General features: G+C 43.2%; 2 protein-coding genes across 2 annotated transcripts; one reads left to right on the forward strand and one right to left on the reverse strand.

Moving 5' to 3' along the window:
• Window positions 1-14,434: 14,434 nt before the first annotated feature.
• LOC310874558 (26S proteasome regulatory subunit 8-like) lies at window positions 14,435-23,199 on the forward strand (the record flags this gene model as incomplete). The annotated part of the gene is made up of 9 exons (XM_083787416.1): window positions 14,435-14,582; window positions 14,779-14,903; window positions 18,881-19,141; window positions 20,345-20,471; window positions 20,785-20,975; window positions 21,454-21,552; window positions 21,655-21,765; window positions 22,426-22,512; window positions 23,022-23,199. 9 exons carry the CDS (start codon window positions 14,435-14,437, stop codon window positions 23,073-23,075), a joined length of 1,203 nt encoding a protein of 400 aa, XP_083643542.1. The 3' UTR covers window positions 23,076-23,199.
• Window positions 23,200-23,970: 771 nt separating this feature from the next.
• LOC310874559 (MAGUK p55 subfamily member 3-like) lies at window positions 23,971-48,205 on the reverse strand (the record flags this gene model as incomplete). The annotated part of the gene is made up of 19 exons (XM_083787417.1): window positions 23,971-24,150; window positions 25,002-25,121; window positions 25,768-25,876; window positions 26,168-26,261; window positions 27,255-27,335; window positions 27,720-27,878; window positions 28,177-28,242; window positions 29,691-29,732; window positions 30,224-30,241; window positions 30,996-31,060; window positions 31,901-32,097; window positions 33,698-33,772; window positions 33,904-33,989; window positions 34,402-34,483; window positions 35,350-35,487; window positions 44,734-44,814; window positions 44,923-45,000; window positions 47,233-47,351; window positions 48,169-48,205. The coding sequence occupies 19 exons, from the start codon at window positions 48,203-48,205 to the stop codon at window positions 23,971-23,973; spliced, it is 1,827 nt and encodes a 608-aa protein (XP_083643543.1).
• Window positions 48,206-72,089: the final 23,884 nt, after the last annotated feature.

The raw sequence follows: 72,089 nt of genomic DNA on the forward strand, positions 1-72,089 counted from the left end.
GTTTTTCATGATTTTGAAGGATGAAAAAGACATACTATAGTTCATGGGTTTGGAAGACATACATGTGTACTTCATGATTTGGAGGATTAAAAAATATCAGACAAAATCCAACTCCAAACTCTAACTCACAGGCAAAGGAAGACTGTTGTTGCAGATAGCAATAGGTAACTGAGTTAGGGTGCTGTCGTCATTGTCTGGAGATTGAAGGTTCAAACCCCACTCAACTATTTACTGTGAAGTTTTCCTTTCCACACTGACATCAAGTGGCCTGGAAATTCCAGCTGAACTGTGTGCCGCTAAGTGGCCCAGCGGATAAGTCACAAGTTATCTGTAGAGTACCTTGTAGAATTGTGCTAGTTCAAACCCAACACACTCAGTAGGAACGTGCTGGTTTTTGACGTGCCAATCATTCTGATTGACAGATTCCTTGGCCAATCAGATCGGTCTGCCTTCAGCCAATCCTAGGGCTCCTTACATTGTCTCGTCCAATCAAATGGTCGCAGACCCGGACCACTTCCTTGTTTATAACTGGATGAAATACTCTGACCTGTTTTAGATTTATAGTGATTCTTCAACTTAATTTTCTTCATTTTCACAGTTTTTGACGTTTTATTAATATAATTGATCATTCTAGATCACTGCTAGATCTGTAACAATCTTCTCTTATGGGGTTAGGGTTAGGGTTAGGGTTAGGGTTAGGTTCAGGTTCCACGGGTTAATAAAGTGTAAATGTGGGGGTCCTTGACAAGAAACTGTTTGGGAACCACTGTTGTAAAGGGACTATAGAATAGATAGATGTTGATAGTATTAAGTTAGTTACTTTGACAGTGTACAAATGGAACCGGTTTTCAGCAGGTCAAATGAGGTACAGAAAACCGTATGACTCCCAGGCTGATCTCAATGGGGGAAAACTGTATGAGTTTATTTGTTTAAGAACTAACAATCAATTGAAAAATATATTCTGGATGTGACACTTACAAGCCAAATTAGCGCATTTGGTAGAGCATTAGACTGAAGATCTAAAGGTCCCTGGTTCAATCCAGGCTTTCGGCAGTTGAAATGAGGTACAGAAAATCCTACGACTCTTAGGCTGATCTCACTGGGTGAAAAACTTTATGAGTTTTTCTTTAAGAAGTAACAAGTAACAGTTAATGTAAAAATAAATACTGGATGTGTTACTTGCAAGCTGTAATAGCTCAGTTGGGAGAGCGTTAGACTGTAGATCTGAAGGTTCCTGGTTCAAACCTGTGATTCGGCAGTTGAAATGTGGTACAGACAACCGTATGACTCTCAAGCTGATCTCACTGTGGGATGAACTGTATGGGTTTTTTTTTAAGAACTAACAATACATTGAAAAATACATTCTGGATGTGTCACTTACAAGCAAACAAACAAAAAAGCCGTGTGAATTGTCTGGAGCCAGTGGCTCAGTGTGTTAGAACACTGTCCACATGTTTGGGAGATGGTGAGTTCAGACCCCAAATAAATCTTTATTTTCAAGACCAATTTCAGAAGAAGAAAACAAACAAAAAAGCAGTGTGCATTGTCTGGAGCCAGTGGCTCAGTGTGTTAGAACGCTGCCACATGATCGGGAGATGGTGAGTCGGCAGTAGAAATGAGGTACAGACAACCGTATGACTCAAGCTGATCTCACTGCGGGATGAACTGTATGTGTTTATGTTTAAGAACTAACAATGCATTGAAAAATACATTCTGGATGTGTCACTTACAAGCCGAAATAGCTCAGTTGGAAGAGCATTAGACTGAAGATCTAAACGTCCCTAGTTCAATCCTGTGTTTCGGCAGTTGAAATTAGTTACTAAAAACTGTATATAGTTTCGGAAGACTTACTATAATATGTTGTTTTTCATGATTTTGAAGGATAAAAAAAGACATACTATAGTTCATGGGTTTGGAAGACATACATGTGTACTTCATGATTTGGAGGATTAAAAAATATCAGCCAAACACTCAACTATTTACTGTGAAGTTTTCCTTTCCACACTGACATCAAGTGGCCTGGAAATTCCAGCTGAACTGTGTGCCGCTAAGTGGCCCAGCGGATAAGTCACAAGTTATCTGTAGAGTACCTTGTAGAATTGTGCTAGTTCAAACCCAACACACTCAGTAGGAAGGTGCTGGTTTTTGACGTGCCAATCATTCTGATTGACAGATTCCTTGGCCAATCAGATCGGTCTGCCTTCAGCCAATCCTAGGGCTCCTTACATTGTCTCGTCCAATCAAATGGTCGCAGACCCGGACCACTTCCTTGTTTATAACTGGATGAAATACTCTGACCTGTTTTAGATTTATAGTGATTTTTCAACTTAATTTTCTTCATTTTCACAGTTTTTGACGTTTTATTAATATAATTGATCATTCTAGATCACTGCTAGATCTGTAACAATCTTCTCTTATGGGGTTAGGGTTAGGTTTTAAATGGCAGAGCCGTCCCCCGGGAGAACAACCGGTGTGTGGCCGATTACCAGCAATCATACTGAACATGTCCAGTGCAATAATCAGTAGTTCCTTGTAAACTCTGGCCGGAGGAATGTAAGTGCACGCCCATCTTCTCAAGACTAATCGTCAGACTAGGACTTACCCCGTCAATCGATGTCCATCTACACTCCGGGGGTGAAAGAGGGATTTTCAGAGAGCTGGCCCTTACGCACCAGGGAAAACAGATCAGCGGCCAGTGAGACCAACCGGCCACCGACCTTAAGGGAAAGGGTTAGGGGTAGGGTTAGGGTTAAGGTTAGGGTTAAGGTTAAGGTTAAGGTTAAGGTTAAGGTTAAGGTTAAGGTTAAGGTTAGGTTAAGGTTAGGGTTAGGTTAAGGTCAGGATTAGATTAAGGTTAAGGTTAAGGTTAAGGTTAAGGTTAGGGTAAGGGTTAGGTTTAGGGTTAGGGTTAGGGATAGGGTTGAGGTTGAGGTTAAGGTTAGAGTACAGAGTTGGGTTAAGGTCAGGGTCAGAGTTATAGAATGGTCAGGGTATGGGTTAGAAATGGGGTAAGGGTGTTAAGGTTCGTAGAATGTGAAGAGCGGTATATGAAAAACTAGACTCAAGGTGGATATTAGGTTACCCCAATGTTATAGCCCCACCGACTAGACGCGGGTATTCTTGTAAATCCAAGAGACCAACTAAGAGGGAGAATAAGTAATGCAAGGTATGACCAACAACAGATGTATGGGAAAAAACAAAGTTTATTCCAACATAAACAAGGTTAGGGTTAGGGATATATACAGGGATATACACAGACACAAGGATAAAAAAACAACCAAAATATGAGAAAAACAATGAGGGGGGTATATTTACAAGGATCAAAACAATAATATATTAGAGATGAGGGCTAGGGTTAGAGTTAGTTAGGGTTAGTGGCTGCAAGGGTGGGGGCCTAAGGAGGGGGTGGGGGAAGACCGCTGCAGTAAGTATTGGCCAGAGAAAACTGAGACCATGACGGAGGCGCGCCGTGTCTGGTGGCCATGAGCTCCGTGAGGCACCGCCGAGCGAGGCGCTAGCCGAGCGAGTCGCCGTGCCGAGCGGTGCGAAGGCCGCCAGACCCGACTCAGCGCCGTCCGAGTTACGACCCGATAGGGACAGAATAGTAAATATTAGTAGCCCCAAATAAGCTTTAGGGTTACCTACCCGTGAAAGAAACATGTGTAAACCTTCAAAAAAAAACACAAGACAGAACCAATAGAAACAACAACAATAACGTCAACAACAACACCAACACCAGCAACCACAATAACAACAACAACCACAACTACGATAACCGTCAAGGTCAAAAACGAAAGGCTTAGGGTTACAAGTCCTGAAAGTAAACATGTGGAATATATACACTGGAACAAAACCAAAAACAAAAACGTATATGTTTGCCAAACAATATGCCAGTGTAATGGTACAGCCCAAGTCTGGCCTGGCACCTGGTTCTCCTGGTCTAAGAGGGAGGGGGGTTGTTGGGGGTCAACTGGACATTAAGGCCCTGGGGAGTCCGAGTGTTGAGACGGAGAATCCAGAGGAACTCCGCTCGTTTCCTCCGTCCCGGAGTCCATTTGGGGTTGTGTTGGAGGATGGAAATTTGGAGTTGGTTGGAGCCGAATTGTGTGAAATGGGAGACCAGGGGGGTGTGGGACTTGAGGTTATTTGAAATGTTGTAGAGGTGTTGGGTGAGCCGGGTCTGTAGGGAATTTTGGGTTTCACCAACATACCTATGGTCACAGTGTTTGCACCGGATGAGGTAGACCAGATTGCAGTCTGAGAGGGACCCATGGCGGGGTGTACGGATAAGGGAGCCCTCGTGCATAAGGGTCCGGTGCTGGTGAAAATGGGGGTGTGGATCTGGGCGGCTCAGGGGATTCAGGTCCGGGAGTCTGCTACGTACCAGGAGGTCTCTAAGGCTAGGATTCTTCCTAAAAGCTGAAATTACTCCCTTATTCTTCAAGAGGTTGGGGGGAGGGCGGCTGCAGTGAGGTTCGATTTGAGGATACGGTTGATGGAGACGGCCGAATGGTTGTAGGTGGTGATGATGGGGATGATGGGGTTAGAGTCGGGTGGTCTTCTGACCTGAAAGGTGGCCCTGACTCTACGGAGGAGGGACCAGGGGTAACCCCTCGAATGTAGTGCCCTGAAAAGGGTAGAGGTGGCCTCCCCAAAGTCCTCACCCTGGGAGCAGATCCGGTGGAATCTAAGGAGTTGGGACTTGACCAATCCTCTGAAGGTATGGGGGGGATGAAAACTGTCAAAGTGTAATAGGGCGTGCGTGTCTGTGGATTTGAAATAGACTTTAGTGTCCAATTGGTGGGAGACGTGAAAATTTGGGCCCTTAAAGGTGATGGTGTCTAAAAAATTGAGGGAGTTGGGGTCAAGGGTGTGGGTCAATTTAATGGAATTTGAATGGGCATTCAGGTGGTTCATGAAGGGGGTGAAGGTATCTGAGGGGTGGGGCCAGACCCCCCAGATATCGTCCAAATACCTAAAGTAGGCCGCCGGTTTTAGGGGGAAATTGGAGAAGGCACCGGATTCCCACTCAGCCATGAAGAGGTTGGCCAGGGCTGGGGCAAACTTTTTGCCCATGGCCACCCCCTTTATCTGGAGATAAAATTGGCCGTTAAAGGCAAACTCATTGGTCTGGAGGGCTAAGGTCAGAAGCTCCAGGACCGGCACACTTCTACTAGGTATACTACGGATATCATCTGACTTATCCGTTGGGCCACCGAGGCACACAAACATAGTGAATTTCTAGGCTGCTTTAAAGTTGTCCTTCTGGAAATCAGTGTGCAAAGCAAAGTGTCACAGTTATGACTAATGTGGGATTTGAACACTGGACCTGTGGCTCCCAAGGCCAGCCTCTCATCACACTGAGCTAACTGCTAGATACTACTGCACAGCTTTTTTGTGCTATTTGATGTAAGTGTGGAAAGCAAAGTGTCACAGTAAAGAAAGACCGCTGGGACAGGCCTAGTCTAGGTGTTGGTGATTTGAACACTGCATGTCGGGTTTGAACCGGCACACTTCTACTAGGTATACTACGGATATCATCTGACTTATCCGTTGGGCCACCGAGGCACACAAACATGGTGAATTTCTGGGCTGCTTTAAAGTTGTCCTTCTGGAAATCAGTGTGCAAAGCAAAGTGTCACAGTTATGACTAACGTGGGATTTGAACCCTGGACCTGTGGCTCCCAAGGACAGCCTCTCATCACACTGAGCTAACTGCTGGATACTACTACACAGCTTTTTTGTGCTATTTGATGTAAGTGTGGAAAGCAAAGTGTCACAGTAAAGAAAGACCACTGGGACACGCCTACTCTAGGTGTTGGTGATTTGAACACGGCATGTCGTATGTCGGGTTTGAATCGGCACACTTCTACTAGGTATACTACTGATATCATCTGACTTATCCGTTGGGCCACTGAGGCACACAAACATGGTGAATTTCTGGGCTGCTTTAAAGTTGTCCTTCTGGAAATCAGTGTGCAAAGCAAAGTGTCACAGTTATGACTAATGTGGGATATGAACCCTGGACCTGTGGCTCCCAAGGACAGCCTCTCATCACACTGAGCTAACTGCTGGATACTACTACACAGCTTTTTTGTGCTATTTGATGTAAGTGTGGAAAGCAAAGTGCTTTTTTGTTTGTTTGCTTGTAAGTGACAAATCCAGAATGTATTTTTCAATGTATTGTTAGTTCGTAAACAAAAACTCATACAGTTCATCCCACAGTGAGATCAGCTTGAGAGTCATACAGTTGTCTGTACCTCATTTCAACTGCCGAATCACAGGTTTGAACCAGGAACCTTCAGATCTACAGTCTAACGCTCTCCCAACTGAGCTATTACAGCTAGCAAGTAACACATCCAGTATTTATTTTTACATTGACTGTTACTTGTTACTTCTTAAACAAAAAAACTCATAAAGTTTTTCACCCAGTGAGATCAGCCTAAGAGTCGTAGGATTTGCTGTACCTCATTTCAACTGCCGAAAGCCTGGATTGAACCAGGGACCTTTAGATCTTCAGTCTAATGCTCTACCAAATGCGCTAATTTGGCTTGTAAGTGTCACATCCAGAATATATTTTTTAAATTGATTGTTAGTTCTTAAACAAATAAACTCATACAGTTTTCCCCCAGTGAGATCAGCCTGGGAGTCATATGGTTTTCTGTACCTCATTTGACCTGCTGAAAACCGGTTCCATTTGTACACTGTCAAAGTAACTAACTTAATACTATCAACATCTATCTATTCTATAGTCCCTCTACAACAGTGGTTCCCAAACCTTTTCTTGTCAAGGACCCCCACATTTACACTTTATTAACCTGTGGAACCGGAACCTGAACCTGAACCTGAACCTGAACCTAACCCTAACCCTAACCCTAACCCCATAAGAGAAGATTGTTACAGATCTAGCAGTGATCTAGAATGATCAATTATATTAATAAAACGTCAAAAACTGTGAAAATGAAGAAAATGAAGTTGAAGAATCACTATAAATCTAAAACAGGTCAGAGTATTTCATCCAGTTATAAACAAGGAAGTGGTCCGGGTCTGCGACCATTTGATTGGACGAGACAATGTAAGGAGCCCTAGGATTGGCTGAAGGCAGACCGATCTGATTGGCCAAGGAATCTGTCAATCAGAATGATTGGCACGTCAAAAACCAGCACCTTCCTACTGAGTGTGTTGGGTTTGAACTAGCACAATTCTACAAGGTACTCTACAGATAACTTGTGACTTATCCGCTGGGCCACTTAGCGGCACACAGTTCAGATGGAATTTCCAGGCCACTTGATGTCAGTGTGGAAAGGAAAACTTCACAGTAAATAGTTGAGTGTTTGGCTGATATTTTTTAATCCTCCAAATCATGAAGTACACATGTATGTCTTCCAAACCCATGAACTTTAGTATGTCTTTTTTTTTATCCTTCAAAATCATGAAAAACAACATATTATAGTAAGTCTTCCGAAACTATATACAGTTTTTAGTAACTAATTTCAACTGCCGAAACACAGGATTGAACTAGGGACGTTTAGATCTTCAGTCTAATGCTCTTCCAACTGAGCTATTTCGGCTTGTAAGTGACACATCCAGAATGTATTTTTCAATGCATTGTTAGTTCTTAAACATAAACATACAGTTCATCCCGCAGTGAGATCAGCTTGAGTCATACGGTTGTCTGTACCTCATTTCTACTGCCGACTCACCATCTCCCGATCATGTGGCAGCGTTCTAACACACTGAGCCACTGGCTCCAGACAATGCACACTGCTTTTTTGTTTGTTTGCTTGTAAGTGACACATCCAGAATGTATTTTTCAATGTATTGTTAGTTCTTAAACAAAAACCCATACAGTTCATCCCACAGTGAGATCAGCTTGAGAGTCATACGGTTGTCTGTACCTCATTTCAACTGCCGAATCACAGGTTTGAACCAGGAACCTTCAGATCTACAGTCTAACGCTCTCCCAACTGAGCTATTACAGCTTGCAAGTAACACATCCAGTATTTATTTTTACATTGACTGTTACTTGTTACTTCTTAAACAAAAAAACTCATAAAGTTTTTCACCCAGTGAGATCAGCCTAAGAGTCGTAGGATTTTCTGTACCTCATTTCAACTGCCGAAAGCCTGGATTGAACCAGGGACCTTTAGATCTTCAGTCTAATGCTCTACCAAATGCGCTAATTTGGCTTGTAAGTGTCACATCCAGAATATATTTTTCAATTGATTGTTAGTTCTTAAACAGATAAACTCATACAGTTTTCCCCCAGTGAGATCAGCCTGGGAGTCATATGGTTTTCTGTACCTCATTTGACCTGCTGAAAACCGGTTCCATTTGTACACTGTCAAAGTAACTAACTTAATACTATCAACATCTATCTATTCTATAGTCCCTCTACAACAGTGGTTCCCAAACCTTTTCTTGTCAAGGACCCCCACATTTACACTTTATTAACCTGTGGAACCGGAACCTGAACCTGAACCTAACCCTAACCCTAACCCCATAAGAGAAGATTGTTACAGATCTAGCAGTGATCTAGAATGATCAATTATATTAATAAAACGTCAAAAACTGTGAAAATGAAGAAAATGAAGTTGAAGAATCACTATAAATCTAAAACAGGTCAGAGTATTTCATCCAGTTATAAACAAGGAAGTGGTCCGGGTCTGCGACCATTTGATTGGACAAGACAATGTAAGGAGCCCTAGGATTGGCTGAAGGCAGACCGATCTGATTGGCCAAGGAATCTGTCAATCAGAATGATTGGCACGTCAAAAACCAGCACCTTCCTACTGAGTGTGTTGGGTTTGAACTAGCACAATTCTACAAGGTACTCTACAGATAACTTGTGATTTATCCGCTGGGCCACTTAGCGGCACACAGTTCAGCTGGAATTTCCAGGCCACTTGATGTCAGTGTGGAAAGGAAAACTTCACAGTAAATAGTTGAGTGTTTGGCTGATATTTTTTAATCCTCCAAATCATGAAGTACACATGTATGTCTTACAAACCCATGAACTATAGTATGTCTTTTTTATCCTTCAAAATCATGAAAAACAACATATTATAGTAAGTCTTCCGAAACTATATACCGTTTTTGGTAACTCATTTCAACTGCCGAAACACAGGATTGAACTAGGGACTTTTAGATCTTCAGTCTAATGCTCTTCCAACTGAGCTATTTCGGCTTGTAAGTGACACATCCAGAATGTATTTTTCAATGCATTGTTAGTTCTTAAACATAAACACATACAGTTCATCCCGCAGTGAGATCAGCTTGAGAGTCATAGGGTTGTCTGTACCTCATTTCTACTGCCGACTCACCATCTCCCGATCATGTGGCAGCGTTCTAACACACTGAGCCACTGGCTCCAGACAATGCACACTGCTTTTTTGTTTGTTTTCTTCTTCTGAAATTGGTCTTGAAAATAAAGATTTATTTGGGGTTTGAACTCACCATCTCCCAAACATGTGGACAGTGTTCTAACACACTGAGCCACTGGCTCCAGACAATTCACACTGCTTTTTTGTTTGTTTGCTTGTAAGTGACACATCCAGAATGTATTTTTCAATGTATTGTTAGTTCTTAAACAAAAACCCATACAGTTCATCCCACAGTGAGATCAGCTTGAGAGTCATACAGTTGTCTGTACCTCATTTCAACTGCCGAATCACAGGTTTGAACCAGGAACCTTCAGATCTACAGTCTAACGCTCTCCCAACTGAGCTATTACAGCTTGCAAGTAACACATCCAGTATTCATTTTTACATTGACTGTTACTTGTTACTTCTTAAACAAAAAAACTCATAAAGTTTTTCACCCAGTGAGATCAGCCTAAGAGTCGTAGGATTTTCTGTACCTCATTTCAACTGCCGAAAGCCTGGATTGAACCAGGGACCTTTAGATCTTCAGTCTAATGCTCTACCAAATGCGCTAATTTGGCTTGTAAGTGTCACATCCAGAATATATTTTTCAATTGATTGTTAGTTCTTAAACAAATAAACTCATACAGTTTTCCCCCAGTGAGATCAGCCTGGGAGTCATATGGTTTTCTGTACCTCATTTGACCTGCTGAAAACCGGTTCCATTTGTACACTGTCAAAGTAACTAACTTAATACTATCAACATCTATCTATTCTATAGTCCCTCTACAACAGTGGTTCCCAAACCTTTTCTTGTCAAGGACCCCCACATTTACACTTTATTAACCTGTGGAACCGGAACCTGAAGCTGAACCTAACCCTAACCCTAACCCTAACCCTAACCCTAACCCCATAAGAGAAGATTGTTGCAGATCTAGCAGTGATCTAGAATGATCAATTATATTAATAAAACGTCAAAAACTGTGAAAATGAAGAAAATGAAGTTGAAGAATCACTATAAATCTAAAACAGGTCAGAGTATTTCATCCAGTTATAAACAAGGAAGTGGTCCGGGTCTGCGACCATTTGATTGGAGGAGACAATGTAAGGAGCCCTAGGATTGGCTGAAGGCAGACCGATCTGATTGGCCAAGGAATCTGTCAATCAGAATGATTGGCACGTCAAAAAACAGCACCTTCCTACTGAGTGTGTTGGGTTTGAACTAGGGCATTAACGACTTGAGATTTTTCCCAGTCGACTTGTCGGACAGTAATTTATCGATAAGTCCAATTATCGTTTCTGGCGGCGGGGGGGGGGGGGGGGGGGGGGGGGGGGGGGGGGCGGACGCGGACGCGCGGGGGGGGGATTTAACAGGGGCGGGTGGAGCTGCCGCGCGCTCAAATACGGAGCATGTCAAACATAGCACTGCGCATTCAGTGGCCTCTCCAATATGACACAGTCACAGTGCATGTATCATCTATATCAGAGGTTCCCAAACACCGGTGCCGGTCCGCGGGACACGTGGCACTGGTACGCAAGAGGGGAATTCTACGTTTTGCGTCGTTTAAAAATGTCCAATCTTTGTATCTTTAGCAGCAGCAGCTGTAGGCTATTTTGTGACGATAGCATTAATGAAACCAAACGCTACACGCGGTTCCGGTACAGGATTATTATTTCATGTGAATCATGTCAAAATGAAAAGATGATGTTATCCAGGTAAAGTAGTGGTATTGGCACACAGCGCAGCAGCAGCACCGAGAACACAATGAGAGATATGACATTATTATTCTCCTCCTCCTCCTCCTCCTCCTCCTCGACAACTCGATAACGTTCTCATTTGTTACTCATTTTCTGAGCCATGCAAATAAACAACAACCCGCACTGACCGGAGACGGAGAGGTTCATGTGCGCTGCGCGTAAAGCTTAGCCAGAAACAGACAGTCATTGCGTCAGCATGCATGTAGCCTCGGGAACCCAGACGTTATATTTCCAGCACGGAGGTGAGGGGGATATCGTTTGGGGGTAACGTTTGCGTGCTTCTATCTGTTACTTCTCTGACACAGCGCAGTTCAAACAGACTTCAGCCAGTCTCAATAGTGGGACACCGCGCGCTGAGAGCCACATAGCCTACACAGCTGCATTTGGTTTTTAATTAAGGGCGCGTTCTGAATGCAATGAAAAAAGGGGAGGAAAAAAAAAAAAAAAAAGCTCAACTTTCGACTCGCGCTGCTGCGAGTCGACTCGTGACTCGTTTATCGATAAATCGATAAATCGATTTTTTGATGAATGCCCTAGTTTGAACTAGCACAATTCTACAAGGTACTCTACAGATAACTTGTGATTTATCCGCTGGGCCACTTAGCGGCACACAGTTCAGCTGGAATTTCCAGGCCACTTGATGTCAGTGTGGAAAGGAAAACTTCACATTAAATAGTTGAGTGGGGTTTGAACCTTCAATCTCCAGACAATGACGACAGCACCGTAACTCAGTTACCTATTGCTATCTGCAACAACAGTCTTCCTTTGCCTGTGAGTTAGAGTTTGGAGTTGGATTTTGGCTGATATGTTTTAATCCTCCAAATCATGAAGTACACATGTATGTCTTCCAAACCCATGAACTATATTATGTCTTTTTTTTATCCTTCAAAATCATGAAAAACAACATATTATAGTAAGTCTTCCGAAACTATATACAGTTTTCTGTAACTCATTTCAACTGCCGAAACCCAGGATTGAACTAGGGACGTTTAGATCTTCAGTCTAATGAGCTTCCAACTGAGCTATTTCAGCTTGTAAGTGACACATCCAGAATGTATTTTTCAATGCATTGTTAGTTCTTAAACATATACAGTTCATCCCGCAGTGAGATCAGCTTGAGAGTCATACGGTTGTCTGTACCTCATTTCTACTGCCGACTCACCATCTCCCGATCATGTGGCAGCGTTATAACACACTGAGCCACTAGCTCCAGACAATTCACACTGCTTTTTTGTTTGTTTTCTTCTTCTGAAATTGGTCTTGAAAATAAAGACTTATTTGGGGTTTGAACTCACCATCTCCCAAACATGTGGACAGTGTTCTAACACACTGAGCCACTGGCTTCAGACAATTCACACTGCTTTTTTGTTTGTTTGCTTGTAAGTGAAACATCCAGAATGTATTTTTCAATGTATTGTTAGTTCTTAAACATAAACTCATACAGTTCATCCCACAGTGAGATCAGCTTGAGAGTCATACGGTTGTCTGTACCTCATTTCAACTGCCGAATCTCAGTTTTGAACAAGGAACCTTCAGATCTACAGTCTAACGCTCTCCCAACTGAGCTATTACGGCTTGCAAGTAACACATCCAGTATTTCTTTTTACATTGATTGTTAGTTCTTAAACAAATAAACTCATACAGTTTTCCCCCAGTGAGATCAGCCTGGGAGTCATACGGTTTTCTGTACCTCATTTGACCTGCTGAAAACCGGTTCCATTTGTACACTGTCAAAGTCACTAACTTATCATCTAGTATAGACCCTCTACAACAGTGGTTCCCAAACCTTTTCTTGTCAAGGACCCCCGAATTTATTTATTAGCCCGTGGAACCTAACCCTAACCCTAACCCGGCTATAATCCATGGTCAAAAACGATGAAAAACGAGGATTTGAAAAAAAGACAAAATCACTTCTAGACCATGGGCTATAGTCCATGGTGTCGGAGTGATTTTCGTCCTCAAAAATTATGAAAAACGGCATGCTACAGTTCCCTAACCCTAACCCTTGATCGTAGGAGATAGTAATGTAGGACTCTACAGATCGAGTGCTATCCAGTCATAAAGTTTGAACACTTGAAGAAACTACTACAGAAAACTGGAAACACTCCCAATGTGGCGCACTGCATCCTATCCGTAGGAATGAACAATCGACAGCAGGTGACAACAGAAACATGACGGAAGACAATGAGGGCGGACACAATTGTGGCCTGTTAATTTGCCCAGCTGGTACCCACTTAAGGCCCAATCAGATCCCAGTTCAAACCCATATAGGCAAACACAGGTGGCACACATGGTTCTGAAATAAAATGGCCCATTTGGTTAGAAACCCACATAAGCCCATATGGGCTAACACGGGTGGGCCCTTTGTGAATACTGGGTGCACGGCCCACTTGGAACCAAAGCCCATAGCCCATGTCAAAACCCAATTGGGCCCAGGTGGACATGTTAGCTGGGTATGGGCCTATTAAGCTACTATAGGCAATATATAAAGGATTTTCCACGCATCGCCAGTCCGCTCTATGACCTACTCAAAACGCCGGAAGAAGAAAACAAGGGACAATACAGAGGAAGGAAGCTGCAGACAAAAGCAAAGATCAGAGGAGTACCATCAAACACACCAGTCAAGTGGACAGACATGCACCAACGGATCCTAGAGCAGCTCAGCCTCCAGTCCTTGGATTTCCAGACTTTTCTCAGCCTTTCATCCTTCACACGGACGCGTCCAACAAAGGTTTAGGAGCTGTGTTATATCAGCGACAGACGGGGAAACTCAGAGTCATTGCGTATGGATCACGTACTTTGACGGCACCAGAGAAGAACTACAATCTCCACTCTGGGAAACTGGAGTTTCTGGCTCTTAAGTGGGCCATCACCGAAAAGTTTCGTGATTATTTATATTACGCCCCGTTCTTCACAGTGTACAGCGATAACAACCCGCTCACATATGTGTTGTCCACTGCCAACTTGAATGCAACAGGAAGTCGCTGGGTCTCAGAACTTGCTGATTTTCATTTCACCATTAAATATCGCCCAGGAAAAGAGAATATAGATGCGGACAGCTTGTCTAGGATGCCCATAGACATGGAGACACTAATGCGACACTGTACCGAGGAGATGTCACCTGATGCAGTGGGAGCAACTTCACAAGCGGTAGGAGCGCAGCAAGAGTCTGACGTCGCATGGTCGATGGCTATCTCGGCTACATGTGCGGTGGCAACCAGGAGTGCGTCTATTATACCATTCACCGTAGCAGAGTTACGACAGAACAGAGCAGTGGCAGTCACCGTGAATATGTAGAGAAATGGAAGAAGGGTATGGAAGAGGCCTATAAGATCACACGAGAAAACATGCATAAAGCTACAGTAAAGAGCAAAGGAGCTTATGATACCAAAGTGAGGAGCTCAGCATTGTACCCAGGGGACCGCGTCCTGGTGAGGAATATGACGCCTCGGGGAGGCCCAGGCAAGTTGAGGAATCATTGGGAAGATACGATCCATATTGTCGTTCGTCAAGTGTTGAAGAGATGTACCAGTCTATGAGCTGAAACCGGAACAAGGAAAAGGGAGAACTAGGGTGTTACATCGCAATCTTCTCTTGCCCTGTGACCACCTGCCACTGGAGGATCAAGTACGACCATGTGTGAAACCGCGGAGAACAGCGGAGACGAACAAAGACATTAGTGAAGAAGACGACGACGATGATGCAGAGGAGTACTACTTGGTGGACATGCCACAACAGCAGCCGCAGGATCAGCAGGGATGTGTCTTGGGTGAGGCGGTTACGGTGGGAACTGTTGACAGTTGGCTATCTGATCCAGAGGACGTGGATGGATGGAGGGATTTAGTTGACTACATGCCCGCCCACGGGGGGAGCTCGGAGGAACACTTACCTGAGAGCGAGGAATTCAGTGCATTGTGTGATTTATAAAAAACGTTCTGTATGCAGTAAAGAACAGACTGATAAAAGTAAACAATACAAGGTTACCCTGAGAGTGTATCAAATAGACCCTTACACGTCCATTTGGTTCCATGTAATGTAGGTGATTTGTTCAAGGGGTATAAATTGGCAGATTGACTGAACAGGCAATTTATTTTTCAAGGGTCAACCATCTGTTTTTTTTTTACTTTTGTGTTGAGGAAAGGTGTGGAGGACAGGACAGCCAGCGTGCACGCAGATGTCGTCCCATCCACAGGGGCAGAGGTCCACTTCTGTTTACTTCACTGCCAGCCAGGGCAATGCCAGCATGTATGAAGGAGGGTAGGTGTCTGCCATTTACATTCAGTACCACAGAGTACTACTACATACACACGTGTTCAAGGGTCCTTGAGCAAGACACTGAACCCCAAATTGCTCCTTATAAGGGTGGTTGCCACCAATGTCGGAGTGATGAAAGTGCCTTTGAAATGTAACACACATTGTAATGCATTATTACACAATTTCCTTCACTCCGTTTTCCTCAGCTGTTGAAAAATAGCAGACCTACAAGCTCGTAGCGCTATGAGCTTGTAGGTCTGCTATTTTTCAATAGCTAAAGCATAACAAAAGGGGTTCCCCATTGGGCGGGAACCCCTTTTGGTGTTTCAAACTTTAGCTGTTGAAAAATAGCAGACCTACAAGCTCGTAGCGCGCGCGCTACGAGCTTGTAGGTCTGCTATTTTTGAAAACGTCTGTGAAAAGTCTTTGAATGTATATTGTTTCAAAGCAAACGTTTTTAACTCGAATCTTCTGCTTCTGAGGGGTTCCTGGAACAATATATTTTCAGATGGGGGGGTCAGCGGCCAAATACATTTTTGGGGCGTCCTTGACATGAAATACTGAGAACTGCTGACATAGAAACATGAGGTTTTTCAGAAAATTGTCATGGTTTAGAAGACATTTTTTTAAGGCCTAAATGCGTTAATATGTGCCATTACTGAATGCTTTCCAAACCAGAATATTGATTTTGCCCTATGATTAATTGACCGACAGGGTAACCCAGGTGTACTTGGCCATAGACGACCGTCTCACCTCACTGAAGACGGACACCTTCAGCAAGACACAAGAATAGAAAATGGAAGACCCGTTTGCTCAGAAAGACGTACGGTTCTCCTCTCAGCACTCATCTGTATTGGCTGTAAAATGCTCTTTGTATCTCTTTGTTAATCAATTATAATAAATAAATAAACATCATGTAACAACATATAATCAATTAACACAAAAAATGCTGGAAACGTATCCATACGCTTTATTAATATCGAACGCCGTACGCGCGAAGCGTATCTATACGTTTTATACGTTTTTTTATTGCTTACTGTACATCAACGTCCTATGCTCCAGGACACCGAAGAAACTAACAGCGATCCTCTCCAGGAAGGTCCAATATGTGATCCGGGAGTAAAAAGCCCCTCCCTCCTGAAAAGAGGTCTGTCTGTGGCGAAGACGCTCCCTCCTCCAATGCCTCCATTACACGTATGGGTCTGCACGGCAACGGCATAGACCAACGCAGATGTCAGGGCATCTAAAATGGAGTTACCCATACTCTAGTAGTAGTCTAGTGTCTGTGAATACACTCGATTCCCCCTCCCCTCCTGTTTCTACATGGTTTCTCCCGAGGAATCTTTGTGGGGGGAGTCTCTTCTGCCCGGATCGCATTGCAGTTTGAGTTCCCCCCCCACTGGCCCCAGGCCACACTGCGCCTTGCAATCGCCTTGCACTGCTCTCTCATTCTCGGAAAAAGATATAACGCAGTCGTGTCGATTTGCCCTCTGCCAGTATATAAACCAAGAATAATCTTCAACGATCGCCATTTCATAACGTTTTCAACACGCACACGGCACACGCCATGATCAACTAACTGCCTGGCTACGTCTTCAGTCTTCACCAGCCATCGCTATCCGTTGTGTGCATCGCCATCGCGTCTTCACTTTGTTTGTTTGGGCAAGAAGCACGATCAGCGATGGAAAAGAGCTTTATATCCACGGCAGATAAGTAATGACGTATTATCGAAGGACCGCCATGATCAACTTACTGCCTACGTCTTCGTCAGCCAATGCAGCCATCATCGCTATCCGTTGTGTGATTGTGGATGTAGGCTATATCCACGGTATCGAGAGAGACGCCCGGCTGTGATATAGGTCTTATCACTGCAATTATAATGAATAAAAAGGCTACAATCACACAACGGATAGCGATGGCTGCATTGGCTGGTGACAACGTAGCCTCGGTCCCAGGCAGTTAGTTGATCATGGCGGTCCCTCGATAATACGTCATTACTTATCTGCCGTGGATAAAACTCTTTTCCATCGCTGATCTCTACTATACGTGCTTCTTTGCCCAAACAAAGTGAAGATAGCGTTGTCCAACAAAGCGGCCAGTTATTTGATCATCTCTCTCTCCTGTGCTTCTTTCCTCAAACATGTCCAGACATGTCAACCTCAACCACTAAACTCACCGATCCAGTAACGCATCTCACCGTTATACTATCGTTCTGAAGGCAGATATAAAAATAAACATAAATAAATTATTGTCATATACATACTACACACTGAATGAAAGCCCTAATTGTCTACTTTTAGGAGGAAAACAAATACATAATATTGATCCCATGTACAGTTTGTCAGTAGGCTATTGAATGCAGTTGTTCAGGTCCAACTATTATTCACAAAATAAGGCCTATAGCGACATGTACATATTATATACCGTATGAAACAGAAGACCCTCTGCTTTCATAAGAAAAAAACTAATACTGTAATAATAATAAAAATCACACCCCTGTGAAGTGAGCATTTCCTCATGAAGTTATCATAGCGAGTTATAAAGGTTTAAAGTCACAGAGATTGACAGGCAGATATAAACATAAATAAATTATTATCATATACATACTACACACTGAATGAAAGCCCTGAATGTCTACTTTTAGGAGGAAAACAAATATACAAATATATACAAATATAGTTTGTCAGTAATTGGCTATTGAATGCAGCTTGCGCCCACCAGAGAGGATTTCAGAAAATGCATGGACCAGAAGAACTATTATTCACAAAATAAGGCCTATAGCGAAATGTACATACTATATACCGTATGAAACAGAAGACTCTCTGCTTTCATAAGAAAAATACTTCTACTGTAATAATAATGAAAATCACACCCCTGTGAAGTGAGCAGTGCAATGTTGCGCAACATTGCACTGCTCACTTCACAGGGGTGTGATTTTCATCATATACATGGGACCATGTGTATTTGTTTTCCTCCTATAAGTAGACATTCAGGGCTTTCATTCAGTGTGTAGTATGTATATGATATTATTTGTGTTCATTTTTATATCTGTCTGTCAATGTCTGTCAACTTCAACCTTCCATATCTCTGCTGTTTTTTCAAAAGAGCAGCGTGCTGCGAAAAGCAGGTGTTAGAAAAAGGTCAATATCTCCAGAATGGAAGATGGTAGAATCATAATTTTTTTTTTAAATTGAAGTGGACTAGTTTGGCTTCCTTTTGATTTATGCGGTGTGATTCTCGCTATAAGAGGCCCCTCGCTGTGGGCCCCGAAAAAGTTCAGAAGTCCCAATGTTAATCGCTCAGCACCACCAAGCCTGAGCAAATAGAAAACTCTAGCAATCAATGTGTTAATACATTAGATAGATAGGTTTTTTTAGAATATAAAAAGGCCCTTCTCCATTATTTGATTAATCCAACAAACAAACAAAAAGGTAATGGATAGAACAATGGCTAGTGGAATAGTGTCAGTCCTAGTCGGGGTAACGGAGTGGCATGTTTCCATGTAGATGGAGGCAGCGGACCTACGAAGCTGGATAGAGAAACTGCAGGCCCGCCTCAGGCCTGTGGCCCGGACTCGCCCCAGGCCCGCCTCAGGCCTGTGGCCCGGACTCGCCCCAGGCCCGCCTCAGGCCTGTGGCCCGGACTCGCCCCAGGCCCGCCTCAGGCCTGTGGCCCGGACTCGCCCCAGGCCCGCCTCAGGCCTGTGGCCCGGACTCGCCCCAGGCCCGCCTCAGGCCTGTGGCCCGGACTCGCCCCAGCAGCTGCAGGTTGTCCTGGAGTCCGTTGTGATGAAGAAACAAGGACTGTGTGAGATGCTGCAGTCCTGGAATAGCAGGTTACCTTTATACATATTGTTTCTTCTTTTTTGTAATTAACCCATTTTGACCGGAGATCAGATTTAAAAAATGTCTTCTACATCCTGACAGTTTAAAAAAATAGCAGCCTTACAAGCTCGTAGCGCGCCACTCGGTGGCAGTCTGTCTGTCTGTGTCTGTCTGTCTGTCTGTCTGTCTGTGTGATTTTTTTAAAATAGAAGACCTACAAGCTCGTAGCGCGCCACCGAGTGGCGCGCTACAAGCTTGTAGGTCTGCTATCTGTCTGTCTGTGTGTGCGTCTGTCTGTCTGTCTGTCTGTCTGTCTGTGTGTGTGATTTTTTTTAAATAGCAGACCTACACGCTCATAGCGCGCCACCGAGTGGCGCGCTACGAGCTTGTAGGTCTGCTATTTTTGAAGAACGACTGACATTTTTTAGAATCTGATCTCAGGTCAGAATGGGTTAATCAGACCAGTGGGTGTCCAGTGGAAACCTCGTATGAATCTGATCTCAGGTCAGAATGGGTTAATCAGACCAGTGTGTGTCCAGTGGAAACCTCGTATGAATCTGATCTCAGGTCAGAATGGGTTAAGAGTTTTTGATTCATGATAAGAATGCATTTTAGGTTGCACTTTTCAACCTATAGCCCAATCTGAGTCTATAGCTCTTATTTGAGTGAGACAAGCATTGCTCTCAGACCAAACAGCCACATGGCAGAGGTCAGCACCACTCAAATGAGAAAACTCATGTACACCGGGGATCAGGTGTCTTTCACAAGTGCACTCAAAGACAGTCAGCGATAATGTGAGAAGTCATGTCATCAAAGAGGAACATTGTTAATGGAAAATTACGCTTGAGTAGCAGACTAAACTGATTTCAGAGTAGAATAATGCATATAGTAATGCAACAATCACTCATTCGGTTCATGAGTGCTTCGCTAGCAGGCACAGAAGAGTAATAATCAGGATTTGCGCAAAGTTCACTAGCGTGTAATTGTATAACCTACCTGAAGCCAGCAATTCATAGTTTCTTCTTAGAGGATGCCACATGAACATAAATAAAAACGGATATATTACTGGGAGTAATGCATTGCCAATTCACCTAATAAGAAAAGGATAAATGGTTCTGATTAGTCCGTCTAACTCCTTGTGCTCAGGGTGTGTTGCTGTATGGGCCTCCAGGCACAGGGAAGACCCTGCTGGCCAGAGCTGTGGCCCACCACACCGACTGCACCTTCATCAGGGTCTCTGGCGCTGAATTGGTTCAGAAGTTCATCGGAGAGGGTGAGTTCTGAGATTTTAGTTTATTCTAAACTGTCCTCTAGAATAGATCATGGGTCTTCAACAGAGGGTTCTCAGAATTACTACAGGGGCAGGCGCCAAATCTTTGTGTGATGGGAACGTTTTAGCCAAAAATAACCGATCTACAAGCTCACAATGGCGTTGTAGCTTGAAATGAAGCTATCTCACACAATTGTATACAATGTAGTGGGGGTGCCTGCTTCTATCTGAGCTAGGGGGTCCGTTGCTTGAAAAACATTGAAGACCGCTGCTCTAAAATTGACTCTTATCTGAACAAAATGCCTTGTTGTTCCAGGTGCCCGAATGGTGCGCGAGCTGTTCGTCATGGCCAGGGAGCACGCTCCTTCAATCATCTTCATGGACGAGATCGACTCCATTGGCTCATCGCGCCTGGAGGGTGGCTCTGGAGGAGACAGCGAGGTGCAGAGGACAATGTTGGAGCTGCTCAATCAACTGGACGGCTTTGAGGCCACCAAAAACATTAAGGTAGAACACACACATTAGGATCTAACGCTGGGGATTTCAAAGTGTGAGGTGCCAGAAAATTTAAAGAGGCACAGAGAGATGTGAGGTGAAAGTCAACGGGAAGATACTGTAGTTGCGACTGGAGATTCATGCAATAACATTTGTCTAAAATCTAGCAAGGAAACACAGTAGCAGGCATTACTTTTGGTTTCTATTAACTAATCGTACTGTGTGCATGTGTAAACTTGAACGTGGCAGTGGCAAAACACATAACTATCAGCTGAAAGTGATTCATTCTGTTCACAAGTAAGACCTGACTCACTCTAAAACTGGTTGGCCTTTCAAGCGTGGAGTACCAGACTCAATTAGTGGAATTATTTGCATTTCAGTGTGATAAATATTTTCTGACTTTTACTTAAACTCCCTCATTTAAAGTGTTCACTATACTGCACCAGCGTGTTCAGATAAATCTTAACTTACACCTGTTTATCTCTTCAAGGTCATCATGGTCACCAACCGTATTGACATCCTGGACTCTGCTCTGCTCAGGCCAGGCAGGATCGACAGAAAGATTGAGTTTCCCCCTCCCAATGAGGAGGTTTGTATCACCCGGCACTTGGACTTCCTATAGTTATCCTCCCATGTTTGTGTACCCCATACATTTATCATGTATTCTACTTTTCACTGTCCACCCCTTCAGGCCCGTCTGGACATCCTGAAGATTCACTCGAGGAAGATGAATCTGACACGTGGCATCAATCTGAGGAAGATCGCCGAGCTCATGCCCGGAGCCTCTGGAGCGGAAGTCAAGGTATGGTAGGGGGGGGGCCAGGACTCCAATCCAATCCAATCCACTTTATTTATATAGCACGTTTTAAAACTCAGAGTTTACAAAGTGCTGTGCAGGAGAATAAAATAAAATAAAAACAAGTGCACTAAAGCTACCACACAGAAAAACAACAGCGAGAAAACAAAGTACAAACAGTGACAACAACTGAGACACATTACAGAAAACAACAGGAAAACAACAGCATCACAGTGAGACGAAACATATACAAGGACCAAAGGAACTCAAGCGGGGTTAAAAGCCAAGGTATAGAGGTGGGTCTTCAGGCGGGATTTAAAGGTCTCGATGGAGGGGGCCAATTTGATGTGGGAGGGGAGTGCGTTCCATAGTTTAGGGGCTACAACAGAAAAGGCTCGGTCGCCTCTGGACTTTACTCCGTTTAACCACTTGAACCCCAGTTAGCTTTTTCACCACCTTTAACGCAATGAAGGCAGTAATCATGTAGTCATTGCAACCTGATGGCTGCCGTATTGTACCCAAGGAAAACGCATCAGCTTGATGGCTTACAGATCATTCTCCTGAAACTGTTACGTATTTGATTCAGTTTGGCAGTGCAATATGGTGTAGCAGAAGAACACAGCAGGCCATATTTCATTGTTTACATGGTGGATTTTGTGTTGGCAGGGTGTGTGCACAGAGTCGGGGATGTACGCTCTGAGAGAGAGGAGAGTGCACGTCACCCAGGAGGACTTTGAGATGGCCGTGGCAAAGGTTTGTTAACGACACATTATAGGACTGTGACTTGAACAGATTTGGTTTCCCACAGGAACACACAAAACCATTATTCTACTTTTGGTTGGGAGCAGACAGCACCGTCATTGTCAGATCAAAAATGACATTTAATTAATAACATATGCTTACACATAATTGGGATTAACCATACATGCATTGTCCTGCAGCAAACCGGGAATACATTCAGATTTCAACACTGCTTAGATGATGTGAATTAAGCTCTGTCATTTCTTGCATAGGGCCATAGGCTGGATATATAGCCAGAGCTTCAAGTTGTGATTTTGATGAGATGGTCTGGTGATGCAAGATTAGTCTACATATGACCGTAATAGGCAGGCCGTCATCACAGCCTACATATTTTACAGGCGCCTACTTTGCAGACGGAACTGACATTGCTATGAATACCATATATAACCCATGTCAACAAAGGTGTTTGTAGCGTAATGCTTCTAAACTAAACTGGTGTATTTGAATGTGGTTTTCACCAGGTGATGCAGAAGGACAGCGAGAAGAATATGTCCATCAAGAAGCTGTGGAAGTAACGTCCCTTGGTTTGCTGCACCCTCCCAGTGCAGACACTTCCCATGCAAACTCACATGTATATTTCTTTTCTTTTTTCTTCTTTTTGTTTAAGATTTGGTTTGTAATTGTTACCGAAAAGTCATTCTAAATAAATGTCTCCCAACTAAGATCCCGGATGGTGGGACTTTTCTTTTCTAATAACTTGATGAATACAAATTGAAAATGTAGTTTTCTTGTTCACTTTATTTGTGGGACATTTACTGAATCAGATGTGATGATACAGATTCACATACAGTAAGCACAAATATTCCTGGCATGGAACGCTGGATAGTATGCACATTATCACCTTATAGTACAGATCTATCCTGTGACATGTTCAAATTCTTTCTTTACTTGAGACACACTGATGTTCCTGTATATATTGTACTAGATATTTTTAAGCTTGTAGCGTTGGCTTGCATGCAGGTATTGCATGCCCTTTCAGTTACATTGCCAGGTACGACTGTTACGGTTTAGATACATTTACTGTAGCATTTACAATGTGTGTATGTATCTATTACTCAAAGGTGTTCCTTTATGGCAGTGGTTCTCAACTCTTTTTATGTCAAGGATCCCCTAATTAATGTGGTATTATCCTGTGGACCCCTACAAGATTTAAACTGTTCTTGATGTTAACTAATGTATCTGGGGACCTCCTGGAACCCCCTCAAGGACCCCTGCTTTGAGAAACACTGCTTTATGGTACTACAAAACATCACACAGATGTTCATTCAGGGAATGGGTGTAGTAGTATGGCAGTGAACACTGGATGGTCCAAATAATCTGTCGGGTTCCTGACAGGAGCCTCGACACTTCACCTCACAAGGGCCATGTGGCGGTCCTACTACGTAGTTGGGGTTCATCATGTCCACCAATCTAGGTCCTGACCCAAGAGATGGGCACCCACTGGGGCACGGCTTCCACCCTCTCCAGCATGGCCTGGAGTTCCGCTAAGGCACTGAGTGGGTCCTCCTTGACCAGGATGCGGTCCACCCAGTGGCCGTAGCGCTCGTCTATCTGCTCCGATGACTGTCTCATCTCCTGGAGATCCTCCCCCTGCTCACAAACAAGCATGCAGTCACATTGACTTGTTGGAATACTGTTCCAAATGCTACTTTAAGACCTGAGGCTGATTCTACAAATGCCTTCTAAATCTGTACTTCTCGTACTTTTAAGATTTTTCAAAAATGACAAATGCAGATGTACAAGCTCGCAGCGTGGTACAAAGTGACTCGATGTGAGCTTGTAGATCCGGAAGGAGCGAGTGCATTCTCCGGCAACGGCATCAGCCGGAACGCTGCCGGGGGAAGGCCCGGCAGCGTCCGGGGGATTATGTCCCTCCACTGCCGGTAACAACCGCGGTGGTGCCGGGAGAAGGGGCGGGGAAACTTTAGACACTACTGTTTGCAGGGCTTGCAGTTAGGGTTAGGTTTGGGGTAGTGTCGGACTGATGCCGCCGAGAAACACTCATCTGCCGGAGGGGGTTCCGCCGCTGATGCCATGCGTTGCATCGTGCTTGCGGTTGGGTTTAGGGTTTGGGGTAGAGTGTCGGAGGACCTGCTATTTCTGAATAGCCAATGTCTAAAGTCTAAAATGACACCGACACTTTCCCAGTTTTTAAGATACATGCCATTCTCTTTAATAGTCTCTTTGGTGCTGTAATGCAAACTAATGTGATTTGACGTAGTATTGATAACTAGTTTATTTAAATCTACTATTTTATAGTAGATTTTATGAGTGTTATTAAAGAAAAAGTTCTACAAGCTATTTTTGCCAAGATTTAATCTAGAGAATGACATGCCAAAATACTAGGGATGCCAAGGAGTCTTGACTGTTTGTTCTTATAAATATCTTTAACAACTGAGACTAAATAATAACTATAGCATAATACCCCTGTTCTAACTTACCGTGATGGAAGAATTTAGTGAAGAGGATGAAGCGGCCCGTCTGCATTGGCTGTCCTGGAGCCGAGGCTTCACAAAGATAACATATGGCTTGAACTCAGCAGTACGGAGTGTCTTTAACGCCTGTTAAGAGTGGGAAATAGCCAACATTTATGGCAAAAATAGCCCATCTACCAGCCCACAATGCTATTTTCACTATTGGAAAATGTAAGCTTATAATGACATGCCCAAAATAGGGATACCATGGTGAAAGTCGTTAATAATCTCTTCGAAATTGAGTTATACCAGATCTGTTTTAAAGGTCATTAAAAAAAACACCTATTTGGCATAGGCCTAGGCTAAATCATGTAAACTAAAACAAGACGGCTATGAATAGGTGTTATAGAGGCAGGTGTGCACTGCCAATATGACCCAAATTATTAGTTTCTTATTATTGTCAACTAATAATGCCAAAGTCAGGCTAGCCCTTTAGATTATTTTTTACTTTGCATGGCAAAGTAAGTCTTATGGTTTAGTCACCATTTAAGGTGATTCTGAGTCTGTTGCTGTCCAGCAGAAACCTTGCATCTCCGTATTTCAACACTTGTTTTTTCGTAAATGAATGCCCTACTTCACTTCAAAAGTGTCACACACAATCTACAAGCTCAGAGTCACAACGCATCGCGAGCTTATAATAATGAAAAAAGGGAACGGTTTTGGATATGCAAGGTTTCCACCTGACAGCAACAATTTACGGCGTTTAAATGTCAAAATGTTACATGATACTCACCTCTGGCTGCACGTCCACCAGACACACCTTGTTTCCATCTAAAACACTGCGGATGGAATCCAGACTGGTGCCGTACAGGTTGTCCTTATATTCCCCATACTCAATGAATCTGGAAAGAAAATTAAAATCACCAATCTTCATGAGAATAGTTTCTTTTGAGCTTTTCCTATTATTGCAAGTTATTTTATTTTAATATCCACACTACAGTCAGTCCATGTGCTCCATCTCTCCTCGAATTAAAAAATAAATATAGAATATAGATTGGAAAGAAGAGATTAGCTGTTTTACAAACTCAGTGTTGTGAGCTTGTAGATCTGCTTTTATCATGCCCAGAATAGAGACGCTGGGGTTCATGCGGTTAAATGTCCCTGTCGTACTCGTGTCCAGTTGGAGGACTCACTTATTATTGTGGATGTCTGCATCAAAGGCTGCTTTAGTAATGAAGTGATACTCTACTGCTTCTCTCTCCTGACTCTTCCTGGGCCGAGTGGTATCTGTGGGTCAAAACATGGAAAGGAAATAAGGAACAAATTAAGCAATGTATAGTTCTGCATGGATGCGTGAATGATTGCCTGCATATTGTTCCTGTGCACAACAATAAAATAAACCTGGGTGTGCATTTTGATCCATCCTTCTCATATGCAGCAATATGTCCAGGAAGCACTTTTGATCCATGTGTACTGTAAGGGTAGGCCTTATTTTGAGGTCATTTGAACAGTGCTATATGCCTACCGTATATCTCCTTTGAAAGGCAGAAAATAACAACATAGGCCTACATATTGCTGTGCTATTTCTAGTGTGTTCATTGTTGGTTTATGTAAGTATGAGAGGGCTCATATATTTATTTATATTAGCTCATGGCTTCTGAACCGGTACCCCAAACAAGCTCTGAATCGAAGAGCTTGAGATCACACAATCTCGTTGGCCACGACAATAGATGCCTGAACAACCACTTTACCCACATGTAGTTGACATTAGCTTGCCCCTGATTGCTGACACAATGCATTGAGGTACTCATACTTTGACATGATACTGACACTCTTGTTCAGGAGCGACTACCTTTATACTATACTAAGAATAGTCTATTAGCCGAGGCTGTTACCCATATTAATTTTCAGTACAGTCAACAAGATATGTACATGCAGGCCCAGGCCGTAGCGTAACGGTCTGGGCACCGGACTGGTGATCCAGTCGCAGTGTGCCGCGGGTTCGACTCCCGGACCTGACACGGCCTTTACTGCATGTCATCCCCCCATCTCTCTCCCGTTTCCTGTCAGCCTACTGTCTGTCCCTTCAAAAATCAATAAAAAGGCGTAAGCCGCAAAAAAAAAAAGATATGTACATGCTGTGACTATATATAGTGCCGACATTAAGGAATGTAGGGCTTCAAAGCAATCACAGCCATAGTAGATGCACCAATAGCTCTATGACAATGGAGAGCTGTTTTAAAAAAGCCAGGCAGAATAGCTTGAAATGACAGGACTCACGAGGCACAGCCACACCATATCGTCGAGGGTTCTCAGCGATCACCTTCTGTTTGAGTTCATTGAGCCTGGCGCCTAGGGAACCTATCAACACACACACACACACACACACACACACACACACACACACACACACACACACACACACACACATAAGCATAAACAACATATACTCTTAAATTATATAAATACAGTTAACCACTTAAGTACTTAATGTACTTTGTTGAATAACTAATAGCAGCAGCAAATCAGTGACTGTACTCCGAGTCTCTACTGAGCTTCTTACTCCATCCAAAAGCGAAATTCCAGCCATCCTAATTCATTTAGGAATATCTTTGGACATTTTAGGAATTGTGTGAAGTTTTTCACTTATGGCACACACAAAATTGGGATACGAGGTTAAAAGTGGTTAAGTTACAGTATGCATCATATAACCTGTTTTAATGTAATGAGCAAAGCTGGACCAACCTATCAACACTATGAGCCGGGGCTTGTCATTCGAACTAGGCTGATATCGTGTCACTTCCTCATAGATCAGGAAGTCTGTCTGTGTGGCGACTGGAGTACCAGGTTCTCCTGGTGAACCCTGGCGGTCTTTCTTGAGACGGAAACTTCTGCGCAGGCCAGCTATGAGGCAAGACAGACAGACAGGCAGACACAGGTGAGATGGACAGACTTAAACCCTTAGTAATGTGTCATTATTATCACACTGCCACTTTGAAATTTGAACCAAAACAAAAATAATGAAAATAGTTCAAAATACTAGTAAACTTATTTCAAAAGTCAGCAAAAAGAAATATTGGAAAAACATTCAAGCACACATTAATTGTAATAAATCCTAATAATACTCCTGCCAGACAATAAAAGCCACAATAAATAAAACACAAACAGACTGAATGACACCAATAGAAGTCAGTAAGGGTACCTGCGTAAAAATCCCATGAGAAAGCACAGGAGACACGGGCCGCCTTACTCTTAGGAGAAACTACAACTAGCATTAGACCATTTATTCAAAACAGCCCAATGTAAATTCAATAAATCTCAGCAAATTGAAGCAGGTAAGCTTGGTAGCCATGCGTTAAATTGCTGTGTCGGCAATGCAAGAAACGCTTTGCCCGACAACAAAGCATGTCGCATGAAGATACGATCACTTGTGAAGCACAGCAAAAGCTAAATGAAGCTGCTATGAAGAACATTCAAGGGTTACAATATTTTGAAAAAGAACACACCAACAAGCAAGCGCACTGTAATTATTACCAAAACTAAAGGGGCTACAAACCACATCCATAATACCTTTTAGTTTTGATTCAACGAATCGACGTTTCAAACATAACTGTAAAAGTCAAAGGGAAACTTTGCAGGAAACTCCCAGAATCCACAGCATTGCCCTTTGAATAGAAAAAGGGGGTATGGGCAAACACCGTAGCTGCCCCTGCATTGATCCAGGCTTTAAAACCACACTCAGTGGTTTCATATAGTGATATTGAAAGTGACATGTTGATTCAAAGTACTGACAACTGACTCCAAGACCTACTGTCCACAACTGATTCCACACAAAACACTACTTTGGATAAAACAAAACCGCAAGAAAGAGATGATTCCTCCTGAAGCAATTGCCCACAATTCACAAACTCAAGAATCTTAAGCCACTTAGCAAGGTATTGCTTATCGTCTCTGTTGGGCAGAAACCTTGTATGTCCAAAACCACTAAGCCAATAAAACCAACAAAGACTTCGCCAACTCCATCCTGGCATCCATAATTTGGGGATGTCATAGGGGAAAATATTTTTTTCTTCCAAAATTAGGGAAACTAATAATAAAGCATTAAAAAGATTAAATGTTGAGATTGTCTTTTCTATTATATTGTTAGCCATTTTGTTACTATAGTGTTACTACTTCTCTCTATCCTTATATGTATTTTTGCTTCATCGATGCTGTGCTGCTGCTATGACAACTGCATTTAAGTTAATATATTATGTATTTTTGCTTTATCGATGCTGTGCTGCTGCTATGACAACTGCATTGAAGTTAATATATTATGTATTTTTGCTTTATCGATGCTGTGCTGCTGCTATGACAACTGCATTGAAGTTAATATATTATGTATTTTTGCTTTATCGATGCTGTGCTGCTGCTATGACAACTGCATTGAAGTTAATATATTATGTATTTTTGCTTTATCGTTGCTGTGCTGCTGCTATGACAACTGCATTGAAGTTAATATATTATGTATTTTTGCTTTATCGTTGCTGTGCTGCTGCTATGACAACTGCATTGAAGTTAATATAAGGTCTGGCCGTCCGTCCGTCCGTCTATGTAGACACCAGGTTTCTGCCCGACAGCGACAGAATACATTGTTGACATGATGTAGAGGTGAGCTAAGCTGTGGCTGGGCCGGTGATGGTTCTACAATGCTGTTGCATCCTCATGCCTCCTCACCTATGTCCTGTCCACTCAGAGAGCCCTCACTGTCACAGTCTTCTGTAGGGAGGCAAGCAGGGAGAGAGAGAGACAGGGTAAGAGGTGGAGGGAGGGAGGGAGGGATGCTTAGTGAAGTCTGTCAGCCAAGGGTCTGAGGAGGAGGGGACGATAGAACGGAACAGGCAAGTGATTTGTGGGTAGTGAAGTGCATATGAAGTCAAGTCAAGGGAGGGTTAACAATGGTAATGTTGTGTGTGTGTGTGTGTGTGTGTGTGCAGAGAGAGAGAGAGGGGGGGAGGGGGAGAGAGAGAAAGAACAGAAAGGGTTTTAACCACTTAAGCCCTATTTTATAATTTGGCTGTACGAAAATGGCCAATATTTCGTAGATTGGCAATTTATTTTCTATCCATTTTTACATTTAAAAGTTTTGATTTCTTTCTTCTAATAAATATGTCCAAAATCGGGACACCAGGGCTAATGTGGTTAAAAGAGTTTCACTTGATAAACCATCAAAGCACAGCCTGTGTGCTGAGACCTTCAGGAGCACCTACCTCTCTCTGTCCGATCATCTGAGGTTAGCAGTGAAGGAGGTAATGAAGAACAGCAGAGTATGACAAACATTATGCTGTAGTAGTGAGTAATGTTAAAAACAAATGCACATGCATTTAATGCATAATTTTTTACAGTATTGAATAGCAAAAGGTCAGTTGAGCTACACAGATATGAACAGTTGACAGTTGTTTTGGCTACAACAATAGAGTGTATGCGTGTGACATCATCATACCCGGAAGTTATGCAGGAATGCCTGAGTGGCAAAAAACGACATACATCCAAACAGAAGAGTCCTATCTGATTGCATTAAACGACATTAAACAACGTTAAACACACTTTGCCACTCGATTTGCCACTCACTTTATGCATGCGCATACGCTCTATATGGAATTATGAAAGTAACAGGTTTAGGCCACCAGATTTACAAGCCAAAGAATCGCATTTGTTTGTATGTTCTAAACTGAACATGGTGGAACTCCTTTTATTGTATATTTATTTTTCTATTATTTGTATTTATGATGTTGTGTTTTTATTGTGATATGGATTCCCCTGAGTCTGAAATAAAGATTGAATTGATTTGAATACCAGGCAAAATGGTAGATTATACATATTGAGAGATGAATTCCACATCTCCTGATCTCATGTTTTGCAAATGCATGCTGGGCTGTAAACAGCTTTGTGAACATCCATACAGTATGGAGTACAGTGTAATTGGTATAGCCCAAAATACTACTAATGTTAGTGAGAATTACCAGGGTGAAAACAGCTTACATGTGGGTGTTTTTGGAGATACAGGGGCTGGGAAAGTCCCCATTTTCATTCTGTACCTCAGGCGCCTGTGGAAAAATAAAAAGGAAGGCATCACTATCATTTTTATTTTTTTAATCAAAAGCTGGGGGGGCTTTCCGGACGCCATCCTCATGGCCACTGTCCACTTGGAGAGCTGAAGGTTAACGCAACAGTACTATAAATGTGCACAACACTGAAACTCAGACATGAAAACTATTCTTTTAATTAACATAAATTTGTTGACTGAAAATGCTTGCCCTGCGTTGCCAGGGTTATTACAATGATGAACAGTGTGTTCAGGTTTGGGTACCGCAGCATTGCACCCTCTCTCCCCTCTACCCACTCTCAATCTGGCACCCTTCCCTTCTTCCTCCATCTCACTCCCCCGTCTCTCCACCCTCTCTCTCTCTCACTGATTGAGCTCTAGTCTGACCTAACGACAGCCATTTGCACTGGCGTCAACCGTTGCCTGACAATGCAGATTTGCATGATGTCGTCAGTGCAGTGACATTGATTCAAGTCGAGTCGAAATTATTATTTATAATGCACAATTTAAAAACGACCACAGCTGGATTTTGCCTATTAACCCATTCTGACCTGAGATCAGATTCTAAAAGTGTCTTTGATTTTTCAAAAATAGCAGACCTACAAGCTCGTATCGCGCCACTCGGTGGCGCGATATGAGCTTGTAGATCTGCTATTTTTCAATAGCTAAAGCATGACATGATGCCAACACCAAAATGGGTTCCCGTTCAGAATGGGTTAATATGGACGTATATTAATAGGCAAAATCCAGCCATCCGCGTGCCACGTACATAGAACTTGAACTGGTTACACTGACTAGATGTAGTTCTTTGTGTGAAACGGCAGAGGAGATCTTTGCTGACCTCTCTTGGAACTGTGTGGAAGGGATGAGGGCAGCACGCAGGTTAGAGTCACCCACTCTCTTGGCTTGCCACCAGGTGGCGTCATCATGGCTCACGACCTGCAAGACGTCTCCCCTCTTGAAAGGAAGACCCGCCTCCTGACAGGGCGTGGCCTTGTCCTCGAATGGCGTGTAGTCAAACAAAGCCCGTAGGTAAACCTGGAGGGGCATGCATGGATTAAAGCAAAGTCAAATCTCATGACTGAAACAGTGTCCCACACTACTGCCGCCATTTCCTAAACAATTAACACAATATGTAAATTAAATTATGTTTTAGTGATATTGTTCCTGCTGTTACATACTGTCAATCAGGTGAAGAAATCACAGACTGAGGCTTTAATGTTTGTTTTTATATGAAATATCCGAGACGATTAGGGTTTTATGGAAGATGTTTCTGTACAAAATGCTAGTCTGACCGGCACATCAAATGCTCTAATCTTAAAATAAGCAAAAGTAGTCTATTCTACAAGCTCTCATTGAGAGCTTGTAGAATAGACTACTTTTGAGAGCTTGTAGAATAGACGACCTCTGCTTATTCGCTTATGCTTAAATAGAAGAAATGCTGGCATTTCCAGAGTCCAAATGACAGCAATCAGTCGTAGCGACTGAGAACTTTAATCCATGGGCATGTGAAGAGAATTACTCGGCTAGCTAAAAACATTGTGATCCAATCGCTGCCCGTTAATACTCATTACTCATAGGAGATCATCAGTTGGTAAAACTGTAAGAACCAAAGTTAATTTGTCCGAGAGGAGAATTACATGGTTACAGATTCTGATTTATTGGCAGAATTTCTACAATGGCATGTGAATGAGCCATTAAGTCTTCGCATTCAAGATCACAGACTTTATTTGAAATAAAAAGTGAATAAAAGGTTGCACACTCATAGGCACGATGTAGGATAATTAAAAACTAAAATGATTGTGGCATTGTGTCAGGGAGGTGGCTCTGTATCGTTTATGATATGTAGTTATATTAGATAACTAAATGTTACCTGTGTTTGAAGAACAAAGTAGGCGGCTAATCTGTAAGTATCTTTGGAAAACTACACTAGGAAATCATGTGATTCAGTGTCCCCACTGAAGTGCTTATTATTTAGTTTAATTGAAGGAACAACTGTGAACTACAATGCTACTCAAATCTTACACAAAGGGGAAAAGATCACACTCGTGAAGTAAGCGCATGTATTGATGAAGTCATGGCCACCCACTATCAACTACATGACATAGTACATAGTTAATGTATTTTGCCATTGACTTGGACTCAAACGTTTATACAGAATAAAAAGGTTATTATAGACTTGGCTGCCACATGACGACGTCACAGGGGGCACACACAAAGCCACGAGTAATCAGCGTCACATCGTGTTGTAACTCAATATTAATTCATATTAATTCAATATTAACATTCAATATTATGTGGGCTGGTGGCACCAGGAGGCAGCTGCATGTAGTCGTCATTTCTAATAGATTTGTAGGAGGCATTTTATTTTCTTACACTTTGGATACTTTTTCAGCATCAGTTTGGTCATACGAGTAAAATGCCAATACTATTTATTGTTGGTACACAGTTCTTACAGTATATTACGTGATTAAAATCTATGGGAGTTTGAATGGGAAAAACCCTTCCGTGATCCAGGACGCATGGTTTTGACATCCAGGACTACGGGCTACGGCACTGAACATAAACCGCTCTCACGCTTCACTGCAATGCACTGTGAGTTTGTAGATTGGCTATCTTTGAATCAAAATGTGGTTACCCAGCTTTCTTTTAGTTTGTCTTCTTCCATGATGGCTGGGATGATTTTGAGGGTGATGGAGCCTTGGGCTTGGGACTGGTAAAAATAAATAGAGAGAGATATCATTATCTGTCATCGGCTAGCCATGAATAATTGCATTGAGAAAGAAAAGAAAAGAAAACATTGATATTACCATGCGAGTAAACCAATTTATATGCTGCCTTTACCAGAATCTGACTGATTTCATCAGGTCTTTTGTGTATTATCAGATTTCCATTGACCTCTCGAAGTTCATCCCCAACATGGACCAGGCCTGGCGGGAAAAACACAAGCAATCACCCACGCACGCACACACATACTCTATGAGAGTGCAAAAAGCACACTTTAGTAACAGAATCTCACAAGATGCAATCCCGTGGCACTAATCTCAAAGATTTCATCTCTGTTGACAGTTGTGGTGGTGTGAACTACCATTTTAGCTGAGGCCACAGCATCATCTCTCCTATCACTTCATCAGTAATTGATAACAAGTCCTGTTGGGTAGGAGGAATCACACCATCTCAAAGCTATTGTTTACACTTTCGAGCATTCAATTTGCTGTGAAATGAATCGAGCCTCCAAGAGCAGAGATGAATTAACTACTGGTGTAAAGGTCGCACACATACAAACGTCTTGTGTCAATGTCATCATTCATGACGTGACACGGTGTGTTGTGTTGCTCTCACCACTGCGGTCGGCGGACCCTCCCCTCATGATCCTGGCCACGATCACAGCACCTGTTGCGTCGTCTCTTCGGATCGTTGCCCCCTGGAAGATTAAAGAGGGTTTTTTTTTTTTCAAAGGCGATCTACGCTTGCTTCAGCTGTATCAAACCATTGTCCTCTAGTCTAGCGCAGTGGTTTTCAACCAGTGGTCCGGAGACCAGGTGGTCCCCATGCTAAATGATGGAGAGTCGGTAACTAAATGGACCCTTATAATAGGTCTTTAACTCTTGAGAGCGTAAAATTAAACCAAATGGACCCTTATGGCTTTCGCCTTTATTTTATTTATATATTTAAGAGGGATAGTAGGCTGACAGGAAATGGGGAGAGAAATGGGGGGGGGGGGGGGTGACCTGCAGTAAAGGCCGTTCGGGATCGGGCAGCACACTGCCAGACTGGATTACCACTGCAGCCAAGGTGCCCAGACGGCTACACCAGAATTAGTTTTATTTTGATAAAAGTTTGCCTGTTTCCTGTTATTTTGCTTTTAAATACGTTTGCTAGTCAAATAAATGAAGTCCCTCATATTTGTATGTAAATTCATAATTCTACATTTATTAAAACATGGCACTTAATTTAATGTACAGTACATGACTGGCTGTCCAACTCCGATCTGTGTTGTGTATATATGTTGTTTTAGTTTTCTAGTAATCAGCGATCACGTGCAACTACACTAAACCCAAAAGCAAAGCTTTGTACAAGAACTAATAGCTTGCAGTCCATGGGCAGGTAGGCTATATGAAATACCAGATATACAGTACTGTACCTACAGTATACAAACAAAGTGCAGTTGTACAAAAAAACACACACCTTTTTCCTCCACACCAACAGCAACAATCATGCACGTGCACATACACAGACACACACCACACACACACACACGACTTCACTTAAATATTATCATGGTCTCACCAGCGGCTCCTTGTTCTTGACGAGGCGAACTATCTTCACAGACTCCTCCTCCAGGTCGTCATCTAGGTCATCAGGCAGCGGCGGCAGGACGGGGTCAAAGTTCTTCTGGGCTACCGTGTCATGAGCCGACAGCACCGCCTGAAGGACACACACACACACACACACACACACACACACACACACACACACACACACAATACTGCATTATTACACAAACATTATACCGTTGACTCCACTACATTTCTAGGAAGGGACTCTTGGGACTAAAATGTACAAAATATCTTATGAATTAACCACTTAACCCATTCTGACCGGGCACCCATTTTGGTGTTGGCATCATGTCATGCTTTAGCTATTGAAAAATAGCAGATCTACAAGCTCGTATCGCGCCACTCGGTGGCGCGATACGAGCTTGTAGGTCTGCTATTTTTGAAAAAACTAAGACACTTTTACTGTCACGGTGGCAGAATGACTGAACCCAAATGCAGAGGGAAGTTCAAAATAACTGCTTTATTAAACAAAAAGTCAAGCTTACAAAATAAGTAGCAGTAGCAAAGCAATAAGTCCAAATAGCAAAACCTTTCAGAAGCATAAAGTAGCCACGAGGAATTCCATGAATGCAAACTCTTCAGTAAATACAAAAAGACAAACCCAAAACATCAAGGTAGAGCAGGGGACAACGACATGAAGCACCGGACAAGGAATTATGTTCTGACAGTTAGTTTGTGCAAGGAGTCCAGTATTTATAGGTGGGTTGATTGTAGCAGAGTTCACAGGTTTGTAATTGGCTGGGCTGATGAGAGTGTAACCAGGTGTGTAACTAGGACTGAAAGCTGCAATGGGAAGTGGGAGTGGCCGAAGTGGAAAGACATACACAACTGGCCAGAGGGAGAGATACAGAAAGAGGGGAATAAACAGGCAGAGGGCCAAATCATGACAGTACCTCCCCCTCAAGGGGCGGATACCAGACGACCAACGACCTTGACCAGGAACGAGCAGGGAGGGTGGAGGGGGCCTGGAGGAGGGAACCTGAGGCAAAGCTGGTGACTTCAGGGGGACGGCCGGGACGATGGCCAGAGGCGGAGCCTGTGACTTCAGGTGGGCGGCCAGGACGATGGCCAGAGGCGGAGCTGCTGAGTTCAGGGGGACGCCCTGGAGGCCGAGACGAGGCGGAGGGGTCATCAGGCGGACGGCCGGGAGGCCGAGACGAGGCAGGAGACATTTGGGCCGAAGGCAACGCCGGAGGTGCTGCAGTCAGAGGCGACGGAGCTGCAGGCACAGTAGGCGGGGCTGCCAGCGCAGGAGGTGGTGCTGCAGGCGGAGCTGCAGGCAGTGCTGCAGGTGGAACTGCAGGCAGTGCTGCAGGTGGGGCTGCAGGTGGGACTGCAGGCAGTGCTGCAGGTGGGACTGCAGGCAGTGCTGCAGGCGGGACTGCAGGCGGGACTGCAGGCGGTGCTGCAGGTGGGACTGCAGGCAGTGCTGCAGGTTGGACTGCAGGTGGGACTGCAGGCACTGGGGGTGGGGCTGCAGGAAACGGGTCTGCAGCGGCCGGAGCTGGAGCTGCAGGAGCTGGAGCTGGAGGAACCAGGACTGCAGCGGATGGAGCTGGAACTGCAGGAGCTGGGGCTGCAGCAGACGTGGAGGATGTTGCAGACTCTGGAGACGGGACCCCAGTAGACACTGCACATCCAGGAGACGAGGAGGATTCTACAGACGGGACCCCAGCTGCACACCCAGGAGATGAAGAGGATGCTGCAGATTCTGGAGATGGAACCCCAGAGGACTCTGCACACCCCGGAGACGAGGAGGATGCTGCAGACTCTGGACACATGGAGCCGGCAGCCAGCAGCTGACGGAAGCAGCCGAACAAAAAGCCCAGGGCCAGAGCTTCCACAACCTCGGTCTGAAACCGATCACCATTGGAGATGACCGACAAGGGCTCTGGCAGGTCACTGGCTGATAGGGCTGTCGAGGGTGCAGAGGGCGCAGGCAGGACATCTAGGGAGATTGCTGGCAAGGGCTCTGGCAGGTCGGCAGTAGATATCACCGGTGAGGGTGCAGAGGGCACAGGTGGGTCACCAATGGAGACAGCAGGCTGGACGGGCTGGTGGATGCTGGGCAACACGTTGCTCTGGACGCCGGGCAGCGGGGTGCCGGGCAGGATAGTGCTGGGCAGGCTGGGCGGCGGAGAGCTGGGCAGACTGGGCCTTGGAGAACTGGACGGTGGAGAGCTGGGCAGCGGAGAGCTGGGCAGGCTGGGCAGCGGAAAGCTGGGCAGGCTGGGCAGCGGAGAGCTGGGCAGGCTGGGCAGCGGAGAGCTGGGCTGGAGAACAGGCTGGAGAACTGGAGGGGTGCTGGGCAGTGAAGACCACTGGGGGTGTAAGGAGCCATGGCGACCACGCCTTCTCCTGGCAGGCCCACGGTTCCCCACACAGAGGGCCTGGGCTCGAGCTGGCTCAGAGTACACCGGGATTTTAGCAGTCTTGCAAAAATATGAAAATAAATCCAAAGGCTGGTTCTTTTGTTGATCTGGGACAGGGCAGACAGATGAAAAGCTCACTACTCCAACTCTAATTGACTGGGTAGTTGACTGGGAAGCATGGGTGGTTTCAAAGTCCTTGAGCCTCTCACAGACCACATTCAGGTGGGGGACAAAATGGCTTACCCACGGCCTCTCCTTAAACCACTGCTGCTGGATAGAGATCTCCTCTTGGAGTGCAGCATGCAATGTAGGGGGTGAGGCCATGAAACGAGCAACCACATTTTCAAAGTCCTCCACCTTTTGGTGAAAAAGTCTACGCTCTGCTGGGTTCATATTTGGTCAGAACATACTGTCACGGTGGCAGAATGACTGAACCCAAATGCAGAGGGAAGTTCAAAATAACTGCTTTATTAAACAAAAAGTCAAGCTTACAAAATAAGTAGCAGTAGCAAAGCAATAAGTCCAAATAGCAAAACCTTTCAGAAGCATAAAGTAGCCACGAGGAAGTCCATGAATGCAAACTCTTCAGTAAATACAAAAAGACAAACCCAAAACATCAAGGTAGAGCAGGGGACAACGACTTGAAGCACCGGACAAGGAATTATGTTCTGACAGTTAGTTTGTGCAAGGAGTCCAGTATTTATAGGTGGGTTGATTGTAGCAGAGTTCACAGGTTTGTAATTGGCTGGGCTGATGAGAGTGTAACCAGGTGTGTAACTAGGACTGAGGGCTGCAATGGGAAGTGGGAGTGGCCGAAGTGGAAAGACATACACAACTGGGCAGAGGGAGAGATACAGAAAGAGGGGAATAAACAGGCAGAGGGCCAAATCATGACATTTAGAATCTGATCTCAGGTCAGAATGGGTTAATAATGAAACTGTCAGGATGTAATAGACATTTTTAGAATCTGATCTCAGGTCAGAATGGGTTAAGCCCTGTTCATATATAGTGAAAATCTGAACGCTCACAACAAATCTGCTATGTTTACTATTTTTCACAATTTCTGAAAGGTTTGGACAATTTCTAAAAATGTACTTTGTAATTTGTACTTTGGAGTATTGAGTATTTACTTGAGTATATACTTTGTCCACCACTGGTTTATACATGTGCTGATACTTAGTGTACACATGCACACATAAACAGACAACTCGGTCAGCACAGGCACACACGCAAACAAATGCAAGTGCATTTTGTTTGTGACGCTAGACTAGGAAAAGCAGTGGGATTACCAAAATCAGCAGGGATCATCCCGGGATCTGCCATTTAGATTCGGACATATCTCGTGTGAAAAGTGGGTATTAAGGCCCGAGGATAACTCAAATAGCCAGCAGTCTGCTGTCACACAGTCATGTCAATTGTAATTCAGTCAGGACAACTCAAGAATGAATGGAATATATATATATGTATTGAATATAAAATGAGCGATATATTTATTATGGTTTGGCGTCGTTGGCGATGAATTGGATCTGCTTTGTAGGTACTCAGATCAAGCGCATCATCGGCCCCGACCACTGGGAGAGGGAGGGCAGAATCCATTTCTTCCGACCGACGGTCGGTCGCGACGCCCCCGTCGCGACGCACCGTCGAACGGTCCTATTTCGGTCCGTCGTTCCGTCGGTCGGTCGGTCCGTGGCTCCGTCGCTCCGTCGGTCCGTGGCTCCGTCGCTCCGTCGGTCGGTCCGTTTTTGCGTCGCGACAGACCGCCGGTCGCAGGTTTAGGGTGGATGGATTCTGCCCTTGCTGCCCAAATGGTAACTCTGTCATTTCTCTACCGTTTTGGACGGGGGTGGGCTCTTTGGAATCGTGTGGCCCCCCTGGAGGTTTCTATGGGGGTCTCGAGGGACCCCTGGGGACCCCCAGGGACCCCCAAATGGTAATGTCACCTGTGGACACTAACTGTAATTGTCTCGCTGTCTCGCTGCTGCGCTGCGCCGCACAGACAGCAGCTTGTGTGTAACATGTGCGTTCGTGCCGTGTTGCTGGTATATTATTATTATTATATTTTTTGCGCCGCCGCGTTGTCTCGCTGCTGCGCTGCACAGACAGCAGCTTGTGTGTAACATGTGCGTTCGTGTAAATGTTCGTGTAAATGTTTTAGGTCGGCCGGTCGGTGATTTGGTCTGTCCTTCATATATATTTTTTTCTGCTCTCGTTGGACTTAACTTTAAAAGTCCAATGGAACACCTCTTTGTAACGGGCCGCTGTAGTATAGTGGTCTAATCCCTCGCCTCTCTATTCTTTTTTGCTGAGGACGCTGGTTCAATTCCCGCTCGCGGCAGACCAAAATTATTATATTTTAGACAGACACACAGACAGACAGACAGACTGCCTGTCTGCCTGCCTGCCTAATGTATTGTAAATAATGTATTCATTCCATACGGCTATTTTTTTTTAATATAAAAACTTTTGTCTTTCGCGCGATTCGAACCAGCGTCGTCAGCACCAAAACATTGAGAGGCGAGTGATTAAACCGCTAGACTACAGCGGCCATACGTTACAAAGAAGTGTTTCATTGGACTTATAAAGACAATAGCACCCAGCTGCAGTCTCGCAAGGGGAGGGACCGGAAGTGCTTTTATTTCCGGCTTCCACGTGCACAAGCGCACATACACGCACGCGAAATATAATGCAATATGTAATAATCAGCTCATACATTATAAAGACATTATTGCATTATGAAGTTTTATTACAGTATGAGTCGCCTATGTGGAGGTTCTTAATGTAACACATTATTACATTATAGAAAAATCTATTAAGTTATGTGCTCGTCTTTTAATTACATTATGAGCTGATTATTACATTATGAGGTCAGATGTAGAGTTGCTGGCCGCCTCAGCTCCATATATGGAGATCTAGGTGATGATCCAGTCTTTTCAATGTATGGCTATCCAGGGTTTGATGAGGTCAGTGTCGGGATCTTATATCATATGGAAACGGCCATATATGGTGGTGTGACGTGTCATGAGGCGTGACCATATATGGAGGCATGACACGAGGCGTGACATGACACACTTACTGACTGACTGACGGGAAATGCAGGTTTTCATAGTAAATTAAATGCATATGGTCGTGTGTCTGTGGTCTATGGTCTGGACATGGTGTGTGTGGGACAGGGGTACGGGGTTATAGCAACTTATTACATTACTTAAATGCCTTGATATCATTATGTTATAATCGACCATATAGGCCTAGCCTATTATTGCATATCATTTTATTATTGTTAGATTTGCATTTCTTCAAATATGCACACTTATACCACCAACTAATAAGCTTTCAATTAAAATATTACCTACAACAAACTACTTCAAACTTTTCCAAACCGACCACGTAATTATGTTTAAGCACAGATGGTACTATATACACCCGGCATTTAAGCGCGCACCAGCAAGTGCGTGTCGTGCACGCGCATTATATTTCGCGTGCGTGTATGTGCGCTTGTGCACGTGGAAGCCGGAAATAAAAGCACTTCCGGTCCCTCCCCTTGCGAGACTGCAGCTGGGTGCTATTGTCTTTATAAGTCCAATGAAACACTTCTTTGTAACGTATGGCCGCTGTAGTCTAGCGGTTTAATCACTCGCCTCTCAATGTTTTGGTGCTGACGACGCTGGTTCGAATCGCGCGAAAGACAAAAGTTTTTATATTAAAAAAAAATAGCCGTATGGAATGAATACATTATTTACAATACATTAGGCAGGCAGACAGGCAGTCTGTCTGTCTGTCTGTCTGTCTAAAATATAATAATTTTGGTCTGCCGCGAGCGGGAATTGAACCAGCGTCCTCAGCAAAAAAGAATAGAGAGGCGAGGGATTAGACCACTATACTACAGCGGCCCGTTACAAAGAGGTGTTCCATTGGACTTTTAAAGTTAAGTCCAACGAGAGCAGAAAAAAAAATATATGAAGGACAGACCAAATCACCGACCGGCCGACCTAAAACATTTACACGAACATTTACACGAACGCACATGTTACACACAAGCTGCTGTCTGTGCAGCGCAGCAGCGAGACAACGCGGCGGCGCAAAAAATATAATAATAATAATATACCAGCAACACGGCACGAACGCACATGTTACACACAAGCTGCTGTCTGTGCGGCGCAGCGCAGCAGCGAGACAGCGAGACAATTACAGTTAGTGTCCACAGGTGACATTACCATTTGGGGGTCCCTGGGGGTCCCCAGGGGTCCCTCGAGACCCCCATAGAAACCTCCAGGGGGGCCACACGATTCCAAAGAGCCCACCCCCGTCCAAAACGGTAGAGAAATGACAGAGTTACCATTTGGGCAGCAAGGGCAGAATCCATCCACCCTAAACCTGCGACCGGCGGTCCGTCGCGACGCAAAAACGGACCGACCGACGGAGCGACGGAGCCACGGACCGACGGAGCGACGGAGCCACGGACCGACCGACCGACGGACCGACGGACCGAAATAGGACCGTTCGACGGTGCGTCGCGACGGAGCGACCGGGGCGTCGCGACCGACCGTCGGTCGGAAGAAATGGATTCTGCCCTTGCTGCACTGGGACTCCGAATCCCCCCAAAACAGCAGAATGATGCCCAATGCACGGCAGGGCAGCAGTTTCCTGACTGAACTTGCTCTGCGCATTTATTTATTTAATTATTTATAATCATAAGTGCCAACTTTGTTAGCTAATTGTTGTTTGCAAATCATGTCCTACTAATGTTTATCATTATTATCGTCTCATACATGCTGTAGGTAGAGGCTTCGTCTAAGCAATTTGGACTTCTTGCCTCCTCCAGGCACTTTTCCCCGCCTATATTTTGTGTACTGTTTTTTTGTGTGCTAAATGAATCAAATCATTAAAAGGAAAGGCCATGGGGTCACCATTATCAGTGGGTTCATGTCTGTCCTTATTGCGCGCATAAGGTTTCGTGGAAATCCGTTTATTAATTATTGTTTAGGTGGCATAAAGGTGCACATCAAATTCCACAGCAATACAGACAGTATTGTAGTTACAGTAGTTATGATAGTAGCATGATACTGACCATGATACTGACCATGACAATGACATGATGCTGACCATAACACTGACATGATACTGAATCACGTAGTAACAGTCATGTTTAATGTAAAATCTGATATTTGGATTTGGTTGTAAAATGTGTGCAAATGGACATTTTAGCCGGATGGTGGCGCTTAAGAGGAAAGGCCATGCAGTCACCAAGATTAGTAGGGTTCATCTGGGCTTCATGAAAGTGTATAGACAATTATACAGCAATCCAGACAGTATTTTTTGAGATACAGTCCATGTTGGGTGGATGGACTGTGTGACCTGACATAACCATCCATAAGCACAAAATAGAGAAATAGATGAAGGAAAGAGTTGAGAAAGAAGAAGAAGAACACCATCCCAGAGGCTAATTTCACAAACGAGTCTCACTAATTAGGAAATGACTGTGTAAGTGTCTCAAACTGGCATCTACTTCCCACTTGCCCCGTCAGGCCCAGGCCAGAAACCATTAAAATGAGCATAATCTCTTGATAACTATAATTAGGGACTAGGAGTGTCTGCACCTTGACAGACCATGAAGGCTTTACACAGAGCCCAGCACCACGTCTGGCTGCTGATATGTAATGGATGATCGTCTCAAAAGAGGGTGGGGAAACCCACTGGCTTAGGAAAGGGAGACAAGGGCTCAAACAACCGGAATAAGTGGCACTGTCTGATTAGAAAGCTATGGGAAGTGGCGTGTGAACAGTTGCAAACGCACACACAAAACACACACACACACCCAAAAGCTTAACTTAAAGAATATTAACTTAAAAAGAAAACTTAAAAAAAAAAAACTTAAAAAAAAAAAACTTAAAGAATTACGCAATTTATTCTAATTGTTGTTATTGCAATTTACGAGCTGCGTTCGCTTCCCGCGTCTTACTTGTAGAATTTGTGAATTGTGTGTGTGTGTGTGTGTGTGTGTGTGTGATATAGGGATGGGCAATTAATCTGTCATCACATAGCTATCGGACGATATTATTGGCCTTAAAATGCAATATCAGTATCGAATCGATATCAAAATAATGTGCTGAACTATGGAAGCATATCTCCGGCAATGTGTTGAATTTTGATTGATTGGCATTTGTGATGAAAATTTCAGTTCAGTTGCTAGTTTAAAGTCTTCTATCACTTATCATGATATGCATTTTTGTTTTTAAATTGATGATAAAGTAGCAGTGAAAAGAACACGCCCTCGCTGACCTTCCAGCCAATAACATTAGTTTCCGGTTTGTTTTTGAGATCCAAGTTCCAAGATGGTGGATTTGAATTAGCTGGAAAAAGTGGCTTCAAAATAGTACATTGAGGTGAGGGGTACTCAGTGTATGTTTGGTTGTGAGCAGTACATTGAGGTGAGGGGTACTCAGTGTATGTTTGGTTGTGAGCAGTACATTGAGGTGAGGGGTACTCAGTGTATGTTTGGTTGTGAGCAGTACCTTGAGATGAGGGGTACTCAGTGTATGTTTGGTTGTGAGCAGTACATTGAGGTGAGGGGTACTCAGTGTATGTTTGGTTGTGAGCAGTACCTTGAGATGAGGGGTACTCAGTGTATGTTTGGTTGTGAGCAGTACATTGAGGTGAGGGGTACTCAGTGTATGTTTGGTTGTGAGCAGTACATTGAGGTGAGGGGTACTCAGTGTATGTTTGGTTGTGAGCAGTACCTTGAGATGAGGGGTACTCAGTGTATGTTTGGTTGTGAGCAGTACATTGAGGTGAGGGGTACTCAGTGTATGTTTGGTTGTGAGCAGTACCTTGAGATGAGGGGTACTCAGTGTATGTTTGGTTGTGAGCAGTACATTGAGGTGAGGGGTACTCAGTGTATGTTTGGTTGTGAGCAGTACCTTGAGGTGAGGGGTACTCAGTGTATGTTTGGTTGTGAGCAGTACCTTGAGATGAGGGGTACTCAGCAGCAACAGCAGTTCTCTCTCATCACCTTCCATTGGCCCACTCTGGAGCTCCTCTGCCAACTGGTGATTGGAGCAACAGCATCACACAAATGGCTCATGTGTATACAAGCATACTGTAACTCAAATATATGAAAATATATTACAGCAATGCCTTGGAATTGCACTTACATCTTCCACCAGGCATGAGGCGCTGTGTAGAACCGGGGTAGGACTCTGCTTCTCATACTGCTTTAGCTTCTCATGGATCTGTGACCCAACACACGCACGCACACACACACACACACACTGAAATGTTGAAACCTTTGTTTTTAAATGCTATGGTCATTGTACATTAGGGCTGACCCAAAAAAATCGATTAATCGATGTTCAATCGATACGCAAGGGAATCGATTTTTAAATTTTGATTCGAATAGTCATTAAAAAAATAGCGGCCGCTTTTGGTCCGCGAGACGGCCCCATTTGGTCCGCGAGCCATGCTTGCGCCTCGCAGCACCTCGCAACGCCTCCTCTTTCCCCGTGTTAAAAACAAGGAAGCGCACCACAGCTCAGTGGACATTAAATATAGGCTACCATGTTTTATAAGTCATAAAAACATTACTTACACCCAAATGAAAATATAAACTTCACAGATTATAGATCACATGGAACTATAACAATCTGTTGAGTATTGCCTGAATAATGCCACTATAAAATCTCAACTTTTATCGACGTGCCTTTGCGCTGAGAACCTTGCGGAGCCTGGCGGTGTAGGCTACATTATACTTGTGATTCCTGCTTGGATTCACATGGTGAGTGCGCGCACCGAAAATTCAAAGATCTGCAATCTCATGCGCTGCGTTGTGCATATTGGCTGAGTATAATGGCACGAATGAAACTAGGCCTATAGATTTATTTTGGCGATGCGGAGAATTGTAATTATGTAGCCTATTTGCCTGTGTTTTTTCTTTTAATTATGTTTTTTTTTGTGCGCCGATGGTGACGCTCCACTTGTTTCAGCCTGTAGGCCTACAGCACTTTGGTCAGCTTTTATTGTTTTAAATGTGCTATATAAATAAAGTTTGATTTAGGCCTATATTGGAGCAGGTGCTGGCAAATAACTAATTACTGTAATGCCATGCAGTGAAGTTGCGCAAATGTCCACTCAATTAGCAAACGGAGCTGCTCTCATGCGCTCTGCACTGTCTGCAGCACAATTACTGCAGATCTCTTCTTAAAGTTTACTTATTATGGTTTACTTTCAACCATAAACCATAATATGATTGACAAACCTTGGATTATAATTCTTCATCGACCAACAGCGCATGCAGCATGACTATGAGGTAATTTAACTATGTGGGATTTCTCCATCGGCATCGCATGTCGATAAAAATGGGATTTCACTAGTGGCATTATTCAGGCAATACTCAACAGATTGTTATAATTCCAAGTGATCTATAATCTGTGCAGTTTATATATTTTTTCCCATACGCACACTCACAGTCACATTAACTTTATGATCAATCAAATTAACCGTGGTTGATTTTATTTCTGACAAGTGTCAGGCTTGAAGAGTTCATTCATGTTACCGTTCGTTTACAATTGACAGAGGAGTTTGGATTATATATATTTTTATTTGATGGAGAGGTAATGCCTGTTTCAGGCGCTGTTTAATTGTTAAATAAAAGACCAATCCAATATGCGATCCTTTCTCCTCTCTCTTTAAAATAAATGATACCAATCGCACCCCCCCCCCCCCGTTGGGTTTCGAAGCGTCGAAGTTCGAAACAAATTAATATCGATTAATCGATCATTAAAAACGTAATCGAAGGTCAGCCCTATTGTACATGCAGTACGTGCTTTAGCAAAAAGGTGCCTTGTTGTGTATGACCACCTTTCCACATGATTTCATCATGATCTTCCAAAGTTCTATTTTCCAACTCGCACCGATCTGCACATCATGAAACTCGTCGTAACAATCCAAACATTCGTCGCTGTCAGGCAGAAACCTACAAACTGTTTCCCCCCCCCCGTAAAGTAATGCCCTATTCATTGCACAACAGTGTCACACAAAAGTAGCAAATCACAATTGCAGATCTGCTATTTTTAGTGTGTTTGTGGGTTTTAGAAGTATTTAACTAATGTAAAATATTAACAAGGGTAAAAAAATAATGGACTACATTGGATCCATTGATCCAAGTTTCTTTTTACCATTTTCTGAAAAGCAACCCTTTTGGACATACAAGGTTTCCACCCACGCCAGCGACCCTTTTTTAAATGTGATTTCGTAAATGAATGAGTACAAGAGTACAATACAAGAGTGTCGCACAAATAGTAGCGCAAATAGCAGATCTATACGCTCACAGCGCCTCGCGGTGTGATCCGTTGTGAGCCTGTAGATCGGCTATGTCCATGGTTTTACAATAATAATACAAATAAAACAATTTGGGGATTTACAAGGTTTCCACCCGACATGGACTGCATAGTAGACGCCGCTTGTACCTTCATGAGATAAGCGAGGCTCTTCTCACTGAAGACATCCTTGAGGAAGAGCAGGTCCTCTTTGTGGTTGGCATCAGGGTGCAGCTGAGAGGTGAGCAGAGCCAGAGTCTCATGAAGACCTAAGATCAACACAGACCACAGCAGTGGTGGAAAAAGGACTCACATTTTTGACTTAAGTAAAAGTAGCAATACAGTAATGTAGAAGAGCTCTGTTACAAGTAAAAGACCGGAATTCAACATTTACCTGAGTAAAAGTACAAAGGCATTTGCCACAAGTAGAAAGTAATCATTATGCAAAATGTCCCAATTAAAATTCACACATTTTCAAATGTACACAATGTATTAAAACAATATTTTGAAGTGAGCTTGTAGATCAGCTATTTTCAAATGGCCAAAATGTATAGGGCTGAAATGGGTAATGTCCGTTTTGTGAAAATATTCTTGGTGTGATGCATTGTGGGCTAGTAGAGCGCTATTGTTTTAAAACGTGCCCAAAAGAGGGATGCCACGTTGAAAGTTGTTAATGCTTGTCCACCGTCTTTATGTGCACTCAACTCAAACTTTATTGTCACATCATCACAGGGGTAAAAAAGAAAGTGGGTGAAATTCGTGGTCCTACAAGCTCCATCAGTTGCACTTTCAAGAGAAATAGAGAAGGAAAAAAACTGAAAAACAGGTCAGATATCAACATGGCCAAGGAAAACGGAACAAAAAGCGAGAGCTCATACGGAAGCAGCATTCCCTCGATGGTGCTATATATATACACATTTCCTCCACACCGTAAATACACATTTACTAATCATAAACACACTCTAGAAGCATCTCAATTATGCATGACTGTTGTTGTTCATGTAACACATGCATCATGCATGCATACATCCATTTATAATGCAGAGGCTAAACAAACGTTGGATTGGACATGGTGCTTTAATTTACCTGTGCTTGCAGACAGTATGGGCATGGCTTCAATCATTCACAGTGAGCTGAAGGGACCAGATGGGAGGAACATGGGGGTGGGGGACAACGATGACAACTCCTCTCCTCCCGCTGCTCCTGTCCTCGGTTATGACAAGGCTGTGCACAAACACACAAACAGCCAAGAGGAAATTATAATGTTGGTAATACAATTCTAAACAATCTCTATTACAATAGCTATTAAATAACCATGTTGTGATTTAGGTTGACCTTCTATACGGTCTCTAGATCTTCATCTTCATATTGCACATACAGTGAGTCTCTCTGATACTGTAGTGGACAGTCATCGTATCATGGTTATCAAAATAATCAAAGTGTTTCACCACTGAGTCAGGCAGCTGAGGTTATAATTCATGACAGTCCCTATTTGGGATAAATCTTTAAAAAAAATCATCATTTTTATTTTAATAATAAACTTCTAGATTGGCTATTTTATGTAGGAAGTCTAAGACTAAGAACAAAACACTTTTGGTTACATAATTCTGCGACATAAAAGACAACATCAACAATGAACAGATCTTAAATTGTTGCCGTCAGCCGTCTACACAGGCAAAGACTTAACGATATTTAACAAACACAAAGATCTATTGCACCGGTAATGAAATCCGACATGTGGTGGAAGAAGAAGCAATTTAGAAACACGCTGTTGTAGTGTTGCACGATTCTTGCTCAAATGTGAATCTCAATTTTCCTCCACAAGAATTGTGACCACGATTCTCATTTTTTCCATGAAAGTATTCATAAGAATAAACATAATAGTAACTAAAATGAAATGGACAGCCAACTAGTGCTGCACAATTCTTCACGATTCTCCACAAAATGAGATTGCATAGGTGTCTGAATCTGAAACCTTATTCAAGAAACTCACAGGGGGGTCCATAGGGCAGAACACATAAAACATAAAAACACTAAAGTAAACAAACTATGAATAAAATAAACAAAGCATAAACAAACAAACAAACTTATCTCTGTACATACAGGCTAGAACGCCAGTGGCTCCACAGCTTAGACGATAGTCTGACAGAGCTCTTAGCAGGGTTAGAAAGTGATGCAATGATGCTGTTCTCAGAGTCTGTTAACCTGCACATAAATCTATACATCAGGTTTCGTAGCACAGCAGGGCTACAGTAAGTGGGTACATTTATTTCTACAAACATTTGTCTGGCACTACAGCATCTTGGGGCTTTGAGCAGCAGTCTCATGCAGTCATTATATGCCACTGTCATTTTTTGCAGGCTGCCCTTTTTGTAGTGTCGCCACAAGTGGGCAGTGTACAGCGGAGTACAATAAGCTTTAAAAACTGTTGCTCTGTTAAAAGGCCTTTATTTAAAGCCAAAAGTATTGGCTTTAAGCGATGTGTTTTGAGCTTGTTGATCTGCTGCTTTTTAATTTGAAACTTTTGAATCCTGAAAAGTATAGCAGTTTTGGGCGTATGAGGTTCCCTCCCCCCCCCCCCCCCCCCGACAGAGACGATATCATTCCTCGTTTAAATTACTAAAAGCTGGATCTACAATTTCAAAGGTCACTGCCGGGGGCAGTGATGAATCTGCAGCTAATCTGAATATCTGGAAAATGTGGAATATGCAATTTGGAGCACCACCACATGGAGAGTAATGAGTTACCAGTTGCATGTGTGTGTGTGTGTGTGTGTGTGTGTGTGTGTGTGTGTGTGTGTGTGTGTGTGTGTGTGTGTGTGTGTGTGTGTGTGTGTGTGTGTAAATTGGAGATGATTGTAGATATAGGCACTGTACTGTAAGGTACTGTGCTGTACAGTACACAAACACTGTTACACAGTGTATCCACCCCATTATCTAATATCAAACGATTCAAGAGCTTAGCAGCTGATAGCAAGGGGTCACCACCAGTAGCAAATCTCCTCCTTATGCCCGTGGCGACTGAGCAATCAGATCTGTCATCCAACAAATCAGTCATTCTTTGGCAGATTAACATCAACTGTACCTAGAGACACAAACGTAAGCGCCACACAACAAAAAACTATCAAGGACATGCCTGTTTAATCTGTGGGACAGGATGATACCTTTCAGACTCTATCTTCTCCATACACACTAAGGCCATACGTTAGCATGGCAGAGAGAGGCCTGGTGCTTAGTGCTTACAGTGGTTACATCTGTTTTATTTAAAACGTCACACCCCACCCCACCAGAGCCAGAGTGTGTCCATGTGTTTGGACAAACCGTTCTCTCACAGTCACAATTCACTGAGACTCTACTACTCACTGCAGGTTCATGTGGATAAAAGCCTAGCCCATTTAGGACTGACCAGATTCTACAAAATGTCTTCTCTAAATCATGACAGTTTTCTGAAATGTCAGTGGTTCTCAAACTATTTCATGTCAAGGACCCCAAAACTCATATGTAATCGGCAGCCGACCCCCATCTGAACTTATGTTGTCTCCCAGGGACAAGATTTGAGTTAAAAACATTCGCTGTGAAAGAATTATCAAAGATTTGAGTTAAAAACATTCGCTGTGAAAGAATTATCAAATATTTGAGTTAAAAACATTCGCTGTGAAAGAATTATCAAAGATTTGAGTTAAAAACATTCGCTGTGAAATAATTATCAAAGATTTGAGTTAAAAACATTCGCTGTGAAAGAATTATCAAAGATTTGTGCCACATTTTCACAATTTAAAAAATGAAATCTATAAGCTTCTATGAGCTTGTAGATCTGTTATTTTTCAATAGCTAAAGTATAACATAATGCTTAAAACACCAAAACGGGGTTCCCGCCCAGAATGAGCTAGAATACATTTGGTTGCAGCACAAAAAGAAAACGTTTTCTGACCACCAGCGATGATGACCTTGTGCTAGGGATTCAGAGTTGCATTGTCTTCACAGCACAGTTGAGGGCATCAAATGGCATATTATATTGGATATTGATATATCAATTATATCAATATATCAAAACGGTGAAATTAGACAAGACATCGTTGGAGATTTTGCATATCGTAATGTAGTGATCTACCAATTTGTAGATTGTAACAGTACAGGTAGTACATTCAAAGGTTATGCTAAAACCTTTGTGAGCTTGTACATCACTATTTAAAAATTTGAGATTAAAAAAAGAAGAAAAATATAATCTTCACAATATTGATGAGGTATTTGGTCAAACATTTTGATATTTTAGACTTTTGGGGACGTTTGATATTTAAAATATATATAGTTTATCTTTTGGCATCTATTGTTTTGTCTTTTGACCACAGATATGCTCTAAAAGTGTGAAAAACATTTTTCATTTTGGCGACCCACCAAAAGTGCAAGTCGACTCATCATGTTAATGACTCGACAGCCAGTGTAAAATATTGAACCACATGGCTATGCTGGTGTGTGGCCCAGGTTGCAGCCTTGGCCAAGTCATGATCCATGTGTCCGTGCTTCAGAATGCTGATTGATGGCACACATTGCCTTGATGCCTACCAAAGTAACAACTCACAACAACAAAAACATATCTAGCTAGCCTGCTGCAATACTGTACAGTATGTGCCGAACAACACAACGATAATATCTTTGACCAAAAATAACAAGTTTATTTTCGTACTAAATAAACTCAATCAAATGCTTCCTCGAGAAGTGTGACGCACAATATGAAAGAAACATATTAATATATAAACAGATTAGACTATTGTCATTAGCATGCTACAGCACATTATGGGTGGGATAATTAACTCAGTGAGACATAACTCTTGCTAAGTAAGTAACAGTTCATCAACTCTCTCTCTCTCTCTCTCTCTCTCTCTCTCTCTCTCTCTCTCTGTGATGTGAACACCCAGGATTGACCATATGGTGAAGAATATGAGAATGCTCATGGCGTCATCTGGTCTCCTTGATCCACGACCACACTGGCTTATGGGTCGCTGCTGTATCGCTGAGGATTTCAATTAACACAATGCTGGATTAGATTACTAGACTGTCTAGAATAGAACATAATACAGCGAATGCACCAGTGATAGATACTAGTAGGCTAAGGACTGGTCTATTCACACAGATCAAGTCTGTTTTGACCCTTTTGGACCCCTCTTTTTTCTGGCAGTTTTCTTTAGTTCAGAATCTCAAAGATTGAGAAATAAAGTCCTAATTGTGAGGAAAAAATAAACAAGAAAACAGTAGGCGACAAGGGTGTACTACTCTGATAGCGTTCCTCAAGCAATTGTGGATTGTATATTTCATATTCTGTCATGTTTATGCATCACAAAGCCAAAGTGTGCAACGCAGTAAGGCATGCTGTATTTGCCAGTGTGATCAGCATAGGCAACGCACACCACCTGTTTTATCAGCCTCTTTCTCTGCCACACCAAGCCCAGGGGAGAGAGAGACAAGAGGAAGGTCGTGTGCACACACAGCCATTGCCATCTGTCCACTAGTAACCTGTATGCATCGCAAGTGCCTCTGTGTCCGTGTGTGTCCTTGTGTGTCCGTGTGTGTGTGTGTGTGTGTGTGTGTGTGTGTGTGTGTGTGTGTGTGTGTGTGTGTGTGTGTGTGTGTGTGCTGGAACGTGATATAAAATGTGATACCATCTACCACCTATGGTGCCATGCACCCACATGTCTGGTCTGACCTGTACTAAAAACGTGTGGATATGGCAGTTTTCAGGCCAAGCATGTTCCCTACAAATGTCTTCAGATAATCTATGGCAACATCAACAATGCATGTGTATATTTCTTACTTGGAACTCTTCATAATAATAGTGTGAATATGCAAATTTCAGATGGCAGAACTGGAGACCTGCAGACTAGAGGTCTGGCTCTCCAGGAAGATTAGGCAATAGTGATTTAATTACACTTGCCATGCACCCACATGTCTGGTCTGACCTGTACTAAAAACGTGTGGATATGGCAGTTTTCAGGCCAAGCATGTTCCCTACAAATGTCTTCAGATAATCTATGGCAACATCAACAATGCATGTGTATATTTCTTACTTGGAACTCTTCATAATAATAGTGTGAATATGCAAATTTCAGATGGCAGAACTGGAGACCTGCAGACTAGAGGTCTGGCTCTCCAGGAAGATTAGGCAATAGTGATTTAATTACACTACATTTAAGGATCCTCTTTCCAAAATCCAGTTATCTCAACATGCAAAAATGCTATCTCAAAGACAAAATGCTAATTCTACAGAAGGACGTATTCAACTTGAACTATGATACAGCCAACTTGTAGGATTTCATTATAGATTTCACTTGGGCTAAAAGGATAAAAAAAGAAAAAATAAAAAAAAAAACACTATTTCCGTGCTTAGACATACACAGAGACAGACATAGAGACAGACACATATACATACAGACACACATTGCTGCGTAATGGAGCGGCTAGCACCACTCAGAAATGCAGTGATGGAAAGCAAAAATAAATGAAAATAAACCATAAAAGTCAGAAGCCAGACAAGCGTATAAGAGGCTTAAGCTTAATTTATACTCGATAGCACGGCGGTGTCACGTGCCAAAAATAACTTATTTCCCTGCTAAGAGCGCTACGGAGCATAAATTAGGCTTAGAGAAACATTACCACAAAACTTTACCATGGTTCTCACGCAGAAGCAGCAGGTTGTGTGGAGACCCAACTGACTACACTGCATTTGTGACGTTAAGAGATTCATTCTGGCTCATGGCCACAGGGGGCCGTGCCATCTGGCACATTGTCATAAATCATCTGCTAAATCTGTATTTTACTGGCCAACTATGATGATTCTAGAATACAGCAGCGCCTCCAGACTACTAGCTGGCTAACTGCCCAGATGGTTTGTGGAGTAGAATAGACAACCTCATCAGCCATAAGTAAGGATGGAGGCACTGGCAGGTTCCTCATGAGCGTGGATAATTGTGAATGGATCGGGTCCCAAAGGAGCTCTGGGTCCATCGCCCTAAATAAAACTAATTTGTGCATAGTTTCTAAGAATTCCCCACACTTTTCACACTGTCATTGTTTGTGAATTGTGTCGATTGGTCAGAAAGCACATTGCAGGCTATAACCCTAAATCTCCCAGGAGTTGTTTTACGGGTACATTTCTACACTTGAAACTCTCCCAAAAGTCCCAATGTACGCTTTCTCGTGCCTACGTACGCATCTAGTGCACTGTCAAATCTTCAATCTGTGTCCATTTGGTTGCATTTGTATACCGGTACTCTTCATATGAAATGTGAACACTCATGATTGTACGCCTGTACGGTGTAGGATTCCTTTTTCCCTTGGGTCTTTGATCCATGACGGGGGTCCTTTGCTGCGTATGATTTCTGTCTCTCGTCCATCAGTCAGACCTGCCCTCCAATAAAAAAAGCCAGCGCTATAAAACCCACTGTCAGCCTCCCTCCAGTGTCACCACCATAAAACAAGGCTCTGTGCTGCTCCGCACTTAAGCGTGACCTGCAGTGACCACCGAAGGGCTGTCACGATTACACATTTAAGTTGACGATTAATTGTCACACAAATAATTGTGATTAAAATTTGAATTGTGTTTTTGGCCTTGGAAATTGTAACGTTATGAATAATGACATTTCTGTTTGCCTTTTAGGCTTCATAATAAAAAGGTGCACAGGGCAGATATGACAAATAACTGAAATACCTAGCCATTTTTATACATTTTACACTTAAAAAAGGTTATAAAAAATAACGTAAACTAGCTGATCTACAAGCGATCTATTAGCGCTGATCTGCCATTTGTGCTTTTTTATGTATGAACATCTTTCAACATGGAAAATACTGACATTTACGACAAAATAATTGCGATTATCTCAGATGATTGCGATTAGACGATTATTGTGACCCCTCCCTACCGACCAGCCTCATTCATATGCCCGCCTCAGTGTGGGAGGTCACAGAGGATGCTGAGTGTCAGACCTGATCTATTCATTCATATTACTAAAGATGTGATTCTCACATTCATTCGCCTGCACTTGTTGAATGCCACGACCGACTGGAGTAATGTGTTAATAAAACACTGTGCATCTATATTTACATTAGCAAGCTTTAGAATTGGCAGTAGAGCACAACCAGGCATCTGCTGCATACAATGCTGGCAATGGCACATCATGCACATAATCAAATCTCATGTAGGCTAACATGTAAAGCACACAAGCACAAATGCCACAGGGAAGGGGGGGATCATATGCAAGCCATATACATTTTTTTTTAAACCATTGATGCTTGCTGACCCTCGCTCTGTCTCTTCAGCTGGTATCATTCAGGAGATTCCTCTGTTGACTCTCTCTCTCTCTCTCTCTCTCTCTCTCTCTCTCTCTCTCTCTCTCTCTCTCTCTCTCTCTCTCTCTCTCTCTCTCTCTCTCACACACACACACACAGGGCGGCTGTATCCACTTATTCCACTACCAGTAGCTGAGATGCCCTGCTGACTGTATATCAGACAGGGTGCCTTTATTTATAATTAATCAAATCATCATTATCTTCAACAACAACAACAGTCAACAACACAGCGCCCCAGAGCATCCTTCCTTACCTTCTCCAAGCTCCTGTGTTGTGAGTGAGCTCACTGAGCTGCTGGCGGGCAGGCAGTCTGTGCTTCCCTGTGGACCGTGCTGTCTGTGTGGTGACTAGAGCTAGCTGCCTCCCGTTGTCTCTCTTTCCTCTCTCTCTCTCTCTCTCTCTCTCTCTGTCTCTGTCTCTGTCTCTGTCTCTGTCTCTCTCTCTCTCTCTCTTTATCTATCTCTCCTTTGCTTTCCTGGCTTTTCCCCCTTCGGTTCTTGTCTGAGCTGTTTAGGGTTCGCTCTCCCCGTCGCAGAAACCCGCGATCATATCCTTGGCCGCCCCGCTGGCTCGGTCAGTCTGATCTCCCCTTCCCCCCTCTGGCCCTCTCTGTCACTCATTCTTTCTTTCATCCATTCAGTCAGCTTCTCTCCGTGCGCTGAGCTACATCAATGCACACCCCTGCACCACGCGTCCACGTCCACCACCAAACATGTTTTGATCCGCCCCTTTCCAATCTCTGTCTCGCTGTGTGTGCCTGGCTAACATGACTCTCGTATTCATACGAGAGTCATGACGTAACTTCACCCTGGTTTTTGCGAACGCTACATTTACAAATAATTAAAATATATAAACATTCGCATTTCAAATATAAAGTACTCACAATTTGTCCCACGGGTGTTAGTTAGTAGCAGCGCCAGCGATTAGAATTTCTGCATCCCGCGTTGTTTAATAAAAAGCATTTTTATCCGAGCTGTTATTTTGCCATTGGCTTTCAACTACGCGCCCCTATCGGTCGGGAGGAGGGTGGCACTCGGTGTGTTCGATATAGGTAGGCTGACCGCCCTGCCAATACAGACTAATAGGCGAGTGCGCTCCCGGTGTGCAACTGTGGATTTCCCAAACGAACCCCGTTTGAAAAAAGTAGCCGGGGAGCTCGGACATAAATGCTTTTTATTAAACAACGCGGGACGCAGCAATTCTAATCGCTGGCGCTGCTACTAACTAACACCCGTGGGACACTTTGTGAGTACTTTATATTTGAAATCTGAATGTTTATATATACGGAAATCTTGTAAATGCAGCGAGCGCAAAAAACAGGGCAAAGTTACTGCATGACTGTCATGATAATCATCATGGCAGTCATGTTCCAGGGCTAGGCTGGCACCAATAATTTATGATCAATCAAATTGTACCTACTACTAGTAGGTACAATTTGATTTGCCTGTGTCGCTTTCCAAAAACAACATATTTACAAGTAAAGGACGTTTTGACAAGCGACATCCAGTAGTTTTAGGATGGGTAAATAAATGCAATGAATTAAAAAAAAATTGCAAAATTGCAAAACCTCACATGCACTCGCTCACAGACACAGACAGAAATTGAGAAATACCCTACACAACTAAAGAGGACATAATTATATTATTAATATTATTGTCTCCACCAGGCCGAAGGCATGTGGGGAGAGTATGTTTCGCACTCCGTCCGTCCGTTTGTGTGTCCGTCCGTCCGTCCGTGTGTCCGTGAACAGCTAATCTCGGCCACCGTTAACCCGGTCGATGGCAAATTTTGCACACACACTCCCTGGATGCCAACGATGAATCTCTGCCCCAAACTTTCCACAACGGCCTGTTATAGCGCCACCAGGAGGCCGCTTTGTGCAAAACAAGTTTTTGCACAGTACACCTACAGATTTTGTCCAAACATCACGCAAATTGGTACACACACTCCCTGGATGCCAACGATGAACCTCTGCCCCAAACTTTCCAGAACGGCCTGTTATAGCGCCACCAGGAGGCCGCTTTGTGCAAAACAAGTTTTTGCACAGTACACCTACAGATTTTGTCCAAACATCACGCAAATTGGTACACAGTCTCTCTAGAGCCATTCAACCAAACCGGTCTTTCAGATTTCTCAGACTCCATCCTGATTGGTTAAGATTGGCTTCCAAAGTTCACAGGAGTGCTCAGTTTCAAACAAAATGCTGCAAATCATGAACACATCGCGTGATTTCCGTCAGATTGTGCACCCACATTCCCACTAGGCCCAGGACAAAATGCCACATGAACAATTTCAACTCAGCCTCAAGGTGGCGCTATAACTGGCCGAAAAGTGTTTTTACCTCTAACTGCACGGATCTGTGGATAACCTGGTGGAGACCTGTGCCCAGAAGGGCACTTTTTCTAGTTATGCCTATATTATTGTTATCAATAATATTAATTATTATGTGTGTTGTGTGCTGTTTCCTATCAATATTGGAATTTGAGATTTGTTCAAGCAAAATACATCAATTTGGGGAGGTGCGTGGGGGCCCACCGCATCCTCTCTCTCGCATTCTCCTCCATCCTCTTATCTCCCTATCATTAGATGTATATGTATATAGCCTATCTAGTTGTGGGCTCTCTCCCTCACGAATGGGTATATCTAAGAAGTGGGCTCTTTCACACTCCTCCCTGTGCCCTAGTTGTGGTAAATGTGCTGAGAAGAGGCCTTGATGTGATGAGACATGTACAGGACAGGAGGAGAGGAGACAAGGAAGGGATGAAATAAGATAGAGAGTATGGATGGAAGCACTGTCATTGTCTTTGCTCTGTGATCATGCGCTGACCATTCAATTGATGATTAAATTGGTGACAAAGAATTTCAGCCAAGTTCACTGGGTCACTTACTCATGGGGATCAGTGTCCTTTGTCCTATATATCTGTGGTGATGAGAGTGGATTAATACTGACTATCAACAGATCTCTTTGACATGTGTAGCCTACCTTTTACAAGAGAAGGGAGGGGTGAGGCATATAGTCATAGTGGTAGAAGGCAGCAGAGAGAGTGCAAGAGAAGAAGGTGAATGTGAACAGGACAATGCTATTTGTTTAATGAAATTAAGTTTGATTGATTGAGCTCTCTACAGACAGGCGTCTTCCCAGACTCTCTGAAGACGGCCGTAGTCAGGCCCCTACTAAAGAAACATAATCTGGATCCCTCTGTTTTGGGTAACTATCGACCCATTTCGAATCTGCCCTTTCTGGGCAAGGTTTTGGAGAAATGCATCTCTCATCAATTGGACGTATTTCTACAGAGCAATGATGTGCACAACAAATTCCAATCTGGCTTTAGGAAAAATCATAGCACAGAAACTGCCCTTGTAAAAGTAATGAATGATCTTAGGGTGTCTGCTGACAAGAAACATGTATCCGTTCTCCTACTGCTAGATTTAACGGCTGCATTTGACACGATTGATCATTCAATTTTAATACAGCGTCTGGAGCACTGGATAGGCCTGTCTGGTACGGCCCTGTCCTGGTTCTCCTCCTACCTTTCAAACAGAAGTTACTTTGTCAATCTAGCCGAGTTTGACTCAGACAAACACGACATCAGTTCTGGTGTCCCACAAGGCTCGATTCTTGGTCCTCTGCTGTTCTCCTTGTACATTCTGCCATTGGGTGAACTCATTACCAATCACGGAGTCAATTTTCATTTCTATGCTGATGATACCCAACTATATCTTGCTGTGGCCCCAGACGATCCCTGTGCTTTGGACCCGCTGTTGACCTGTCTGTCTGGCATCAAGTGTTGGATGAGTGAGAACTTTCTCAAACTGAATGAGGATAAGACGGAAGTTCTCATAATCGGTTCTAGCGAGCAAAGAGAATCAATAATTGGCAGACTTGGCAACCTGACTGTAGAAGGTAACAGTACAGTAAAGAACCTGGGGGTTATTTTTGATTCTGAATTGAATTTTAATTCACACATTAATCATGTTACCAAGATTGCTTTTTTTCACCTTAGAAATATTGCACGGATCAGATCCTATTTGTCCTTGGACGATGCAAAAACGCTAATCCACGCCTTTGTTTTTTCTCGGCTTGACTACTGCAATGCACTCTTTTCAGGACTCCCTAAGAAAGCGACTGACAGATTACAACTTGTCCAAAATGCAGCAGCTAGAGTTTTAACTAGAACTAGGATGAGAGAACATATTACTCCAGTTTTGGCATCACTGCACTGGCTTCCGGTTGTTTTCAGGATTGACTTTAAAATTCTGTTACTTGTCTATAAAGCTCTCAATGGTCTCGCACCTCCGTACCTCCGTGACTGCCTACCTAGATATGTCCCTAGCCGCCCCCTCAGGTCCTCCAACGCTGGCCTACTTGAAGTGCCTAAAGGTATGTGCACAAAAAAGTACGGTGAGGCAGCTTTTTGCTTCTATGGCCCAACAGCCTGGAATAAACTTCCATTCGAGCTCAGACACGCACCCTCTGTAGGCATTTTTAAATCTCAACTCAAGACTCACCTCTTCACCCTTGCTTTTAGTTGAGTTTTATTTATTTTATGTGTTTTTATTTATTTTATGTTCTTATATTCGGTTTTGTTCTCTGCTATTGTTCTATCATTTTAACTACTTGTGTTTTATTGTATTTTATTTTTGTGTCCTGCCCTGTGAAGCACTTTGAGCTGCATTTTATGTATGAAAAGTGCTATACAAATAAAGTTTATTATTATTATTATTATTAAAACTTTATTTCACAGTGTTTCAAACGAAAGCACAAGTCAATACAAAAACTGCTACTTTGAGGAAAACCTAAGTCACTGTTTACATCAGGGTCCATGCATTGTCAATTCATCAAAACATTTAAAGACGTACAAATAGGCTACACTGTTCAATACTAGCGGCTCGGCCGACACACTTTTCATTACTAATTACTAACTATTTACTAATTTGCAATCAAATAATCGACATTGTATTGAACACAATATGATTTCTACAATTTAAAATATACAAGCATTATAACATTGAATGAATTACCTTGAAAAACTATTTCTAAAACATTTGGAAAATTTGTTGTAAAACCCTGATCGGAAAAGTATTCTTCTCATACATGTATTCAGTCTCATAACAGTCTCTTTCAGGTCACTTCTGATGCCAAGTGCTATTTCTCAGGCTGCAGACCCACGAGGATAGAGAAGGAGCTCTACAGCAACAACATCAGAGCTGGGGTGGGGGACCATAGAGAAGATGGCCAAAGACAGATGCAAGTGGAGAAACTTTGTTGCTGCCCTATATGCGCCAGCCGGCGTACTGGGGATTAGTAAAATAAAGTAAGTAAGACCCATGTAACGGTTGTAGTACAACTGTCACCTACTTGCCAGATCATCATGTGTTCTACCCCTCTTTCTGTCCTATCTTGCCTACTTCTGTTTCAGTCATGACTCACACATACTGTACTGTAACTTATTCAATCGCTTGTGTAAACTGATTGCTTGCAGAGAATGGTAATTTAGTCACTCACCGACCCACTTAATCACAATAAGAGGCATGATGAATGTTTTTAAAGAGATGCTGGGGCCATGATTATACAGTATGATGGCATTTGACAATTTCACCCAAAACACACAGCAGTGTTGTGAATGCTGCTTATGGATACTAACCCTGCCGATGTAAGTCACAGATACGTTGATAGATATACGGAATATTTTAGAATGGCTACACCCTCAAATTAAACTGAATGAGTCTTCGTCCTGCTGTAGTTCAGAGGTGAGGTCTAATGTTAGTCCTGGTGTCACATCAGATGAACCTTCTGGAAACAGTGTGGAACCTGCTGGAAGCAGTGTGGAGTCCTGTTGAAAATGTTTAACATATTGTTACCATGCTGTAATGTTTTTAAAAAGTGCATTTTATACGTGTGGTGGGGGCTCAGAGTGCGTCCACTATGGAAAGTAGGCTTTCTAATAACGCCTTTTTATTGGTGAGTAGCAAAAGCGTTCTTTATTTACGCTACAGACGAGAAGCTGCTCTGCATTTATGCGAGCCCCGGAAGTCGACTAACATATAGCTCTAAATGCAACGGCATTAGAGCTATGGACCAGAGCTACCTTTAAGTGAACCCTAAGTGAACCCTGATGTCCCTATTCTGGGCATGTCATACTGTAGGTGAATATTCTGCATAATGCATATATAGCAGATCTAGGAGATTATAGATCGGATATAGTATATAGTGGTTAACAAGAAAGTCCTATTCTTGGAGAATTACATATTTTGAATTGAAAATTATGGTGTTAAGAAGACTTGTGTAGGCCCAGGCCGTAGCGTAACGGTCTGGGCACCGGACTGGTAATCCAGTCGCAGTGTGCCGCGGGTTCGACTCCCGGACCCGACACGGCCTTTACTGCATGTCATCCCCCCATCTCTCTCCCGTTTCCTGTCAGCCTACTGTCTGTCCCTTCAAAAAAATCAATAAAAGGCGTAAGCCGCAAAAAAATATCTTAAAAAAAAAAAAAAAGAAGACTTGTGTAGTCACCAGAGTTTTTTTTCTTTCTTCTTTTTTTTAGACAAATCACACCCGTGTGAACTGAGTGGGCACTACTATATAGGCATTTACTCGTGCTCATGGCCACATAGGCCCTCATTTATCAATCGAGTGTAAAATCTGCCACAGATTCGAGTGCAGGTTTCGTAGTACACCCACGTCGCCACGGCATTTATAAAGTGATCGCAAACAGCTGCTCCTTCCTTAATTTCGTTCCGACGTTAATAAATGTGACGGCTGAAATATATCTGGCACGCCCTATGGAATCAAGCCTCGCCCTCGTTTTTGCGACATGAACACATGCAATACGATCCTTGGTTTCCGTGGTTACAGGAAAAAACTGTTTCTCTCGCTTGCCTTGCGGCTCCCTTTCTCATACACACACACACACACACACACACACACAGACGCACACAACTTGCAACTTGTTGTATCTTAAATAAATAAACCTTCATGAATTAAATAAAGCTCTGTTTCTCCTCTCGCTTTGCTACCCGCCTCACCCCCCGCACGCACGCACGCACATATCGCAATTTTCAAGCAACTTTCACTGTGTTGTTATAGTTGGTGTATTAAAGTCTTTTTAATTAAATTTACAACAAGATATATTAGTGAACGAAAACCTGAACCTGTGAACCATGAATTAAATAACAAATAGGCACACACACGCCTCTGTTTTGCATAGGCGCTCCTCTTGTCCTGTCTGTCTGTCTCTTTCTATCACTGTGGTCCGTCCGTGACCAACTGACCATGCACGTTCCGTTCGACAGTCTATTTAGATTGCCTCGCAGTCGCTAGTCGCTGCAGGGCTGTCAACTGTCAATTATATTAATGTGAAGCCAAAATATATGGTACTGGTGGTGGTGGGCTGACTCATGGCTGGGTTAGCCGATGCGGTTCCCCTGCATGCACTTGCGCTGGCACGGCACATTGGCATTCCAGTGACGGGTTTATTAAACGAGGAGGAGATTGCATATACCGTAACTCCAGAAAGACATTGGCCTGCTGTAGATTTGGCTACAGTATATAGGCTACCCATGCATGTTGGGAATCTCCGCTACTTTCCAACGTCATGGAAATATTCCAGCACAGACAGCCCAAATCCTCACATGTATGCGCTCATGCAAAACACTGTTTAAATGGCTTAAATCAAGCGTGATTTTAATTGTAAAGTTGGAAAGCTCCTACAAATTTCATATGACACAAAGACACATCTTGTAGGTCTATTCCTTTTTTCTTTTTCTTTTTTTTCTTTTTTACATGTAGCCCATATACATACAGTTTTATATTAACATTTTAGGAGTGAATACATATGTTTCGATGCCTTTGGCAGCCTCTCAGCTGGTCAGACAATGCTGCTCCGCCGTTCTACGACAGAAAAACAGGTGAGGACAAAGCGTACGCCAGCTCCCGAGCAGACGTGAGTTTTGAACGTTGTCAAGTTCAATTTCAAGCTTTGCCGGAAATGGTAAATGTCGAAAATGTCGGTAATTTCGGCGTGCACCCATATTTTGGCGTACGCACGGTTGATAAATGAGGGCCATAGTGTCTAGGTAGACACTAGACACATAGGTAGACACGGACATTGCTGGTTGTAGGAGTGGTTGCACCACTCAAAAAACAAAGACATAGGACAACAACATAAGCAAAAAACACCAGTTTTGTTTAACCCAACAAGCATGCTGCACAGGACCTTTATAGCTCTGCGAATATTAATGAAATCCCTCCCTTCAAGCAGCCCAGAATAGTAAACAGCTTGGGGGGGGGGGGGGGGGGGGTAGTCATGCAGGTTATCTGTTCATATATTCATTCATGCTGCGTGTCTGTACTCACCAGGTACAGGGGGTTTATCATCGTGTCAGCGGGACTGTCATCTGCCATGGGTTCAAACTGGTAGGGAAAGCAATTTAAAAGGATTTGGAATGAAGTGCTTCCAACTCCAATTTCCCCACACGTTTTGTGTCAAACTGTGGTACATGTGTAAAGAGAGGAAATTGAGTCGAAGCCACAGTCCCCCCTCCACCCTGAGTCTACCAAAACACAACCACTATGTATTTTACAGAAGATTATTTGTCTTTTGGCAGACTGTTAAAATGCCAGTTTCTCCCACACATCTTTTAGTAACAACTGGTATTGTGTGGGCAGTTATAAAAATAATATAAAGTACAGTCACAGCACACGTGAGGAAACGTTTTTTTTATAAAAGGCAGTGGCTATTCAGCCGTCAGACAGTATTGTCTGAGAAATACAAGAGAAATACAGTCATTTGGGTGCTCTGAACCCCCCAGGTTACTGGGTAACTTTAACCATCCCAAATAAATTCCAAAACCTTTGAAGCTTTGTAGTAATAAGTATTCTTTAGTTACCCCCTTTCTCCCAAATTAATCCTTATGCAAATTAACCCTCATTTCTGTGTTACCAGCCCATAGCCATAGTAGTTGCTAGTGCACCGATACTCCCTCCCTCGAATAACACAGCCGATTGTATTCTTACAGACGCTCGGCCAAACCGGCCAAATGTGACCCATTCCTAAACTTGACTACCTAACCAGCACCAGCAGAAAGCTATGACCATGGGATTTACCCCAACCGATCAAATGGTGTAGAATAGATCATGGCGGTTCTGATGGCTGATCCACTACAATTTTTAAATGAGTGAGTTGTGATTTGAAATGGAGCCACTCTGTTAATTGTTTCCATGACTACCTGTTGTTCCACGGCAGGTGGTTGCTCAGGGGTGATGTCAACTTCGCCATATGCTGGGTTGTCAAAGGGCCCCTAAAATGGCCGTCAGGTAAGAGAATTGAGAACAGTTAAAAGGTATATCAAATTGTCAGCTCTGCATGTGGGAATGTCTGGTCAAAGTTGAAATGGGAAATGAGCCCTTGGATGTTTATGAAACGAACCTCAAAGCTGACAATGCTGACAGGTGTGACTACACTCTCAATGGGCTCTGCCACAACTTCAACCTCATACAAGGGATTATTAATGTTCTCCTGGGAATCTGTGTTTTCTCCCTAAGAAGAAAATATACATTGAGAAACCCAAACTTCAACTCACTGAGAAAATAGTGTTTGTAACTAACTGCTATGTTAACACAATAAAGCCATACACTGAATTGACAACAGCAACAGCATGTTCACAGGGTAGTCATTCACAGATGCAATAAAATGGGTGTCAGCTGTCCCTACTCCCCTGGCAGCTTGTTTGTAAACAATTTATACAGTACCATTTTAGGTAATAAATATACGCCATGCTCAATCATGGCTGGCCACTCGAAGGGTCAAAGTGACAAAGTAAAAATTTCTCAACAATTGACGCTATTCGTTTTGTTGGCTTCCCCCTGTTGCGGTGGGGAAGGCAGCTACACGTAGCTCTAAAGCGCAAGTTCAATAAAATCTCTTCTCTTTTGAATTGAGTGCAGCGAGGAGCAGTGAATGTAATTATATTGACCTTGACTGATCCAATAGGAACCATCACCGTAGGCTCAACACTGCTGGGAGTCGGGGGCTCTGCGCTCTGCTCTGCGTCGTAATCGTATGCTGGGTTCTCAAAAGACTTTCCTTCGGTCTCCACCATGGATACACTCAAACAAGGCACCTGATTGAGTAAAATAAAGACATGGAGTTGTCCAAAGAAGATTAGGGTGGAAATATATTCAATACATTATATTTGTATTATAATACGATGTATTATAATGTAAGGGAAATCAGCCTGTTAAAATGTTTCAGTACAGCACTTACGGAGCAGATACACTGTTGGTGTATCTGCTCCGTAACATCTGGGGCGAACATTAGGCAAAAATAGGAGCTTGGTAAGCTCACAATGCATCACAATGTTGGCGATGATGTGTTGTGAACTTGTAGATCAACTATTTCTGGCGAAGAAACTTGGTGTAGAGGGGAAAAAGGAGTGGGCCAGTATATAGGGTTTAACCCATCCGAATCATTCTCTATGGATGTAGGCGACAAATCCGACAATTCCATGCAAAGGCTTGTTGGATTGAAGGCAAGGAGAGCAGTTTGTCGCAAATTTTGCAAATGAGAAAAACATTTCAGGGGGCAGCAGCCAATTCGATTGTTGAACATGACAGGGTAGCAACTAGGGTTGTCATGATTCGATCACGTGATCGTAAATCAGGGCAAATCACGTCATTTTCAAATGATTGGAATCGGACCGGAGCAAAAAAACATGATTGCGACATCCCTAATATCAATATTATATCCATATCATGATATTAGACTGGAAGTCGTCTGTGATTTGGGATATTGTACTATTGTCATATGGCATAAGTGTTCTATAAAAATGTAAATATTGGGATAGTTATCGGGAGCAAATAAACCTGATTGGGACATCCCTAGTAGCAACCATTTCTTCATTGACATACTATACTGAGAAAGACAGAATGTAGATGTAGCTTTTCATGGATCTAAAGATGGGCAGCTAAAGGTAATAATAATAATAATAATAAATTATAATGTGTTTGTTTCATCAATAATGTATCTGTGCAAGCCGTTATCCATGCTTGTATAATGTATATACCAACAATTAATATTACCTTCAGCTGCTGTCCATTTATTAATCTCACTAAATGTATAAAGGGAAAAACAAGATAAATAATGGTCAATGTTGTTGGTGAATGGAGAGGTGTTTTAAAAACACAGTTTGCATTTTTGCAGCTGGCAGTGAAATCGATTTGCTCCAGTTCTGCACCAATAGCATACAGTACAGTATGTATGTATGTATGAATGTGTTATTGCCTTGGACAGTTCTGTGATAGATTTGAGATGTTTGCTCCTATAGTTGATTAAGCGGTACACCAGTGACACTAACCGGTTCAGCATCTGGTCTCATTTCACTGGTTGTTTCCGATCCGTTTGGAGCTTTTCTGAAAACAGTACACAGGTGGAACGGGATATTATTGAAATTGAATAGAAATTTGAATTGGTTCAACTAGATACAGTAATTGCAATTTAATGGATACAATTCCTGGCTTTGGACCAAAATTACTGTATGCTATCCTGTCTATCTCCCTCCTTTCTCTCTTTGCTGTCCTATCTCAAAGAAAGCAGATATATGATGATAATAAATAAAAAAATAACAATAATATAATAATAATTGTTTTTATACTGTGGTATTCATCCTGGAGCATAATGCTGAATGCAGAACAGTATCGTCCACTGCTGGTCTGTTTTCTCACTCCCACCTGAAGCTGGGCAGGGTGGGCATGTATGGCATGGAGGGCATACTTGGCATGGAGGGCATACTTGGCACCTTGCTCCGTAGCGTCTCCAGCACTTTAGGCTTCTTGTGAGCAACGTACACCAGGCCAAATAACAGAGCCACGATCACAACAGACACCCCGATGGCTATTCCCACTGACGGACAGAGAGGAGGCAAGGTAGAGTGTTTGAATGTGCGTGCGTGTGTGCAGGGAAAGACAAGATGTCATCCTCTTACCACTACGAAAAGTATAGGCTACTACCAATACTAATTTGGATCAGTTGACAATAATTGTACCTGATGCTGCGATTGTGTGGAATACATTTGTCTCACAGTAGTCTCCTGTCCACTCTGGAGAGCACCTGAGAAACAATACAATACAATACAAATGTGGCCAGAGCTTTACTAGCTTGTGTGTGTGTGAGTGCGTGCATGTTAACCCATTAAGACCTGTGCGAATTAAGGACCCCCAAAATGATATGTAATTGGCTGCAGAGCAGACACCCATCTGAAAATCTTCTGTGCCAGGGATCCCACGAAAAAAAGATTTGTGACAATCATTGTTTTAAATCCTGGCCTGTCAATCGTTTTATTCCAGGGACCCCCAGAATTGAAGATTTATGTTAAACAAAATCTAAAATGACACGGATGCTTTCCCTCTTCATGTGTGTGTGTGTGTGTGTTCACTTACTTGCAGAGAGCCTTATTGTCGTCAAAGTAGCAGGTTCCCCCGTTTTGACACTGGCATGGTGGAGGCATAGTGGGGGGTGGGTCAAACCCTGAACAGAAGAACAGAATTCATTCATTGTCAATATTAAATACTTTTCCTTCTCCACAAACCCATAAGATCAAGACAAAATAGGATTCTCACCGGCGTCACATTCCGTGTTACTGCCAGAGACCATGCTGGTGCCCTCAGGACAGGCACAGGTGTATCCTCCGGGTCGGAGCAAACACAGGTGACTGCAGGTGCCTTTACATGGGCTCGTCACTGGATGGACAGAAGGTAATGTGACAGCGTGGTTACATCCTGTTTACATTGTTTTGTTGATTGTCGTAAGACTCGTAAACACATGAACCCTAGCGTGTTGATTCCGACGACAAACGTTCAGCAAAAAAGAGGCCAAGGCCGGCCTAGCGGTTCGCACACCTGGGCTGCTAATCCAACCTGACAAGCGTGTCGCGGGTTCGACTCCCGATCCCAACCACCTTTGCTGCGTGTCACTCCCTATCTCTCCCCCCCCCCATTTCCTGTCAGCTTACTGTAGTGTACACATTACACTATCAATAAAGGCAGAAAAAGACCAAATAATATCTCAAATAAATAATAAATAAAAACAGCTAAAAGAGCAGATCTACAAGCTCATAATGTGTTGTCTTATGACACATTGTGAGCTTGTAGATCTGCTCTTTCTGATAAATTGAAAGGGGACAAAAGCCCTGGAGGAACTTCCAAAGAAAATAAATTAGCTGATCTACAACCTGTCACACTGTCACGTGTTGTGAGCTTGTATAGTTATTTTCACAACAAAGTATAACATTGGGCTCAGGTGGTTAAAGAAAATGAACATGATACGCACATTAGATACAATGATATGACTTGACTATGATGTGTGCGTGCTTATGCATGCCAATAGGCACTTGGTGTTTTGCATGCTTAGGAGCACATGCTTCATGCGTGGTATGTCATGGTGTGTGTGTACTGTGTGTCAGTGTGTCAATGTGTGTGTGTGTGTGTGTGTGTGTGTGTGTGTGTGTGTGTGTCAGTGTGTGTGTGTGTGTGTGTGTGTGTGTGTGTGTGTGTGTGTGTGTGTTTGTATTTCTGCTGCTGGTAGCCTGATATCTGTGCGTGCGTGCGTGCGTGCGTGCGCATCACTAACTGGCTACAGAGTTGTATCTCTGCTGCTGGTAGACTGATATCTGGGTAAGCCAGGGCCTGGCGGTGAGCAGCTTGGTCTTGGTGCCGCGGCCAAACTTGTCCTGCCGGAACACCTCCCCCTTCTCCTGGGTGCTCCAATAAACATGGTCCTCGAACACACTGACACTGAAGGGGTTCCGTACATCTAGACAAGATACAAAACAGCAGGGTTTTTAAAAAAAGTTAATTTTATTAAGATATCAAAATAGCAATAAGATAATTTGACCAGAACATCTTGAAAGAATACAATTTGAATGCAAGTGATCATCAAGTATTTTTTCACTGTGTCCTTCCAACTCTCTCATACCTATGTACACAGAAGTCCTTCTATCTTCTCCTGAAGGCAACACAGACTCAATGCGGCTTTCCTTGGAGTCGGACCAGTAAAGCCTATTTCCGTTGGTGTAGTCGATTGACAGGCCGGTGGGCCAGCCCAGGCCCTCACTAACAAGCACTTTCCTCTGCTGGCCATCCAGCCAAGAGTACTCGATCCTGGCTACCTTGCCGCGGTCCGCCCAGTACAGCATCCTGGACAAAACCAAGGATGATGAGGAAAGATGCACTGATATCGTGCTGCCATGAAAAATGCTGGATGCTACTGTTTATTATATATATCTAAATGCCTAATTTGCCGAATTTGCAGTGGCAATTCCAGTAATAAATGCAGGAAATATACAATATGATGACCTAGTATAGTTAATTCATTATGTATATCCCATAAATTGACTGGAGTTCTCTAACTTTCAACTGTCTGAAACACTGTCTCAAAATCCCATGGTATGTCAGCTATTTCACCAGCTGTGAGAAAAGCGTTTGTGTCTCTCACCCCAGGCGTGGGTTGACGGCCATGGCCGAGGGGTGGCCCAGATCGGTTTTGACCAAGTGTTTCCTGTAGCGCCCGTCCAACATGGCCACCTCTATCCTCCTCACCCTGGAGTCTGCCCAGTATAGGTTCCTGTTTTACAAAATGACAAACCTATAAACACAATGCACGAGTATAACAGTATGTTCAGTTTGGGGAATCTGATATTCATTCATCATTTAATTATCTCAAAAGAATAATTGCTTTGTGGGCTGTAGACAGCCACAGACAGATTATTCCCTGGTGTTTTTCTGAACGGTTTACCACGACATGAAGATAATTGTAAACAAAGGAAATATGCATAAAATGAGAAAAGAAGACTATAGGCCACCTCACCTGCCCACCCAGTCTACTGCAATTCCGTCTGGGCTGGTGATGTACTTGATGCCAAGGTCAACAGCAGCACCGATGTTGTTGCTGCCATCATCCACTGTTGGTAAGTATGCCCTCTTAATGGCACCTGGTATGGAGTCCTTACCAGCCACAGTGAAGTACACCATACCTGGTCACATATATGGGCGTCATTATCCAGGATCTCTTTAAGTTCTTTATTAACTTCTCTCATTATTGTTGAGATGTTGTCTTTTCAAAGTGAGGAGGTATGTGATGGGTGGATGTGTGATCATGTAGCCAGTCTGTAGACATGTAGGAGTATGTGATGGGTGGATGTGTGATCATGTAGCCAGTCTGTAGACATGTAGGAGTATGTGATGGGTGGATGTGTGATCATGTAGCCAGTCTGTAGACGTGTAGGAGTATGTGATGGGTGGATGTGTGATCATGTAGCCAGTCTGTAGACATGTGTATCAACTTTATTATTCTGCATTCTTTCTGCCCATGTTACATTCCCCTTGTATGTCTAGGGGTATAAGAAGAGGATGCAACACGGCTGGCACGAAGAATTGTTGTTTATTCAACGTTGGAATGATAAAGGTATAGATATAAACAATAGTGATTACAAATTCACTCCAAAACAAAGACAGGCTGTATGGGGCAACTAATAAAACAATCAAAACTATCTAGCCCTATGCTAAAGTCACACAACACTCTGACCTAACTCTAACCAATAAAAAGGAAAAGAGGGGTTACACAAGTTCAACACTATCTAAGCTGCCTACACTAACTACTGCCTAACAAAGAGTTACAACAAGTACGCTCCCATACGCCATATTTTAAATTATATTATATAATCTATATCTCTACATATAGATATATAATTATAATCAGTTGAATCTTTAGCACAATGTCACAATGTCACAGAAACCTAGTCAGCTCAGGGGCTCCACACAGATATAGCCCCTGGCCTACGGAATCACAGAATCACAGAATCATCGTCAGCTCAGGGGCTCCACACAGATATTGCCCCTGGCCTACGGAATCACAGAATCGCAGAATCATCGTCAGCTCAGGGGCTCCACACAGATATTGCCCCTGGCCTACGGAATCACACAGCTTCATGATGTTGAGCTTTCCCTAGCTCCTCTGGACAGCGTGCTCTCAGTATGGGGAAACTGAGAGACACTGCCAATGATTGCGTGTCACAGGTGCTGCTAAGTAGTCTTCCCAGGTCCGTCCTCCGAGCACGGATTGGCTCCTGGTGACGAGGGGGGTGGGCAGACAGGTTGATGGGTCTCCGCCTCCACGCACCACAGCAGATCAGACCTGTGACTGAAAGTGTTGATCAGCACTCTGTATAATGTAACCTATTCATGATATATTATAATTATATATATATATACAAGCATAACCACGTTATCATATAATATATATATATAAATACAATCATCAGGTTATCATCTCATAACTATATATAATCCCCGATTATGTAACACCCCCACACCCAAAATCAAACACAGTTTGAACAACATTTTCGTTCTGGGCACAACCCTCCCAAACGCATAAAATACAGAGTACAACAGAATTATCTTGGTTTAGCTTCAACCACTCACAGAGTTAGCCGCAACTATACTCTAGTGAGGAGCACGCCTATCAAGACGCCCCCTGCACTCTATAGTGAAGTTTAAGCACACGAATCATAAGCACCAAAAAACATCTTTCCATACGCGACAGAAAGGATTACCTACTAAGTTGATTGCACACACAATCACTGAATTGGGTATCTGGTGTTCCACCCAGGAGCAGC

Source organism: Protomyctophum parallelum (genome assembly GCF_964188405.1).
Source record: "Protomyctophum parallelum genome assembly, chromosome: 17".
Lineage (NCBI taxonomy): Eukaryota > Metazoa > Chordata > Actinopteri > Myctophiformes > Myctophidae > Protomyctophum > Protomyctophum parallelum.